Source organism: Triticum aestivum, chromosome 7D (assembly GCF_018294505.1).
Source record: "Triticum aestivum cultivar Chinese Spring chromosome 7D, IWGSC CS RefSeq v2.1, whole genome shotgun sequence".
NCBI lineage: Eukaryota > Viridiplantae > Streptophyta > Magnoliopsida > Poales > Poaceae > Triticum > Triticum aestivum.
The window spans coordinates 56,041,473-56,113,561 of NC_057814.1; the positions used below are offsets into that span (position 1 = coordinate 56,041,473).

Consider the following 72,089-nt stretch of genomic DNA (forward strand, 5'->3'; position numbering starts at 1 on the left):
ATGAAGGATGCAGGCCCGAGGATACCCGCCTGAAAGTAACGCTCATGGCTCTGGAGATGAAGGTAAAACACAAAATGACCGACGCATGCTTCGACGAGAACATGTCATTCTGGCACGAACGTCTTCCCAAGGGGAACAAGTGCCCGACCAGTTTGGAGGAGGCGAAGAAAATCGTGTGTCCTCTGGATTTACCGCACGTGAAATACCATGTGTGCATGAACAATTGCATCATTTATCGGGACGAGCACGCGGAGTCTACCATATGTCCGGTGTGCGGTGTCACTCGATACAAGAAGAGGAAGAAAGCTCCTCGAAAAGTGGTGTGGTACTTTCCGATCACTCCTCGTCTGCAGCGGTATTTCGCGGACCCTAAGGTAGCAAAGCTCCTGCGTTGGCACGCGGATAGGGAGGAGAAGAAGCGAGAAGATGACGCAAATGATCCGGAGATAGATAAAAAAGACAAGATGCTGAGTCACCCTAAGGATGCAAGCCAGTGGCAAGCGTTGAACTTCGAAGACCTAGAATTTGGGAACGATCCAAGGAACATCGTGCTGGGCGCGAGCACCGATGGAGTCAATCCGTTTGGCAGCCAGAGAAGCACACATAGCACCTGGCCTGTGTTTGTGTGGATGTACAACCTTCCCCCCTGGTTGTGCATGAAGAGGAAGTACATTCACATGAGTATGCTAATTGAAGGACCGAAACAACCAGGGAACGACATCAATCTGTATCTGGGGCTGCTGAAAGAGGATCTTGACACGTTGTGGAAAACGCCAGCCAATACGTGGGACGCCGCACAGAAAGAATATTTCCCTATGAGAGCCGCGCTGCTCACGACGGTGCACGACTATCTCGGTTACGGATATCTCGCGGGGCAGGTGGTCCACGGATTTTCTGGATGCGTCAGGTGCATGGATGACACAACGTATCGCCAGCTAGATAGAGATCCCGGGTCTTCGAAAACCGTGTTCATGGGACATCGAAGGTGGCTTCGCGACGATGACCCGTGGAGAAGACGCAAGGATCTATTCGATGGTGAAACCGAACCCCGAGGACGCCCGCGTACGAGGAGCGGCGAGGAAATAGACGAGCTGTTGAAAAATTGGAAAGACTGCCCACTGCCGGGAAAGAAGCAAAAGGCGCCAGAGCCGGGAAAGAAGCGAAAGGCGCCAGAGCCGCTGCTGAAGGTATGGAAAACGAGGTCTGTTTTCTGGGACTTGCCGTACTGGAAGATCCACCGTGTGCCTCACAGCCTTGATGTCATGCATATCACGAAGAACGTGTGCGAGAGTCTGCTTGGTACCCTGCTCAACATGCCAGAGAGGACCAAAGATGGGCCGAAAGCAAGGGCAGACTTGAAATCAATGGGCATCAGGCAGGAGCTTCACGCTATATATGATGATGATGATGATGATGAGGCGAAGCAGGACACGGAAAGTCGTCGCAAAGGCAAAAAGGCCAAGAAGACCGGAAATGACTACCCTCCCGCGTGCTTCACTCTAAGTCAGGAGGAGATCGAGCAGTTTTTCACCTGCCTCGTAGGAGTAAAACTTCCTTATGGTTACGTAGGGAAGATAAGCAGATACCTAGACCTAGCGAAGCTGAAGTTCAGCGGGATGAAGTCTCACGACTGTCACGTGCTGATGACGCAGATACTTCCAGTTGCAATCCGTGGGATCATGGACGCGCACGTCCGTGAAACGCTATTTGTCCTATGCAACTTTTTCGACGTCATCTCTCGGAAGTCTGTTGGCGTGAGGCAACTCAGAAGGCTACAGGAAGAGATCGTGGTGATACTATGCGAGCTTGAGATGTACTTCCCGCCCGCATTCTTCGACGTTATGGTGCATCTGCTGGTCCATATCATGGACGATATCATCCAACTCGGGCCGATGTTCCTGCACAGCATGATGCCGTTCGAAAGGATGAATGGTGTCATCAAAGGATACGTTCGCAACATGTCACGTCCAGAGGGAAGCATAGCCAGGGGCTTTCTGACCGAAGAGTGCATCTCCTACTGCACAAATTATCTAGGCATCGAGAACCCCGTTGGTCTGCCCGTCAACAGGCACCTCGGCAGGCTCGCTGGATGGGGTCACCGTGAGGGTCGCCGCGAAATGCATGTCGACTTCGAGGGTCGACTCGCCGACTTTGAAAGAGCAAACCTAGTCGCGCTACAACACATAGACCTCGTCGTCCTCGTCGTCCTCGTCTCCTCGGCGCCGCTCTCCTCGTCTCCTCGGAGCACCACCACCACCCGGACCTCGTCGCCTCCCGGACCTCGTCGCACCACCACCACCCGGACCTCGTCGCCCCGTCCACACCACCGCCCCCGTGAGTCTGTCTGTTTGTTTTCCCAAATTTGAGCACTACTGAACACCAAGGCATTTTCGTTGTTTTCTACCGAAGCCCATGGCAAACTAGCGTACAAATTTAAAATGCATTTTTTTCCATATTGGCAGATTTCGTTTGATCTGATGAAAAACATTTAGCTTGAACCAATTGTTGCTTCATGCTCAAAATAGAACTCTTACCCAATGCACTGACATACACAGAGCCATAGCTTTGGCCCGAATTTTGTTTGGGAAAATCTCAGGCAAAAGAAGTCCTGGAACTGGGCCTGCTCCCAATGAAAATGCCAAGACAAACCTGCCAACAAAATGTCCAACTATAAGTACCATATGTACCATAGTGTGATCTTATAATTATAAGAAAGAAAAATATAACTGGCAAAAAAGTTGAGGAGTCCTACCATGAGAACATAGGCAAAATGCTTCATATGTTGGCGACTAGTATACAAGTTAACTGAAAGTAACTACCATAGCGGCTCAGCGGTGGCATAGCCAGATTCCTTGACCTCTACGGGTGCAAATATCGAGTGTAGCTTTGGGTTTGGGGGGCAGGTGGGGAGGGGGGAGATCATAGATCAATCCCCACACCCCTGTCACATGTGCTGCTCACTATGTGCAGTTGCCTGTATATATACAACATTTCCAGAGCTTCTTATGTAAAGTATCACCCTAGTCTTTCATATATCCATTGATTTAGTAGCCATCCAATAAGGAGTGTGACCTGTTTCCTATGGGGTTATGATTTTGGTTGTAATTTTCTGCTGTAGTGCATTATAAAATATGCTCCGACCCATTTAATTTGCTGTCAGTATGGCAAGGTGACCTGTAAGAACTAAGTAAATTATTTATGCATTAGGAAATTGAAATTGGCTTGCTTGAAAGCAGCTTGAGACAATTTCATAGCCGGTGCATCCTTCCTTGTAACCACTGAAGCTACTAACTGAGAAATCAGCTTGTACACTATGAGTAGCTTATGCATGAGTCCTGATGGAATCACTACAAACACCAGGTCACTAAGACATGTGTTGATGCTCTGAAGTAGGTTTTCACTAAGAGAATTCAAAACTAAGACATGTTAAGTTTGTTCCATAAATATTCTTATATACCATCAAAATAACTTCTGTTAATTATGTTCAGTACTGATGAATTTTTCATTGACTATTTTGAACACTGTCATTCTCAAGTTAAGTTTGTACTCTGTAACCTCATAACCTCATAAATATTCTCAATATATCTGTAACCTCATAACCTCATAACCTCATAACTGTTAATTGAAGTTCTAGCTTTGTCCTTATTCAAATTTGACCAAGTCCATAAGAAAAATATATCAAGACCTACAACGCCAAATTAGTTTCATTACACTGAAAACTAAGTTTCTGATTTATTTTCTTATAGAAGTGTATTTAGTTAGTTACTTACTCCTGGTAGCTAATAAGTGGTTACTCTTTGGACTTTGGTGGTGTATGTATAAAAAAAAAGTAGCAAATAAAAAAAAGCAGTAGCAAATTAAAAAAAACAGTAGCAAAAAATTAGGTATAAAAACAGTAGCAAATATAGCTAGGGCAATTTTGTTTAGGTATAAAAAACAGTAGCTACAATTTGTAAAAAGCATGAGCAACTGAAAAATCATCCTGAAATATAGCTAGGACAAACTTCAGTCTTTTTTTTGTTTGTAACAGAAACTACAGTAGTAAATATTTCCTGAAGTAAATATTTTCAGTCATTACAAATATGATGATGCACCCTCAGGTTTGTCAGGTTCAGCTAAGAAAAACAAACACATGTAAAAGCGACAAGGATGGCTCTCAGCCAAACCAAAGCAAGCATTCTCTTTGATTGTTAATATATTTGGGTACCCTTCTTGACGATGGAGTACCAGCATTGCTGTTACCGTGTGACTTGTTTGCTTATCACCTGTGTTTCCATGGAGGATTACTTTTTTGTGCCCTTCTTCGTTGATTTCAAGTTACTTGTCAAACTCTCTCTTTGTTAGTTTACTTAGTTGTAGAATATATTACTTTTGTACTCCCACTTATACTGCAGTTGGCCGACTTACTTCATGTTTTTGTGTGCAGATTCGTGCTGTGGTTTGACAGCTTTGGGCCAGTTTTCCAGTTACCAGAGTATGTAAGCTCTGTTTTCATGTCTTGTGCTGCTTTAATTATTGTTCTCTTGGTATGGTTATGCTGTTAATATATCTCATGCCTAGGAGATGATAGGCTTGGTAAGTTTGTGAAACATGTTCTTTTCTCTTATGTGATTGTTGTTGTCAAATTTGCATGCCTGGTTATTTCCCCTATGTAAAGATTCACTTACGTACGAATTTACTGAGTCCCTCACTGGAGTATCTTGTTTCTTTCCATACTTAGAAGGATTTAGTTTGCCCCTTCCGAAAAGTCTTACCAGTCAGTGCTTAGTTTGCTTAAGATAATCATTAACAATAATTAACCAGCTAAGATTCTAACTAAGAATAAAGTTGGTAGGCCTTCCTTGTTTGTCTATCGATTTACTTATGACTAAATTTTTTTGGTCTATCGATTACTATGTGGACTGTGGTTTCTCAAACCATAGGTCCAAAATGTTGCTTGTAGTGTTTTGTCCAAAATGTTGAATGATACTGCTTGGAGATGCATATATTGTTTCACCTCTTCACATGCCAATGTATTTTCCATGTTGTGATGGAGGCCTTTTTTGCCTTGTCCACCCGAGAGGCCCTTGAGTTTGCCGGAATGTCGATTAACTTCCGTTCCGGCAAATTCGGGTACTCCATATGTCCTATTTTCAGCAAAGGTCATGCTGAAATTTTCCGTGAATTTTAGCATGACTTTGCTAAAAATAGGACATATGGGGTACTTGTGACTAATGCATGGGCCGGGGTATCTTAGTAGTTAATTAAGTAGGATCAAGTGCCCCGGCGTACTTGTGACTAATGCATGGCTTTTAGGGTGCCTCGGTGTCGATAAAAACCGAAATGATGAAAGCTTAGGCTTTTAGGGTGCCTCGGCGTCGAAAAACCCTCAATGATAAAAGCTTAGCTTTTAGGATGCCTCGGTGTCGACAAACCCTAAATGATGAGACCATGATCTTGTTCCTTGACAATAACCAACTTTTTGACCAAACTTTGTTCCTATTTAGAGAGAAACATGGCCAACAACGATGAGGCCGGGGGTTCGGGCGTCGACAAGCCATTCTGGAAGCTGTCCCAGGAGATGGAGGAACAACCTCACTTGTATGAGGACGCCGCCTTCCCCACCGATCCAGAGACCACTGATGGTACCGCCGAGGATGACCCCACTGATGCCACCACTGATGGTGCCGCCGAGGATGCCACCACTGATGATGGCGGCGCACGCACAGATGGCAGCCAACCGAAGAGGCAACGGAAGGACCGGCGCCCGACCGTGCTCCGCACCCTCAAGGAGGAAGTTACTGAAGTGGACTCCGACGGGAATCCAACGGCGCCCGAACGAATAGTCAAGGGGTACTCGCTTCAGCTCGGGTGCATTCTCCGGAGCACCGTCTCGATCAACACCGAGAACCTGAGGCATCCTGACCGAGGGAATTTGCGCAACCTCCTCTTCACGAAGCTGCACGAACGATACAAGTTCCCCGCTGAATTTGAAAACACAAGCCTCAAAGGGAATAAAGTGAACAATGCTGCCCTCACGAAGATGAGCAAGGCCCTGTCTACTTGGAAAAGCAATGTGAAGAGAATGATCGAGAAAGGTGAGAGTTATGAGAAGATCAAGGAGAAAAATCCTTCGATCACCGAAGATGACTACAACGACTTCAAGATCATTTGCTCGAGCACCGCAAACTCCGAATCAAGTAAGTGGGGGAAAGAAATGCGGGAGCTGAACTTAGGGGAACACACACTCGGTCCCGGCGGTTACAGAGTGGCGGAGCCTATATGGGACAAGGAGGAGGCGGACCGTGCCGAGCAAGGCCTACCGCCCCTCTTCGATAAATACGGTGACAAGCAGACCAGGAACTTTGTCAGGGCCCGGTACAAGAAGGACCCGAAAACAAAGGAGCTTACCACGGATCCGAAGACCAGGGCGCTTGAGCTTGTTCTGGTAAGGAATACACCCCCTCGTAATTAGCTCCATATGGTTGCATTCTAATTAATGAAGCCAAATTTCTAAATGGTTCACATTCCTTCCGCAGGCGACTGAAAGCAGTAGCGCGGGGTCGACTAAGAGCAACCCTTGGGACACCACTCTAAATAGGGCGTTGAATGTAATGAAGAACAAGGATAAGCTCAGTAAGCCGACGTCAGCTGGTCGTGTGGCCGGCAAAGGCTTGTCGACAAAATGGTCGTCATACTATGACACTGCTGGGCGAAAGGAGAAAAAGACCAGCTCGGAAAGCCAGGCGCGCGAGGTTCAAGAACTCAGGGCACAGGTGGCGCGGATTCCGGAGATTGTCCAAGAGCAAGTGCAACAACAACTCGGAGCGACGATCACCGCCATTGTGCCTACCTTGATCCAGGGGATTAGTGCGTGGATTGCGGGCGGCCAACAGGGGCCGCCCCCGATTCCTAGCTTCACGGCCAGCAACTCGCAGAACGCGATGGCGGGGCCATTGGTGTCTCCGGCGGAGCCGGCATTGGTGTCTCCGACGCCGGCACGGGAGCTTAATGCACCCGGGTGTACGCCGGCCGGCACCTCTGCAGCAAGCGGCCCCTCCGTCAACTGCACGCCCGCCGTTGGCGGTGCCTCGACATTAGCCGAGCTCGACGCCATCATCACGGTAACTAATTAAGCCTCTCTCGGCCGAGGACTTCATCTCCTTGCCTTTGACTGGGCATCCCTAACGCCCTACATGTTTTCGCAGGGCGCCGCCGACGTTCCGTGCACTCTCCTGCACTTCGTGAACAACGAGTTGGTCGATGTCGCCAAGGGCAAAGTCGTTCAACCGGGCAACCCCTTGTTCCACGGTACCCAGATGCCACCCAACTTGTTTAGGGTTCAACTGGTTCGGGTGCTGCCAGGCTGCGACGAGGTGTTACCTCCGATTCGACCCATCGGGGCCGACGATGATGACGTGATGAACCTCAGCGCCTGCCTGAGCTGGCCCCTGCTTTGGCCGAAGAGCCAGATTCGTTTGGGGGCGGGGGACACCACCCCAAAGACAACACCGCCAGTCGTGCCGGCGCCAAGTCGGCCCCATGGCAAGACCGCCGCAACGGTGCCGGACATCCCTATGCCACTGGATCCAAACATGCATATGGCACAGGATCAGAACGACGACGACGACGATACATTTGCCAACGTCGATCAGTACTTTGCCGATCATGGGGACGGTGGCGACTTCATGGGGCCTCCTTCTCAAGAACCCAACCCAACAAAAGACGTGTGCGATCTAGCTGGTACCGCGGAGAAGCCAAGTTGCAACAGGCGTCGTCTGCAGTTCAGCTCTCAGGAGACGCCTCCAGCTGCCGACTTCACCGAGCCTCATATAGGCGAGGTGCGAAATATGATCAGCCCCAACACACTCAAGAAGGCGGTCTGTGAGCAGAACTCGGTCCCCTTACAGGAGATCAAGAAGAAGGCACGCAAAAGAAAGACTAACAAGGGTGCGGGCCAGCCGGCACCGAGTACGATCCGTGCTCAGGACGGGCCACCTTCAACTGCGGATATCTCGAGGAGGGTGCATGTGGCGGGTAGGCCGATGCTACCGAGAAATATGCTCGATGCTGCAACCGGTGCTATGCGGAGTCTGCATGACAGTGTTCTTTCTTTGGAGAAGCGGCGTCTCCGAGAGAAGGATGTGGCATACCCGGTTTTCGCGGCCAAGGTGCCAGAGGGCAAGGGCTTTGTGGATAACTCCATCGGGGGTACGATCGTCCTGCGGTTTGATGACATCCACGCTATGTTGAACCTTCATCCGCTGCACTACACCTTCGTTCGGCTATTTTCGCTGAGTATGGAGATGCGGATCATTCGCGACAAGACCCCGGACATCGTGATAGTCGACCCCTTCTACATGCGTGCCAAGATCTTGGGCAGCGCTGGGGACCGGCAAGTCGCGAGTTCTTACCTCGAAGGCGTCATTCTGGCAAACCAAGATAAGGACAACTTCCTCGTGCCTTACTTTCCCGAGTAAGTCCTCCCCTCAACCGCCCCGTAACATATGAATTCTTAGATTTCGATCGTTTTTCTTTTAACATTCCGTGTTTTCTGCAGTGACACACATTGCACGCTCATCCTCCTAAGCCCCAAATATTCCATGGCCACGTATTTCGACCCGGACCGTCAGTCGAACGTAGACTACACAAATGTCAAGAAGGTTCTTGATGATGTTCTCCCCGGCTACGTCAAATCTGGAGGCACCTTCACCAGGCCTATTCGTAAGTACGGCAAGCACGTGTTCTCCCACAACACGACGTTCTGCTGCGTCAAGCAGCCGCCTGGCGGTCAGAAGGGTGCCTACTACGCCATCCATCACATGCGGGCGATCGTACGGGACCATCATCAACTACTGCTACCGAGTAGACTCAAAGATTGGGCCGCGAGCGTGTCGGCAATCCAGGACGCGGACATCAGACAAGAATTCTTTCGCATCCAGTCGGAGTTTGCGGAAATCATCCATCAAGATGTCCTTCGTACCTCGGGGCAGTTCTACCTCAGAATTCAACCGTCCAACAGTGACATCGACACAATCCTACAAATGCAGGCTGACAACGCCCGTTGTTTCATGACTCCCACGATAGACGGCGGCTTCATCCACGCTCCGGTCCCTTGAGTCGAGTCGAAAGCAGTGATGCTGTGTCTAGTTCTGAAACATCGATTGGCTCATGTTGTAATTAAACTTTAATGAACTTGTAGTATGTCTCTTTGGTTTCGAGAGTCCTTCAACTTAGATGTAATCGATGCTATTAATGTCTTGCTTTTCTCTTCCGATCGTTCTGTTGCATACTTATATATTGCTTATGTATTGTCTGTGAATTGGTACTAACGTTTCGTTTGGCTACTGCATAGCGATGCCGTGGTATGTCGTGTACAAGGGTAAGGTTCCCGGAGTCTACGACGACTGGGAGGAGTGTCGGAGACAGGTTCACCGATTCAGCGGTAACAGTTACAAAGGGTACGCCACTAGGGCCGAGGCCGAATCTAGATACGCCCGCTATCTAGCGGGAGAGGGGAGGGAGCGTTGGAGGAACCGGATGAAGACGAGTTTCATCGTGATGATGCTCATCGTGATGACCGCAGCTCTCTTCTATGTGATGGTAGTTTAGATGATCGATATCGACTTGTAATGTGAAGACAAACTCGCGGTCTCGAGACTTGTAATATAATGATTCATACTTATACATTTTGTTCGGTCTTTTCATTTCGGAGACTAATATGATGAATTGTATTCGAAGACTAAAATGATGAATTGTATTCAGAGAATAATCTTGTATTGTATTCGATGAATCTGTTGTTGATGTGTGCTGTCTATATTTTGTCCAATTATACATTTTGTAACCTGTGCAAAAAACAGAAAATTAAAAAATAAAAAAACCTAATATTCATACTAATGGCGCATCACATCATAGTGCGCCATTAGTATGCCAGAGGATACTAATGGCGCATCACTAAACAGTGCGCCATTAGTATGCCGAAGTTACTAATGGCGCATCCAGTTGTTGTGCGCCATTAGTATGCCAAAGCACCTGGGTATAGATGGCCCCCTGGGAGGCATACTAATGGCGCACTGTTGTATATACTAATGGCGCATCTGGGGTGCGCCATTAGTACCAGATACTAATGGCGCACCAGTGATGCGCCATTAGTAAAATATACTAATGGCGTGCTACTAATGGCGCACCACTAATGCGCCATTAATAGCCAAATTAGGTGCGCCATTAGTAGGCCTTTTCCTAGTAGTGACCTGCTAGGCTCGAATGGTAGATGTTACGGGCAACTGTATGTGAATCCCACTCCAAGGGATCGCCCTTCTCAATCCCAGATATGGCAGTTATGGAGTTGATGGCTCGTGTTTTTTTCTCTTTTGCTTTATTTTTTTTGTTTTGTTTCTACTTACAACAAAAAACTTATTTATTTTATTTCTAATTACTTACGTATTTTACTTTAATTATTTTATTTTTATTTATTTTACTGCTGCTATTTTTATTTATTTTACTGCTGCTATTTTTATTTATTTTACTGCTGCTATTTTTACTTAATTTATTAAGGTTTATTTATTGTAGTTACTATAGTTTATTTATTTTATTTTATTTAGTTTTATTTATTTTATTAAGGTTTATTTATTTTATAAATATAAAAAAATGAACATAGATGCGCTTATAGAGAAAATTAAACCTAAATTCACAGTAAATTTCAATTTACTGTGAATTTAGGTGAAATTCCCTGTATAAGGGCATCTATTTTCACTTTAAGAGAAGCGCAACAAGGCATAGAGGGACGGGCTTATAAACTGGTGTGAGCACCCTTCGGTTGGCGAGGTGGGACTAAACACTGGACGCAACTAGGACCAGCCCTTTAGTCCCGGTTTGTGGTATGAACCGGGACTAAAGGGTGGTGGGCCAGGAGCGTGGCCCATTGGTCCCGGTTTGTCCCACCAACCGGGACCAAAGGGTCCGGACGAACCGGGACCAATGCCCCCACGAGGCCCGGCAGGCCCCTGGCCGCACGAACCGGGACCAATGCTCACATTAGTCCCGGTTCGTGACTGAACCGGGGCTAATGTGAAAACTGCCCTGTGACCTAAGCCCTGTTTTCTACTAGTGTGAGTGTTACTTTTATGCTCATCCAACCTAAGTTTAAACCAAGATATTTCATAAAAAAACAAGATATTCCTTCTAATATTTCTACTAATGACTAATGATCTGATCTTTATTTTGTTTCCACAAGAAATGGGATATTTATGGACGAAATCAAGCTAATGCATGAAAAGGAGTAAAGTGTAGATAGAGAAGATCAAGCAGCAGGCGCAACAGGGGAACTAGAGCAAAAGACAACTTTCTATACGACCATCACCGCTCGCATGGATGGTCGTATGGACTGGCAACCGCACCGTCTAATTCACCTAAACAACCTTTATAAAAGGCACATCGCCAGAAGAGCAACGCATGACGCCACATATCGCCATCTTCTCAGCAGTTATCTCCATCAACCCTAGACGCCATCATTTTCCATCTACATCTTCATAGACATCACCACCACCATAATGCTTAGCCGTCTAGCCATACTTTGTAACCATGCATCACTTCCGGCAACTATTGTGAGAAGTATTATCAATCAATCAATCTTCATGATGTGTTCTTTCATGGTTTTCTTCGTGTGATTGATTGAAGTATTTTGAATTAACGTCTCGTATGTGTAACATAAAATTGCTTCATAGTTGTCTCTTGTCTTGTTCACGTTCTTCATCACTGCAGGTACATAGGATCATGGAGAACGAGCCAAGGCGAGGCTAAGGGCAAGACCTTGATATGTTATTTTGAACAGAAGTGACAGAAAGGTTTAATACGGTAACACGGATCCTATCTCTGGGGATACCAGAGATGTAGTCATTAAACGGCCAATGCTTTTGTCTGATTTCTATTTTAATTACCGGGGCAACCCTGTGCGACGGATAGGGCCTTCGGTTGGACAACTGACTCTTGATGCAGGACGCGTGCCGGTCAAGATGTAATTTGGACACATTCCCCACTTCAATACGTAGCAAGCACATCTCGATGGATGACTTCCAAGGTACAAATTAAGATCATAATGGTCCGGACACAAATATATGATTTAAATATAAGTTCTCATACCTATGCCTATTTTTATTATAAGTGTTCCTAGTTGCAATTTCATTTTGATCCAGTCAAAAGCCGAAATTAATTCTCTTGCAAAAGCTTGGTAGAAGCCTTTGACTTCGAGGGCACCGAAAAGCTAAAATTAATTATCTCGCAAAAGCTTGGTAGAAGCCTTTGACTTCAAGGGCACCGTCCTTTCTTGGGTTTGATAAATCAGTGTCATCTCTGGGAATAAAGCGAGAATCATTTCTGCTCCTTTACCAACCACTAAAGGGACTAATCAGTGGCGCCCCCCATCCCCGGCCAGACCCTCGTCCATGTCCCTGCCCTTCTTAGGAGGTGGCGGCTGGCCGGCTGCTAAAGCTATTTTCTCCTCGCTTCTTTGAACGTGGCGGTCCACGCTGCGAGTTGCCGAGTTGATCTTGCGAGCGGTCACCACCTTTGGTTCCTTCTGCGGCTCTAGCAACACTCTGAATGGGTCAATTCGGTAGCGGACGGCGAAATGGGCGGGAACAAGGTGGACGGCGACGACGATCGACTGGGGAGGCTGGGACCATTCGGTAGCGGACGGCGAAAAGGGCGGGAACAAGGTGGACGGCGGCGACGATCGACTGGAGAGGGTGGGATGCTTGGGCTTTGTCGTGAAAATAGTGCGAATGTGGCCAAATGCACAGGCTTCGGTTGGGGTTTTGGATAGACCAAGGTTGTTGGAGTCCTATGGCTATATGATGACGGTCCATACTCCCACAAACTTTATTTCCAGTGTTGGATAGCAAAAATGATTCAGATGCGTTGGTACGAATGTTTGCAAGCCTTTTGCAAAAACGTTGGAGATGCCCGCAAGAAATTAGACATCACTGTACTTCGAGCCTTCAATTTCATCTAGAAAAGAAAAGGAGGAAGAGCCTTCAATTTCAGCAAGCGTCTGCTCCTGTGGTTACATCAGGGATCGTCTGCGGAGAGTATATCATTATGCCAAACGCAGCGTCGTGCCGTGCCTTGGTGTGTGACTTGTGGGCCAGCCACCACCTATTGGGCCCACATGTCATGCACTCAGAAGCACCTGCCTTAAGGCTCTAAAGCTCAGTCCCATTATGCTAGGCTAGATGGATCAGGTTGTGGCCTAATGAGTTTAAATCAACTGTAAAGTGTTCTCAACTACATGTATAAAAATTGTGCTGCTAATGAATCGCTCAGCAGCTCACATTTGCTCCAAGGAATCCCCTCGAAACAGCACAAACCCAAATTGGGGACAGAGCAGAGAGCATAACTTTAATGGAAGGATGGGCACGGTAAGAGCAGTGAACATAGATAGATCAACTTCAGGTGACATACCATACATAACATAACATGGAACTAAGATCACAGGACGGGCAGATCGCTGGCGCAAACTAAGTCGGGTAAGTCCTAGCAGAGGGCAAAAGGAACCAAGAACTGCCCCACTGTTCTTGACCGGAACACAAGATAGTACAGTACTAGCTAACTAGCCATCAGCGAAACCAAACCGGAGTGCAGCGTCACCGACCGTGCTCGATCGATCACCAGCCGTCGGTGAGGTGCACCGTGACCGAGACGCTGTCGGAGGAGTCCCAGTAGGAGCTGGGCACGAAGAGGAACCCTCTGGCCTGGAAATCCTTGAGCCGCCGGACGAAGGGCGCGGCCCCGGAGCTCCACAGCACGAGCGCCCCCGGGTCGTTCCGCTTCTTCACCTCCATCTTGTACTTCACCTCGGCGTTCCCGGTGGGGCGAGGGCCCATGCAGACGAGCGACAGCGAGCGGCCGGCCAGGACGTCGCCGCCGTTGAGCAGGAGGAACATGCTGGCGCCGTCGCGGTGCAGGAGCACGCGGAAGGGCATGGCCTTCTCCAGCGTGACGGCCGAGCGCCGGTTGCAGCGCACGACCACCGCTGCCTCGTCGTCGTCTGACGCGTGGAGGTCCTCGATGTGGTTGTACAGCAGCAGGCCGTAGTAGGTGCAGCCTTCGAAGGGGCAGTGGTACGGCGCGTACCGGCACGCCTCCTCGTGGCGCCGCCTCTCGGTGTAGGTGACGATCTGGTGGCAGCCGTAGGTCAGTCATGGCCGCCAGGACCTTCTCCAGCGCCCGGCAGCGGATGTCGCCGATGGGTTCGGTGCAGAAGCACATCCGGTCCATGATGAGGCAGCAGCTCCCGCAGGCAGGGTGCCCGTTCTTGCACGGAATCAATCAAGCCAGAGAAAATGCCAATCAGCCGAAAAATCGCGGCATATCCTGCTGTGCTGGAGCTAAAGTCTAAATAAATATACACTAGTACTAGTACCAAGTACTACTACTAACCATGAAGATCTGCTCTCCGAAAGGCTTGAAGCAGATGTCACATCGCAGCGCCTCCGCCTCGATTGTGTAAGAGCCGGCGGATTGATCTTCTTCCTCCACCCGGGGCTCGTTTACCGGGCCCCCTTTCACGGGAGGCGGGAGCCGTCCTCGCCTTCTTGGCGCTCTGCTTCTCCATCTCTGCATGCATCAGAGAAGAAATCCTCCATTTTTATGTTGCTACTTCCTAGATCCGCAATAAGGAAAAATGCTGTACGGAACGACCGAACGAGGAACTGGCCAAGAAAGGGAGATGCATATGTAGGTAAGAATCCACGGGGTAGAAACTAGAAAAATAGTAGGCAGAGCGGAGCTCATCAATGGCAAGAAAAGGTTCGACTGAACTGATTGCAGATATGAAGAACGATGATGGAGATCTGTAGGTAGCTAGAGAGAGGCGCACTGCTCACCTGCACGTTGCTTAGCTTCAGGCCTCAAGGAAGTAGTAGACCGCACGGAGAAAACTAGTGGGTTGGAGCACCAGTGAGAGATCTTTATAGACCGCCGGGCAACAGCTGGAAACTGAGGTGAGCTCCGTGGCACTTGCGTGTGCACGCGGCAGTGTGGAGTGGACATGAACGCTTGGCGAGTCATGTGTGCCGGGCGACGTGGCGGGGCTTCCAAGTTCCAACTCGCTAGGTGTGGCTGCATGCAAAAAACTAGTGATTGGGGCGCACCCTTGGTGCGCCGCCTCAGTGGCATCTGTGGCGGTGCCAGGTAGGGAGCGCCTCTTTCAGCTTCCTTTTTGCTAATTTTGGTTGCACATGTACGTGCAAGCTCCTTCCACTTAAACCATTTTGTATACACTTTTTCAAATATATTAATTTTTTCATCCAGATACAGTTACATCGGCGGCAAGAACAAGAGACTGGATGTGGTGTTCTTCTAGTAGTGGAGTGTGAGTAAAATCATAAGACAGACATCATTGTTTTTCATTATTACATGTTTTGACGAGGATGTGGTACTGGTGCTCCTTCAGCAATGGCGAACTCGCCTCTCCTCCTCCTGCCTCCCAGCATGGCCTCTAAGGTTGATGTCCACGGATCCTTCGTCCGAATGGGCAAGGTCAACCACGAGGATGCGGGCGCCGGAGACGACCGCCTCCTCGACAAGGATGTTGGCGCTGGGGATGACCTCCTTCGGGCGCGGCTGCTCCCCCTCCTTGTCTGGATCCTTTGCCTCAAGATGCAACGTACATTCAAAGACTTGATTCACATTCCAAATAGCAAAACGAGCTTGATGTTGCCTTATCAATGCCCTCAAAATGCCTGAGATTCATGGCATTGCTGAATTGTTGATCTAATAAAGCAGAAAAAAAATATCTAGAGGAATTGGACGTTAAGTTAATCCCAGGTCCAAAGTGAACTTGGTGACTAACTTCACAAGCTTCTTGCAGAGGTTAACAAACTAAAAACAAAGTTTACATGTGGAACTGAAAGGTGTCCAAGGGATTAGATAGATAGAACAGTTTCCAGACTATGTTTTGTCCAAACAAATCACAAACACAACAAATGTAAACAAAAAGGAAAATTCATTAGAATAGTTCTTTACAGTATGTATTAATTTCATACTGATGCTTTGCTAGTATGCACTATATCTGTCGAAGTACATCTGGAAATGTTGTTTTGTAACATACAATAAATTATTATCCAGTGGTACTTCCTTTTATGAGGTGAAAAAATGGGAGACACACTGGATCTCCGACACCAGGAACTACAAGATGCCTAAAAGTACAGGTACTACTCGTGGAAGTAGTTTCGCCAGGAAAATTTTCATTTATTCTGACTTATAAGGATGACACCGCTTAAAGCATAGATTGTGTAGAATGCTAAAACATTAATAATACCTGAAGTATAGCTGACATATGAACCATTGGTTGACGTCGCCAGAGATGGGAAAATTAAATGTTAGGAAACACAATCCGATGTGAAAGGAGATGTTCATGATCGGTATCCACATCCACCATGGAGGTTCAGATTAGTGAGAAAAGGAGAATCAGGAAGCAAGCATAAATATATAAATCTATAAAAGAATCCAAAGAAATTAAGATTGAAAGAGCTATCCAAGTGTAAATAACATGTTAAGATCACACTTTGTCTACCATAGACAAAAAAGAGAAGCTCAGATGCATAATTCCCATGTGACCATAGCATAAATACGCCAACTTGTGGATTAGAAATCCAATGTTTCAAATTATTTGATGCCATTTGTCAAATGCATTTCTACTTTTCAGTTGTGGTCATGTTCAATAAACACCGAGGTATATATATTTCTATAGTGGGAGGCAGACTGTTTACATTCTTCAATAATTTGCGAAGGTTCCGGTTCCTGACAATTTTATATTAACTGAGAGTACTGCAATGCTGAAAAGGTAGATTATACTAGTCCAAATGCCCGTGCGTTGCACCGGGCAAAAGAAGAGACACAATCTGCTTCATGTGCCATTGTGCATCATTTTTATATCCAATTTAAATAAACATTGATGATTAGGTTAATTTTGGTAAATTTCTTATTTTTAATAAAAGTCAACGTTTTCATAAAATTTGAACACTATTTGAGCTTGTCCCAAACAAACACTTCTTTTTTTGAAGTTCACCCCCCACTTTATTAAACTAAAGTAGGAATTTCGTCTGATACAACGCTAATAATACAATTAGGGGGAACTGAGTCCCAAAGCACCGATGCTCTACTGCTTATTCTTAAGCGCGCCAGCAAATGGGCAGCATCATGGCTTTTACCTCCACCACCACTTGTCCCGCGGATGATAAGTTCCGATCCCGACCATTAAGCTTCCCAGATAGTAGGACGTAGTCTTTCCCCTTAGTTACGGATTTTGGTGGTAAATTACCTATGGCCAAACTCTCCAGCCTCTATATTTTACTTTTCTGAATCCAGTTTCGTCGATGTGCACTGAACATGATACACATTCAGTCCCTCCACATTATGTACAGCCTTACTGACCTGCAAATCAATCAGTCCGCCCACATAACATAATCTTACATCCTAGAGAAGGACATTTTTGAAGTAACTCGACGGCTTTCTGCGCACAAACAAAAGAAGCAACAAAAGAGTTTTTCTTCACAAAAAAAAGTAATTAAATCGGTCGCAGGAACTGAACATGGTAACTAATATTTACTGCAATGCATATCCCATAAGCTTGGTCCAATAATGAAAAGCTTTTGCAGCAACACAGATGAGATGTGGTGCTTGCAACCAAAGAAGACCTGATATTTAGATGCTTGTTCAAGGTTGAATTGACTGTCACTGAAATGCGACCAACTGCTTTCACAAAGTAAGACATGAGACGCATCCTGGTATAACCATTACTCCCAGATCGAAGTATGCAATTATAACTATTACCGAATGGCAAAAAGCTGGCATAAGAATACCATGTTATAGAGGGTTCGGGTATAAGCATATGCGATAGATGATCCAAATTCTGAACAAATACTTCTGGTGAGTTTAGAATCGATTAAGCTATTGAGATTGATAATGTAGTGTCAAGATTTTAACAGAGAAAGCATCATTGCACTGGTAATGAAGGGGGCAAGGCATCAAGGAGAACACATACAGAAGGATTAATGGAACCTGACTACTGGTCCCTTGTTTTGTTTTTCATGATTGCAGAAGCTTAAGTACTTGAGCTATCTACAAGAAACACTAAAACTACTTACGAATCCACTGCACCTCTATCAAGATAAATCATACTGTAGGTGTTGGCATCTATGATCATTCCCCTATTCATATTCTGCAACTCCGGTCACACATATAAGATAAGCTTTTTGTTTACATACTAACAGAAGTGTAGCTTCTATGAATCTACTTCAAGCACTACAGACCTCAATCAACTTTCAGACCTGAATCAACTTTCAGAATTGAATTAACGTGCACAAAATCAATAGCTGCCTATCGTAAGGTGTCGTCTCTATTCTTGAGGTCCAATTAACAGCATAACGATGATCAACTTAAGCAGCATGTATAACAAATTATGTAAATGCACGTTAATTCAATGCAGGGTGTCTCGCACCAATATATCATGTAAATGTTAATGCACGTGCTCCTAGCATTATCATGTAAATGCAGGGTGTCTCGCACCAATATATCAGGACTGAGGGGGGAAACTCATAGTCTGCACATCGGTGTCATCGAGCGTTATTGGTGGCATGTCCGAAAGCCAAACCTCGTTGGCCTCCAACTGAGTTCGATCGGATATTAATTGTCATTCGCCTAATTGAAAACAACCCACCGGTACAGACGTCTAAGGCATCCAGCACATCTGAACAATAACCATGATTTAGACTTGGCCGTTTTCAGCCATTAGAAAGACAAACATCAGTTTTTTAGTCAGTTAACAACACAAACAACAGCCACTGAAAAAGAACACTTACTGAATAAAACAACATTGCAGAAAAGCTATCATGCATACTTGCATTGCATAAACATGAGCAGAAACAAAGCTAGAGTTTTATGCAAAGAAACAATTGACGAGAAGCAGCAAATAATATTGCCATCCTTCCACAGTACATTTTTCTTCAGATTTCGAGACTCAAACAACCAGCCGAACTAAAAATTGAAAGCATTTGTACACCAGAGAAAGACAATGAGCCAAATCAAAAATTTAGAGCTGCCAAAGAAAATGATTAAAACAAAGACAAGCAGTCAAGCAGTACATTTAGAGCAATTTGTATTGTTGATCTAGTGTACGAGTAAGAGCATCTTCAGCCGAACTTAAAATTCAGAAAATGTTGCAGCCTGAATATGAAGAGCAGTGGACTCACATTTGAGTCTGGTGCAAGCTCCGAGGAGTATCAAGCAGAATCACGTGGTGCGGTGGCGGCTTCTCTCCCCCCTCCTATGCAGGGACGCCCGAGCCCCTCGCAGCTCACCTCTGTGGCGGCGTAGTCCGGCCCCTCCTCGCTCTCCTCGCTCCTCGGTGATGGCGCCGGGTTGCCTGGCTTCCAGTGAACGGGCACAACTTTCCTCCCTCTCTCCTGCTTGGTGGTTACCCTTCTTCTCCTCCGCGACGACGACTAACACCCTCCACCCTCTCGTCAGCGGTGCGACATGGAAGAGCACAATAACAAATAACAGTTGTTTACAGATGTTTCCTGTAAGAACGGACATTCTGTTTCTGATAATAGAAATCAGAAGCTAGGCAAAAAGGATTTATCAAAAGATATAGTGTGATCATCTGGTCCCGACGGAATTGCTTCAGAATATAAATACCTAGCATGGACCCATAATTACTAATGTTAGTATAGTACATAGTCATGGATACCATTACTTCATGTGTAACCATCTGTTCCTAAAAGAACTGCTTCAAAATAGAAATAGGTGGCAAGGACCCATAATTACAATGTTAGTATAGTACACGCCCCTGAGGACGAAACAAAGGAACTGATAGCATTGATAAATAATTATTTGAAGGAAATTAGAACTTGCAAGCATACCACTAGTTGTTTAGAAATGAACCTTTGTTGCTGGAATGGAATTTATTTTTCTCTAGAAGTTGATGGCTTGGGTGCTCAAATGGTGGGAATGATTTAGGCACCGATCCAATAGGCAAGCTCCAAGTAGGATATGTGTGACGAGAGGAGCTCAGCTTTGAAATTTTGCAGGTACTGAACAACAATAAATAGGTGCTCGAATAACCGCAAAATGAGATAAACTGAGGGCATGGTTTACTGAAAGAAACTTGCATCGATTATAAATCTAACCTGTGATTTTCTGGAAGGTGGCCGGCAGCACCTTACTCAGGTTGGCTTTGCCGCCCTGGGCCTTGTCCCCGGCCACTTCCGCGCTGCCGCGGCGCTGCCCTTCCTAGCCGACCAGAGTGAGATCCATCGATCTGGCCGTGTGAACACTGGATGTAGATACAAACCATGCCTGCTCTTGTTCTTGCTCCCACGACACCACATCAGAGGAAGGGTGGGAGCCATATGTGGTTGGGAGACGAAGGAGGCCGATGGGGAGCCAGCACCGCTGATCCGCCACAATAGCTGGCATCCCCCCCTGCCCCCGCGTTCTCTGATCACGACGGCGATTCTTGCTCAGCACCAATACGGAGAAGAGGAAGAGCGGTGTCCCGTGGATCTTCTTGAGCGAGAGGGGAAGACAAACAGGGAGAGGAGGAAGAGGAGGAGGCGGCTCTGGCTGGCGGCGTGTGGGGGAGAGAGGCGGAGAGGAAGACCCGCGTGCGACCCAATGCGGAGCTGCCTTCGTTGGGAAGGAAACGTCACAATCGCTGCGTTTATTGCTTATTTTTCTCTTTCTTCTCGCCTCCAGTAAAAACCAATCGAAAGTAACAGCGCCGCAGGGACGACGTGGCACGCGCGAGCGAGCGCCATTTGCGAGGAGGAAGAGGAGGAGGCGGCTCTGGCTGGCGGCGTGTGGGGGAGAGAGGCGGAGAGGAAGACCCGCACGCGACCCAATGCAGAGCTGCCTTCGTTGGGAAGGAAACGACCCAATCACTGTGTTTATTGCTTTTTTTTCTCTTTCTTCTCTCCTCCAGTAAAACTAATCGAAAGTAACAGCGCCGCAGAGACGACGTGCCACGCGCGAGCGAGCGCCATTTGCGCGACGCATAATGGGTTTAATGATGCTCAACGTAAACGAATGTTTCGGTTAGTTGCATGGATTTTGGGCCTATGCACGAGTGGCCGATTAAGCTTGCACGATACATGCTCACGTCCAGATTTTCTACTACTTAAATTTCTTTCAGGTACACCTCATTTAACGTACACGGTGCACTAACCATCTATCACTTTTTATGAACACAGTACATACGCAAGCGCTCATCTATACGCACATACACTCATCCATATGAGCGCACACATGCACACCCTATCCATATGAGCATCTTTGAAAGACTGAGCCGGGCATATCATTTTGAAATTTACGAAGTCACCGTAGGCACCTCGTCATCGACGGGAACGTCTCCTCCCACTGAATACGCATCGCCGGATATCCTGAAATGGTTTTTTTAGAGGCTGTCAACATATGTGTTGTGAACATCCATGATTTTTTTCAAATTTTTTGACATGTTTAAATTTGAATTTTATAAACTGTTATCACGGTAGCATGTAAGTATCATGTGATACTTTCCCATCACTTGAAACATCTTAGGGTATGTCCAACAGGGGCGCTAAGAGAGGGGCCTAGGATTTGTTTCCTTGTCGAAGGGTAGTTAGGCCCTCCAATCCTGGCGTCACCTATGGCATCGATGCCAGAAAAGGAACGAGGCGCTTGTGATTTTTTCTACCGCGGGAGATGAAGCCTTGAGTGTAGTCGCTGGTCCTTTAGCACCTGTGATTAGAGTCTAGCGTTGAAAAGAAGGGGGCGCTTACATGCTTTTAATTTTCATCATATTTATTTTATTTCCATAAGCGCCTCTACAGGCGTCTTGCGTTGAAGATGCCCTAACTACCCGGATTAGTAACGAGAGGTTCCATACCCGCATCCACTCCTGCACGGTTTCATCAAAAAAAAATTAACCGAACGTCGTCCCTCATCCTAAACTGTGACACCCCAAATTTTTTAACCTTGTTTTGTTAATTAAAATTTTGCCAGGAGATTAAACTTTTCCATTTGTCTAGATTTACCTTTTGATATTGTGGGTTTTTTTTTACCTCAAGTGGAAACTTTCCAAAAGTATTATTGGACTTGTATACTCTCTCTATAAAACAATTCTTTATCAGTGGATTTATTTGGGCTTTATTCTTTCAAAATGATTTTTTCATAGATTTGGGCCTCTGTTGCACTGCAACCATTTGATTAATGCATTTAAAATTTTCATCAAAATTTGAGGATGTCATGTGGTGTTTCCATATCACTTTTATACAAAAATATCTTTTGGTTATTGGAGATTTTGAGCTCTACATCAACTTTTCAAATCAGGTCCAGTAGGTATTTTTGCACTACAACCTATTTAATTTTTCTTTTAAAAATTCTTCCAAGTGTTTGGAGATGTCAGTAGATGCACATGATTCAACTTTATGCTAAAACCCAGTGATGTTCTTTGAAATATTTGAGTGAATCAACCTCATCTTCATTCTGCCCCAGTTTGGTGATTTGTACTGCAACCCTATTTTATTTTGCTCTAGTAACCCTGAGCCTTTTCCTACTCATAAACCACCCTGCAAAACCCTTAAGTCCAGGAGAGTGGACCCATTGGCGGATTTTAAGTGCATGCAATGAGACCTTTTTCTTTCTGTCCAAAACTGAAGTTTTGCAAAACTTGCACTAGCAAGTTTCTGGTTTTGGCCAAATGATCTTGCCATCATCACCTTCATCTAGAGAGACCCTGATCTGGAGATTTTGGCCACTCCAAGAGTTGCCTAGATACACTTAGCATTCTGTCGAACAACTTGTGTTCATGGACAGTTTTGGCATGTTTTCTAGTTGGCATTATGAACTTGAGCCCCTGACCCATCCAGCATGTCCACTAAGATCCTAGCTACTCCTAACCTAGTCCTGTTAATTGCCAGCCTCCCTCTAGCACTCTAGGCTGCCCTGGCTTTTTGTCGAGCACGTCCCATGCGTGCTCTGGGCGCGCCCAGAGCGCACGTTTTGCACGCGCGCGCACCGAGCCGCTGCGTCGCACTGCCGCCCTCGCCGCGTCCCGCCCTGGCCCTTGCTCGCCTGCAGAGCCACGCCCTGCCCTCGCCCACTCGCCAGAACCCTCCACGCCACCCCTGGCGCCCTACAGCGCCGCCGTCAGGGCTCCCTTGGCGGTACGCCGGCGTCGGCAGCGGGCTCTGCCATGGACGGCGCCGCCTAAGCCACCCGCGCGCGCCAGCTGACCCCGTGAACAGCCCGAGCTCATCCGCTTACTCGTCGGCACGCGCTCGTCGCCGCCACGTCGCCCTGCAGCTACAGAGCGACGGTCGCCGGCGTTCTTATCCACGGCCGCCGCGGGACCAACCTCGAACGCCTATTTAAGGAGGCCCCCGAGCTCCTCCAAGCACTCATGCGACCCCAGGCCACCCCCATAGCACCCCCACGGCCAGCATTCGACGGAGGGTAGCCGTCTTCCTCGACTCCGGTCGGTTCGGCCGCCGCCACCTTCCGGTGCCATTCATCGCAACCAGACCCTTCCCCGTGCATCCAACACCACCATCCGTTTCCCCTCGACCTCACGGAGTCGCCCATCCTCTTAGCTTCGATCGAGAGCCACCACAGCCCAAACCCCCAATCATGCCCGAAACCTCCTCCGCCGCGGAGCTCGCCGTCGGCGACTCCCTTCACCCCCACGGCCCCCTCGACCACCGGGAGGACCGCCCTGGAGCCATGGATCCATCCCTGCCCTCTGGAGCCCGCGAGGAGCCGCCAATCGCCGGCGGCGATCGCCGGAGTCCCGCCTCCGTTCGGGCAGAGGAAGAGGAGGGAGGAGAGACTAGTCAAACCTGACCAGTGGGCCCGCTGGACCCACTGTCAGTGACCCAGCCCCGCCACCACGTGTTTAAGTGGTCGCGTAAACGCCTGAGTACGTCTCCTCTACTTCGAAAGCGTATTCTCCCCCGAAACGTTTTCTTTTTCTGGTTTTATTAAAAACAGAACTTTGACTGGCTATATCTTTTAAAATAAAACTCCAAATGAGTTGATTCTTTTTCCTACCTCTCTCAAATTTCACCTAGTTTATTTTAAGATTTATTTCAAAAATATTTGGGACAAATTTTTGTACTGTTTTTGAAATGTATGTTATTTGAATATCCTTCAAAATAGGAAATGGAGGGAGAAGAAAACTTTCAAAAAGTGCACCCCCTTGCATACTCTTGAAGGCAAGCATTCTGAACTCTGGCATAATATTTTTGTGAGGTGTTTTGATACGGTTACAACACCACCTTGATTTGGAGCATACGTTATTTTTATGTAACGATAAAGTCACACGCATGAGTGCATATTGGAGATGCTTTACTGTTAGAAATGGATATGCTGGTGATAGTGATCATCCTCGCGAGCTTTTCATGCATACCGGCAGGAAGCCGGGAAAGTCGTGGTCTTGGGTAGACACGAGCTTGTCCCTAGTTCCTCGTCGAGACGAGTGTGTCCGGTATGGCATGATGAGGTTTGATGAGCGGTGATTCTGTCTGTTAATGGAAATATATTGGTTAGGCTAATTATTCGGAGAATACTTGGACCTCCTGAGTCGGACGTGGGTCGAGTCTTGTTCAGTAACTCCCCCTACTTGTTTCGTACTACCACCTGTCCCTGCCGCAGGTAGGGTACGGTTCAGTAAGTTGTCAACCCCGTCCTAGCACACACCGTACAGAGAGGCCATGGTGGAAGATACCGGAGGCCTCCGGTAGGCATGCCACCTGGTCCGGGGGCATGGGTGTTTCCGGTTGGGACCGAGAGGGGGGCACCCCTTAGAGCGCGCGATATAAATTTGATCCCATGCTACGTCGAGGTTGTAGCCTCCCCACTTAGAGTTTTGCTTGACAGGTGTCGTGGGTGATTCCAGACACCAGTAAGTTAAGCTGGTGTGTGCAGGTCAGGCGTGTTTTCAATTAAAAGGCCGTAGGCGGGATTAGTCCCGATGGACTAAGTAAATCCGTTACGCGTGGGTATAGAGTACACCCTCTGCAGAGGTTAAATCTTTTCAGATAGCCATGTTCATAGGTAAGGACTACAGTCTGAGATGGGTATAGTGACGGTCTTCGGATGGAGAAACGGCTAAATTAGAACATAGTGACGGTCTTCGGATGGAGAAACGGTTAAACTAGAACATAGTGACGGTCTTCGGATGGAGAAACGGCTATACTAGAACTTTGATTATGACCTATGACATATGAGGATTATGTTTATTATTATTATGGACTAACCATTTACATTATTTGAATTATTAAGTATCCCTAGGACGGTTCTACCTCCTGGATACTCACTGCGATTATTATTTATAAGCCCTTTATGTGGCGTCGCTCAGACGCCCGACTGCGGCATGCTTGTTATTTATTTATCCTTTATAAGCCCTTTATGTGGCGTCGCTCAGACGCCCGACTGCGGCATGTTTGTCATTTATTTATTATTCATAAGCCCTTTATGTGGCGTCGCTCAGACGCCCGACTGCGGCATGTTTGTCATTTATTTATTATTCATAAGCCCTTTATGTGGTGTCGCTCAGACGCCCGATTGAGGCATGATTTATCTTATTATCCTTTCGAGGCGTCGCTTCAGACACTCGATCGGTGCATTCTATAACCCTACTCCCGTAATTGCATATTCATAGTTTACCCGCATGCGTGCATCATGGATTTCATATATTTCATGACAGACATTATGATCATAGAATATTTCGGAGCATTATTATCCCTTATTATATTATACCCGTGTTCATAATGTTTGCGAGTACATTCCAAAGTACTCACTGGCTTGTCCCTGGCTATTGTCTTGGCCAGATTTCCCGCATGGAGATAAGCATTGCGATGACAGCCCCGGAACCTACGCAATGATGATAGCAGCCTCGCGAAGATAGGAGTTACCCTGGTCAGCTGTTCTTGTGGGAAATGGAGTCCCATAGACGCAGATGAACCACAACTGCTTCCGCCATCAATCACTAGAAACCAAGTGTTGTACTCATAGGCCACAATGGTCTTGTACTACATATTTTGTACTTTGCTTGGAATTCTTGTATCAAGTTGGTGCCTCATCAGCTAACAATAATCCTGGGGCTGGTGAGCACAAAGGCCATTTTCTGGGAAATTAATATCCCGAAAAACCGGTCCTGACATAAACTCCATCTACTCCTGTGCCCAGGACGACTTTCGCGCCGCCCTCAGAGCATCTATAGCCGTGATGGCCAAATCCGGCCCCTCAAACACTTTGCATCCGCGTATCTTATATCCGACGCCTTATATCCATATTATACATGCAAACATTGATCTATCTACATGATCAAACGACGGATAACAAAAATCAGCTGCAAAGGAACATAAAATCGGCTGCAAACAGATATTAACAAACTTCGCCGCATCCAAAAGATCATAGTACGTCACCTGAAAACTTCTTAAACCTCTACAACCAAAAACAATATAAGCATTGAGGAGGAGGGGGGAGGGGCAGAATCACCACTTCCTCGCCGGGCCTTTACCCTTCCGGTAGCCGGTGCAACTGTAGGCGTCCGCGGCTGGTGGAGGGTCTTGGTCGTCCGACGAGGAGGTGCAGCTGTCACCGTCGTCGGACTCGGAGTCGGAGAGGACGACGAGCCCCTTCATCCGACGGACCGCCATGTCTTGCTCCCGCTTCAACCTGGCGACCCGAGCCTTCTTCTTCGTTGCCTCCTTCGCACCGTGCTCCGACTGCTCAATAGCAAGCCGAAGTGCCTTGGCGTTCTTTCGTCGGAGGCGGTGAGCATCCGTCTCCGCCGTCGTGAGGGAGCGTCGTAGACCCATGTCAGGAGACGCGCGTCCTTGTCGGGGTCTGCCTCCTTCCTGCGGCGGCGGCGCTCGGACTGCTCCGTTGCGTCCCTCTCCCATGCACGCTGCCTCTCGCGACGCGTGGCGCGCGCCACCAGCTCGGGTGTGCGCGTGCGGGCCGGCGGTGCGGGCACAATCACCCAACGCTGGCCGCGTGGAGGAGAGGCTGGCAGGGGAAGGAGACGCCACAGGGCCGGGAGGGTCCAGCTCTGGCGTCCACCCTCCGTCGGCGCGGGAGCTGCGGCAACGCTCCTGATCCGTGATACGTCTCAGTCGTATCTATAATTTTTGATTGTTCCATGCCAATATTATACAACTTTCATATCCTTTTGGCAACTTTTTATACTATTTTTGGGACTAACATATTGATCCAGTGCCCAGTGCCAGTTCCTGTTTGTTGCATGTTTTATGTTTCGCAGAAACCCCATATCAAACGGAGTCCAAACGGGATAAAAACGGACGGAGAATATTTTTGAAATATTTTTGAAATATGGGAAGAAGAATCAACGTGAGACGGTGCTCGAGGGGGCCACGAGGCAGGGGCGCGCGCCTGCCCCTCTGGGCGCGCCCCTGACCCTCGTGGGCACCCCGTAAGGCGGTTGCTGCTCTTCTTTGGCCGCAAGAAAGCTAATTTTCGGAGAAAAATTTGGGCGAAGGTTTCAATCCAATCGGAGTTACGGATCTCCGGATATATAAGAAACGGTGAAAGGGCAGAAGCCGAGAACGCAGAAACAGAGGGAGACAGAGAGACAGATCCAATCTCGGAGGGGCTCTCACCCCTCCCATGCCATGGAGAACAAGGACCAGAGGGGAAACCCTTCTCCCATCTAGGGAGGAGGTCAAGGAAGAAGAAGGAGGGGGGGGGGCTCTCTCCCCCTCGCTTCCGGTGTCGCCGGAGTGCCACCGGGGGCCATCATCATCACCGCAATCTTCACCAACAACTTCACCGCCATCATCACCAACTCTTCCCCCCTCTATGCAGCGGTGTAACCCCTCTTTTACCCGCTGTAATCTCTACTTAAACATGGTGCTCAATGCTATATATTATTTCCCAATGATGTATGGCTATCCTATGATGTTTGAGTAGATCCGTTTTGTCCTATGGGTTAATTGATGATCGTGATTGGTTTGAGTTGCATGTTTTTTATTGGTGTTGTCCTATGGTGCTCTCCGTGTCGCGCAAGCATGAGGGATCCCCGCTGTAGGGTTTGCAATATGTTCATGATTTGCTTATGGTGGGTTGCGTGAGTGACAGAAGCACATACCCGAGTAAGTAGGTTGTTTGCGTATGGGAATAAAGAGGACTTGATACTTTAATGCTATGGTTGGGTTTTACCTTAATGATCTTTAGTAGTTGCGAACGCTTGCTAGAGTTCCAATCATAAGTGCATATGATCCAAGTAGAGAAAGTATGTTAGCTTATGCCTCTCCCTCATATAAAATTGTAATAATGATTACCGGTCTAGTTATCGATTGCCTAGGGAGAAATAATTTTTCGTGACAAAAAGCTCTTTACTAAAACTAATTTAGTTGTGTCTTTATCTAAACAGCCCCTACTTTTTATCTACGTGCTCTTTACTATCTTGCAAACCTATCCGAAAACACCTACAAAGTACTTCTAGTTTTATACTTGTTCTAGGTAAAGTGAACGCCAAGCGTGCGTAGAGTTGTATCGGTGGTCGATAGAACTTGAGGGAATATTTGTTCTACCTTTAGCTCCTCGTTGGGTTTGACACTCTTACTTATCGAAAGAGGCTACAATTGATACACTATACTTGTGGGTTATCAAGACCTTTTTCTGGCGCCGTTGCCGGCGAGTTATAGCGTGGGGTGAATATTCTCGTGTGTGCTTGTCTGCTTTATCACTAAGTAATTTTTATTTGCTGTTCTTAGTTGTTCTCTATCTTTAGTTATGGATATGGAACACTAAATACCAAAAAAATTAGGTTTACTTGCTACTCATGGAGATGGGGAATCTCCTAAAACCCTCGATGCTCATTATGTGAAAGATATTAGGTACTACTTTGATAATCCCGAGAAAACCCCATTCAATTTTGTAATGGGAGACATGTTGGATCAACGTGAATACTTTAGGGATTATCGCTTGACTCAAAAAGGAAAACTATTATGGGATCAAATTTATATGTTGAAGTGGTATGCTAGGCAACTATGCCTGAGATATGATTATACTTGTTGCTCTAGGATGAAGGCTCCACACCTTCCCTTTTCATGCAAATTTAATGATAATGAAACCTTGGATTCTTATGCTAGAGGTATATATGATTACTATGATGTGGAACGAATAGAAGAATTTGTTGCTTTTAAGGGTGCATGTGAAATTGAATCTTTGTTTAAAGAATTTGAAGATTTTGATGATTCAGTTTATAGACCTGAAAATTTAGCTATCCTTAAATATTGCTATGAGAATTATGAATACAATGCCGATATTGGGTTTATCGAGAAAGTCTCCGCTATCCAAGAAGAGACTAATATTTTGCAGGAGTCTATGGAAGAAGAAATTAATGACATTGTGAGCTCATTACATGAAAAAGATGAGGAGGAGAGCAAAGAACAAAAGGAGGAAGAGCGGATTGATCACCCGTGCCCACCTTCTAATGAGAGTAACTCTTCAACTCATACATTGTTTAATTTCCCTTCGTGCTTACCGAAGGGTGATTGCTATGATGACTGTTATGATCCCGTTGATTCTCTTGAAATATCTCTTTTTGATGATGCTTGCTATGCTTGTGGCCAAGATGCCAAAATGAATTATGCTTATGGAGATGAACTTGCTATAGTTCCTTATGTTAAACATGAAATTGTTGCTATTGCACCCACGCATGATAGTCCAATTATCTTTTTGAATTCTCCCGACCACACTATATCGGAGAAGTTTGCCTTTATTAAGGATTATATTGATGGGTTGCCTTTTACCGTTGCACATGATGATTTTGATAGATATAATATGCATGTGCTTGCTGCTCCTACTTGCAATTATTATGAGAGAGGAACTATATCTCCACCTCTCTATGTTTCCCACATGATAAAATTGCAAGAAACTGTTTATACGTACTATGCATTGGCCTTTACTATGTGTGCATGAATTGTTCTTTTATGACATGCTGATGCATAGGAAGAGAGTTAGACTTCGTCATTGCTTGATATATGTTGCTTTGTGCTCACTACTAAATGCCAAATAATTGCTAATTAAAATGGGCTTTGATATACCTTGGGATCCGGGTAGATTCACTACTTGAGCACTATATGCCTAGCTTAATGGCTTTAAAGAAAGCGCTGCCAGGGAGACAACCCGGAAGTTCTAGAGAGTCATTTATTTCCGTTGAGTGCTTTCATATAGTTTAAAAACAAAATAAATAAATAGGGGAACCTAAAACTTTTCAAAAAGGAAAGTGAAAGTGAGAAAGACAAGCATTATTGAAGTGGGAGAGCTCCTTGACTTTGTTAATGCTCACGAAAACTTTGTGAATCTTGATTACAGAAACTTTTCAACAAAAATAATTATCCCCTTGTACAATTCCATTGTATTATAAAAATAATGTGCCAAGATTTGCCTTTAGGATATTTACAATGCTTGTTGGTTTGTGCGGTGCAGGAGAGAAACTTTGGCTGTAGTGCGCGATTTTTAACTTTTTACTGGAACGTCAAACGGTTCTGAAACTTTTTTCACTGTCTTTCTATACAAATTGATTATTTTTCATAATTTTGGGAGAATTTTTGAAGTACCAGAAGTATGGTTAATGTTCAGATTGTTACAGACTGTTCTGTTTTAGACAGATTCTGTTTTTGATGCATAGTTTGCTTGTTTTGATGAAACTATCGATTCCTATCAGTGGATTAAGCCATGGAAAAGTTATATTACAGTATCTACAATGCAAAAACAAAATATGAATTGGTTTGCAACAGTACTTAGAGTAGTGATTTTCTTTATTATACTAACGGATCTTACCGAGCTTTCTGTTGAGTTTTGTGTGGATGAAGTGTTTGAAGATCGAGGATGTCTCGATGTGAGGAGAAGAAGGAGAGGCAAGAGCTCAAGCTTGGTATGCCCAAGGCACCCCAAGTAAATATTCAAGGAGACTCAAGCGTCTAAGCTTGGGGATGCCCCGGAAGGCATCCCATCTTTCTTCAACAAGTATCGGTATGTTTTCGGATTCGTTTCGTTCATGCGATATGTGCAAGCCTTGGAGCATCTTTTGCATTTAGTTTTCACTTATATTTTATGCACCATGCTGGTATGAGATAGTCCTTGGTTGATTTATAGAATGCTCATTGCACTTCACTTATATCTTTTCAGTATGGCTTTATAGAATGCTTCACGTGCTTCACTTATATCATTTGAAGTTTGGATTGCCTGTTTCTCTTCACATAGATAACCGCCATTTATAGAATGCTCTTTTGCTTCACTTAAATTTGTTAGATCATGGGCTTATCTTTTATAGAAATAATTAACCTCTCTTGCTTCACTTATATATATTTAGAGAGTTGACAGGAATTGGTCATTCACTTGGTTAGTCATAAAATCCTACATAAAACTTGTAGATCACTGAATATGATATGTTTGGTTCCTTGCAATAGTTTTGCGATATAAAGATGGTGATATTAGATTCATGCTAGTGGGTAGTTGTGGATTGTAGAAATACTTGTGTTGAAGTTTGTGATTCCCGTAGCATGCACGTATGGTGAACCGTTATGTGATGAAGTCGGAGCATGATTTATTTATTGATTGTCTTCCTTATGAGTGGCAGTCGGGGACGAGCGATGGTCTTTTCCTACCAATCTATCCCCCTAGGAGCATGCGCGTAGTACTTTGTTTCAATGACTAATAGATTTTTGCAACAAGTATGTGAGTTCTTTATGACTAATGTTGAGTCCATGGATTATACGCACTCTCACCCTTCCATCATTGCTAGCCTCTTCGGTACTATCCATTGCCCTTTCTCACCTCGGGAGTTGGTGCAAACTTCGCCGGTGCATCCAAAACCCGTGATACGATATGCTCTATCACACATAAGCTCCTTATATCTTCCTCAAAACAGCCACCATACCTACCTATCATGGCATTTCCATAGCCATTCCAAGATATATTGCCATGCAACTTCCATCATCATCATATACATGACTTGCGCATTTATTGTCATATTGCTTTGCATGATCGTAAGATAGCTAGCATGATGTTTTCATGGCTTGTCCGTTTTTTGATGCCATTGCTACACTAGATCATTGCACATCCCGGTACACCGCCGGAGGCATTAATATAGAGTCATATCTTTGTTCTAGACATCGAGTTGTAATATTGAGTTGTAAGTAAATAAAAGTGTGATGATCATCATTATTAGAGCATTGCCCCAGTGAGGAAAGGATGATGGAGACTATGATTCCCCCACAAGTCGGGATGAGACTCCGGACTTTACAAAAAAAATAAAAGAGGCCAAAGAAGCCCAAATAAAAAAAGAGGCCAAAGAAGCCCACCAAAAAAAGAGAAAAAAAAATAAAAAAAAGAGGGAAAAGAGAGAAGGGGCAATGTTACTATCCTTTTACCACACTTGTGCTTCAGAGTAGCACCATGTTCTTCATATAGGAAGTCTCTTGAGTTATCACTTTCATATACTAGTGGGAATTTTCATTATAGGACTTGGCTTCTATATTCCAATGACGGGCTTCCTCAAATGCCCGAGGTCTTCATGAGCAAGCAAGTTGGATGCACACCTACTTAGTTTCCAGTTTGAGCTTTCATACACTTATAGCTCTTAGTGCATTCATTGCATGGCAATCCCTACTCCTCACATTGACATCAATTGATGGGCATCTCCACAGCCCGTTGATTAGCCGTGTCGATGTGAGACTTTCTCCGTTTTTTGTCTTCTCCACACAACCTCCATCATCATATTCTATTCCACCCATAGTGCTATATCCATGGCTCACGCTCATGTATTGTGTGAAAGTTGAAAAGGTTTGAGAACGTCAAAAGTATGAAACAATTGCTTGGCTTGTCATCGGGGTTGTGCATGATTTGAATATTTTGTGTGGTGAAGATGGAGCATAGCCAGACTATATGATTTTGTAGGGATAACTTTCTTTGGCCATGTTATTTTGAAAAGACATGATTGCTTTATTAGTATGCTTGAAGTATTATTGTCTTAATGTCAAATGATAGATTATTGCTTTGAATCACTCGTGTCTTAATATTCATGTCATGATTAGATTACATGATCAAGAATATGCTAGGTAGCATTCCACATCAAAAATTATCTTTTTTATCATTTACCTACTCGAGGACGAGCATGAATTAAGCTTGGGGATGCTGATACGTCTCCGTCGTATCTATAATTTTTGATTATTCCATGCCAATATTATACAACTTTCATATACTTTTGGCAACTTTTTATACTATTTTTGGGACTAACATATTGATCCAGTGCCTAGTGCTAGTTCTTGTTTGTTGCATGTTTTATGTTACGCAGAAACCCCATATCAAACGGAGTCAAAACGGGGTAAAAACGGACGGAGAATATTTTTGGAATATTTGTGAAATATGGGCAGAAGAATCAACGCGAGATGGTGCCCGAGGGGGCCACGAGGCAGGGGGGCGCGCCCCTGACCCTCGTGGGCACCCCATAAGGCGGTTGTTGATCTTCTTTGGCCGCAAGAAAGCTAATTTTCGGAGAAAAATCTAGGCGAAGGTTTCAATCCAATCGGAGTTACGGATCTCCGGATATATATGAAACGGTGAAAGGGCAGAATCCGAGAACGCAGAAACAGAGAGAGACAGAGAGACAGATCCAATCTCGGAGGGGCTCTCGCCCCTCCCATGCCATGGAGACCAAGGACCAGAGGGGAAACCCTTCTCCCATCTAGGGAGGAGGTCAAGGAAGAAGAACAAGGAGGGGGGGGGGGGGGGCTATCTCCCCTCGCTTCCAGTGTCACCAGAGTGCCACCGGGGGCCATCATCATCACCGCAATCTTCACCAACAACTTCACCGCCATCATCACCAACTCTTCCCCCCTCTATGCAGTGGTGTAACCCCTCTTTTACCTGCTGTAATCTCTACTTAAACATGGTGCTCAACGCTATATATTATTTCTCAATGATGTATGGCTATCCTATGATGTTTGAGTAGATCCGTTTTGTCCTATCGGTTAATTGATGATCGTGATTGGTTTGAGTTGCATGTTTTATTATTGGTGCTGTCCTATGGTGCTCTCCGTGTCGCGCAAGCGTGAGAGATCCCCGCTGTAGGGTTTGCAATATGTTCATGATTTGCTTATGGTGGGTGGCGTGAATGACAGAAGCACATACCCGAGTAAGTAGGTTGTTTGCGTATGGGAATAAAGAGGACTTGATACTTTAATGCTATGGTTGGGTTTTACCTTAATGATGTTTAGTAGTTGCGGACGCTTGCTAGAGTTCCAATTATAAGTGCATATGATCCAAGTAGAGAAAGTATGTTAGCTTATGTCTCTCCCTCATATAAAATTGCAATAACGATTACCGTTCTAGTTATCGATTGCCTAGGGAGAAATAATTTCTCGTGACAAAAAGCTCTTTACTAAAACTAATTTAGTTGTGTCTTTATCTAAACAGCCCCTACTTTTTATTTACGTGCTCTTTACTATCTTACAAACCTATCCAAAAAGACCTACAAAGCACTTCTAGTTTTATACTTGTTCTAGGTAAAGTGAACGTCAAGCGTGCGTGGAATTGTATCGGTGGTCGATAGAACTTGAGGGAATATTTGTTCTACCTTTAGCTCCTCGTTGGGTTCAACACTCTTACTTATCGAAAGAGGCTACAATTGATCCCCTATACTTGTGGGTTATCAATCCGGAGCTGCCGCCGGTCTCCACCGTGGACCGCTTCAACGCAATGCGGAGAGCCATCTCCTCCTCGTAGTGGAGCTCCAAGCCGGAGTCGCTGCCGAAGCTGCTCATCGTCGTGGATGGGTTCGGAATCAGAGAGGGAGAGGAGTGGACGGAGCAAGAGAGAGAGAGAGAGAGAGAGAGAGAGAGAGAGAGAGAGAGAGAGAGAGAGAGAGAGAGAGAGAGAGCTAGGGTTTGAGAGGTCCGGTTGGATCGATTTTTTCGACTGGTCAGTGAGCGGATGGCCTGCCCGGCCGTTTGAGACATGTATGAGAGGCCCGGCTGTAGATGCTTTCACCTGTTGCCTGAAGAAAACAGACTATCTCACAGCAACCACTCGACCAGGACCACTTAGTTGACCACAATTAGAAACAGATCTATTTAATTCTATCTCTACAACATTAATATACATTTTGTACCAGATAAATTATTTTGAAAAAAGAAACATGGGAAAAAAGTTCACCAACATGGGAAAAAAGTTCCAAAAAATTGAAAAAGTTCATGGAATTCGAAAATGTTCATCGATTTTGAAGAAAAAGTTCATAAATTTTGAAATAGTTCACCGATTTTGACAAGGTTCATCAAATTATAAAAAAACATTCATCGAATTTGAAAAAAGTTCATCGATTTTAAAGAAAAAGTTCATCGACTTTGAAGAAAATAGTTCATCGATATTGAAAAAAGTTCATCAAATTTGAAAACATTCATTGAATTTGAAAAACTTTCATCAAATTTGAAAAAAGTGCATCGATTTTGAAGAAAAAATTCACAAATCTGAAAAAAAAAGTTCATCAATATTAAAAAATTATGTGCCTTTTGAAAAAAAAGTAAATAAAAGGAAAAGAAGAAGAGCAAAAAGAAACGATCCAGAAAAAAAATGTATCAAAAAATGAACAAAAAATCCCGGCTGAGAAGGTTCCTAAACCGGTGGCTTTCCACGAACTAAGGATTGAATATAAAGTAAAAACTAGGTACGTAGGCAATAGTGATTAGTTGTTCTAGTGGTTACCTCGGGTGCCTATGAGTGCTGAGATATCAGGTTCGTTTCTGTCGGCCGCATCGTTTTTTTGGTTTTAAACAAAAAAAAGATAATTGGGCAGGCCCATGCAGCATCGAATGAGGTAGGGGGGGTGTGCGCCGGTGCCTTTAACTAGCGCAACAGGCGCCGAATAGGATTTGCCCGGAGCTCCCACTCCTCCTTTTCCCGGCGCCCTTCACCTGCCACCCTTTTGCGCCGTGATGACTTTTGGCCTGTTGATGGTCTGTTATGTGTTTGGGTTTATTAGCAGATAATTGTTCTTTTCGTCCATTTGTGGTCCATGTTGTATTTTTGGCCTTTTCGAATGAACGAGGTTACTCTGCCTTTTAGTGGCCTATGAGTTTCATCCAATTTGTTGTCCAATGTTATTAGGGTCGATGGTGGACGAGCTCGCATGCTCCTACTAAGTGGACCAACGGGACAATTTGATGATTTTTTTAGAGAAAGACACTTCATTAATTAAAGGAGTTCGGGATCTCATCCGCGATTACACTAAGAATACAGTCAAGAGGCACAGATCGCCATTTCTTACATAACTCGTCCCCTACAACTAGCTTAGCTAAGATATGAGCAGCTCGATTTGCAGACCGTTGCCTCCATGTAACTCTGCATCCCTGCCAGCCCTTCATTGGACTCTTAATCTCTTCAACAAGTGGCCCAGCCGCCGACAGGTTTTTGCTTGTACTGTTGAGCATCTTCACGGCCTCGCTGCAATCAAGTTCGACGTGGATCCTTGGGACCCCATCTCACGCCCGAACTGGAGCGCTCTTCGGCAAGCCTTTAATTCAGCAAACTCCGGCTTACAATCATTAGGAAAGAACTGAGCCGCAGCACCCCTAAAGGCACCATCATGGTCACGTTGTTCGCATCCTTGGACACAGCTCCGTCAGTGTTGCGCGAGGATACACCAATGTTCAGGAGGGATCCATTTCTCAGGTGTAGACCGCCCCTCGGGTCTCGCTTTTTTTTGGACCACCTCAAGCCACTCATCTATGAATCCACTTCCTCCTTCCATCTATATAGGGCCTAATGCGTTCTTCGATGCTAATTTTGACCAAATGTTAGAGCAATAATATATGACATGTAAGTTACACAAAGCATACCGTCAATTTCGTATGTGAAAGGAGCTTCCAATGATATAGCGTTCACATTATACATCTCATGTACTATTAGTCTTATCAATAGTTAAATGCGGTCTTGAAAAATGCATTAGGCCTTGTATAGATGGAAGGACGGAGTAGGTGTCATTTACTGCTCGGTAAAGGAGAGTTGACGAAGCCGTGAGTGAACGTTTGGGTGGGCTGCACATGAGAGAGTGTACAGTTGGTGGACACTGATATGTTGTGGGTATTTTTCTCGTGAGTAAAAAGGGCCGGCAACATACTTCCTTTATTTCACACAAAAAAGCAACATACTTCCTCTATTTCACAAAATAGGGACGCCACGCGCACCACACTGTTGGGGAACGTAGTAATTTCAAAATTTTCCTACGCACACGCAAGATCATGATGATGCATAGCAACGAGAGGGGAGAGTGTTGTCTACGTACCCTCGTAGACCGAAAGCGGAAGCGTTATATCAACGCGGTTGATGTAGTCGTACGTCTTCACGATTCGACCGATCCAAGTACCGAAAACACGGCACCTCCGAGTTCTGCACACGTTTGGCTCGGTGACGTCCTCGCCTTCTCGATCCAGCAAGAGGGGCGAAGTAGTAGATGAGTTCCGGCAGCACGACGGCGTGGTGACGGTGTTGGTGAAGAACAATCTTCGCAAGGCTTCGCCTAAGCACTACGAAAACTATGATGGAGGATAAACTAGAGGAGACGGGGTTGCCGGCACACGGCTTGGTGTTTCTTGATGTGTCTTGGGTGCTAGCCTTACCCCTCTATTTATATGTTGAGCCTTGGGGTCGAAACTTGGAGTAAAAGCCTCCACAAAGTCGGTTTCACCCGAAAGGCAAGAGTCCTTCTCGGACTCCAGGGCCAGACGCCAGGGTTCCAGACGCCGGGAACCCTGGCGTCTGGCCCCTGGACTCCGCAAAACTTCCTTTTGCGCTTTCCAAAAACCTCGTGGGCTTTCCCCTTTGGCCCAGATAAAGCGTTCTCGTGCCCAAACATTTCGGGAAATATCCGGAACCCCTTCCGATGGATTCCGGAACCTTTCCGGAGATCAAACACTACTATCCACATATCAATCTTTACTTCCGGACCATTCCGGAGTTCCTCGTCATATCCGTGATCTCATCCAAAACTCCGAACAACATTCGGTCACCAACATACATAACTCATAGTACTATATCGTCAACGAACGTTAAGCGTGCGGACCCTACGTGTTCGAGAACTATGTAGACATGACCGATACACCTCTTTGGTCAATAACCAATAGCGGGACCTGGATGCCCATATTGGCTCCTACATATTCAACGAAGATCTTTATTGGTCAGACCGCATAACAACATACGTTGTTCCCTTTGTCATCGGTATGTTACTTGCCCGAGATTCGATCGTCGGTATCTCAATACCTAGTTCAATCTCGTTACCGGCAAGTCTCTTTACTCGTTCCGTAATACATCATCCCGCAACTAACTCATTAGTTACAATGCTTGCAAGGCTTATAGTGATGTGCATTACTGAGTGGGCCCAGAGATACCTCTCCGACAATCGGAGTGACAATTCCTAATCTCGAAATACGCCAACCCAACAAGTACCTTCGGAGACACCTGTAGAGCACCTTTATAATCACCCAGTTACGTTGTGACGTTTGGCAGCACACAAAGTGTTCCTCCGGTAAACGGGAGTTGCATAATCTCATAGTCATAGGAACATGTATAAGTCATGAAGAAAAAAATAGCAACATACTAAACGATCAAGTGCTAAGCTAACGGAATGGGTCAAGTCAATCACATCATTCTCCTAATGATGTGATCCCGTTAATCAAATGACAACTCATGTCTATGGATAGGAAACATAACCATCTTTGATTAACGAGCTAGTCAAGTAGAGGCATACTAGTGACACTCTGTTTGTCTATGTATTCACACAAGTATTATGTTTCCGGTTAATACAATTCTAGCATGAATGATAAACATTTACCATGAAATAAGGAAATAAACAATAACTTTATTATTGCCGTGGTCGTGAAGGAAATATGCCCTAGAGGCAATAATAAAGTTATTATTTATTTCCTTATTTCATGATAAATGTTTATTATTAATGCTAGAATTGTATTAACCGGAAACATAATACATGTGTGAATACATAGACAAACAAAGTGTCACTAGTATGCCTCTACTTGACTAGCTCGTTGATCAAAGATGGTTATGTTTCCTAGCCATAGACATGAGTTGTCATTTGATTAACGGGATCACATCATTAGGAGAATGATGTGATTGCCTTGACCCATTCCGTTAGCTTAGCACTCGATCGTTTAGTATGTTGCTATTGCTTTCTTCATGACTTATACATGTTCCTATGACTATGAGATTATGCAACTCCCGTTTACCTGAGGAACACTTTGTGTGCTACGAAATGTCACAACGTAACTGGGTGATTATAAAGGTGCTCTACAGGTGTCTTCGAAGGTACTTGTTGGGTTGGCGTATTTCGAGATTAGGATTTGTCACTCCGATTGTCGGAGAGGTATCTCTGGGCCCACTCGGTAATGCACATCACTATAAGCCTTGCAAGCATTGCAACTAATGAGTTAGTTGCGGGATGATGTATTACAGAACGAGTAAAGAGACTTGCCGGCAACGAGACTGAACTAGGTATTGAGATACCGACGATCGAATCTCGGGCAAGTAACATACCGATGACAAAGGGAACAACGTATGTTGTTATGCGGTCTGACCGATAAAGATCTTCGTAGAATATGTAGGAGCCAATATGGGCATCCAGGTCCCGCTATTGGTTATTAACCAGAGAGGTGTCTCGGTCATGTCTACATAGTTCTCGAACCCGTAGGGTCCGCACGCTTAACGTTCGTTGACGATATAGTACTATGAGTTATGTATGTTGGTGACCGAATGTTGTTCGGAGTTTTGAATGAGATCACGGATATGACGAGGAACTTCGGAATGGCCTGGAAGTAAAGATTGATATGTGGATAGTAGTGTTTGATCTCCGGAAAGGTTCCAGAATCCATCGGAAGGGGTTCCGGATGTTTCCCGAAATGTTTGGGCAGGAGAACACTTTATCTGGGCCAAAGGGGATAGCCCACGAGGTTTTTGGAAAGCGCAAAAGGAAGTTTTGCAGAGTCCAGGGGCCAGACGCCAGGGTCCCTGGCGTCTGGGTCCAGACGCCAGGAACCCTGGCGTCTGGCCCTGGAGTCCGAGAAGGACTCTTGCTTTTCGGGTGAAACCGACTTTGTGGAGGCTTTTACTCCAAGTTTCGACCCCAAGGCTCAACATATAAATAGAGGGGTAGGGCTAGGACCCAAGATAGATCAAGAAACACCAAGCCGTGTGCCGGCAACCCCGTCTCCTCTAGTTTATCCTCCATCATAGTTTTCGTAGTGCTTAGGCGAAGCCCTGCAAAGATTGTTCTTCACCAACACCATCACCACGCCGTCGTGCTGCCGGAACTCATCTACTACTTCGCCCCTCTTGCTGGATCGAGAAGGCGAGGACGTCACCGAGCCGAACGTGTGCAGAACTCGGAGGTGCCGTGCTTTTGGTACTTGGATCGGTCGGATCATGAAGACGTACGACTACATTAACCGCGTTGATATAACGCTTCCGCTTTCGGTCTACGAGGGTACGTGGACACACTCTCCCCTCTCATTGCTATGCATCACCATGATCTTGCGTGTGCGTAGGAATTTTTTTGAAATTACTACGTTCCCCAACAGTGGCATCCGAGCCAGGTTTTATGCGTTGATGTTATATGCATGAGTAGAACACAAGTGAGTTGTTGGCGATATAAGTCATACTGCTTACCAGCATGTCATACTTTGGTTCGGCGGTATTGTTGGAGGAAGCGGCCCGGACCGACATTACGCGTACGCTTACGCGAGACTGGTTCTTCCGACGTGCTTTGCATAGAGGTGGCTAGCGGGTGTCAGTTTCTCCAACTTTAGTTGAACCGAGTGTGGCTACGCCCGGACCTTGCGAAGGTTAAAACAACACTTGACAAACTATCATTGTGGTTTTGATGCATAGGTAAGAACGGTTCTTGCTAAGCCCAGTAGCAGCCACGTAAAACTTGCAACAACAAAGTAGAGGACGTCTAACTTGTTTTTGCAGGGCATGTTGTGATGTGATATGGTCAAGACATGATGCTAAATTTTATTGTATGAGACGATCATGTTTTGTAACCGAGTTATCGGCAACTGGCAGGAGCCATATGGTTGTCGCTTTATTGTATGCAATGCAATGGCCCTGTAATGCTTTACTTTATCTCTAAGCGGTAGCGATAGTCGTAGAAGCATAAGATTGGCGAGACGACAACGATGCTACGATGGAGATCAAGGTGTCCCGCCGGTGACGATGGTGATCATGACGGTGCTTCGGAGATGGAGATCACAAGCACAAGATGATGATGGCCATATCATATCACTTATATTGATTGCATGTGATGTTTATCTTTTATGCATCTTATCTTGCTTTGATTGACGGTAGCATTATAAGATGATCCCTCACTAAATTATCAAAGTATAAGTGTTCTCCCTGAGTATGCACCGTTGCGAAAGTTCTTCGTGCTGAGACACCACGTGATGATCGGGTGTGATAGGTTCTACGTTCAAATACAACGGGTGCAAAACAGCTGCACACGCGAAATACTTAGGTTAAGCTTGACGAGCCTAGTATATAACAGATATGGCCTCGGAACACGGAGACCGAAAGGTCGAGCGTGAATCATATAGTAGATATGATCAACATAGTGATGTTCACCGTTGAAACTACTCCATCCCACGTGATGATCGGACATGGTTTAGTTGATATGGATCACGTGATCACTTAGAGGATTAGAGGGATGTCTATCTAAGTGGGAGTTCTGAAGTAATATGATTAATTGAACTTAAATTTATCATGAACTTAGTCCTGATAGTATTTTGCAAATTATGTTGTAGATCAATAGCTCGCGTTGTTGCTTCCCTATGTTTATTTTGATATGTTCCTAGAGAAAAATTATGTTGAAAGATGTTAGTAGCAATGATGCGGATTGGATCCATGATCTGAGGATTATCCTCATTGATGCACAAAAGAATTATGTCCTTGATGCACCGCTAGGTGACAGACGTATTGCAGGAGCAGATGCAGACGTTATGAACGTTTGGCTAGCTCAATATAATGACTACTTGATAGTTTAGTGCACCATGCTTAACGGCTTAGAATCGGGACTTCAAAGACGTTTTGAACGTCATGGACCATATGAGATGTTCCAGGAGTTGAAGTTAACATTTCAAGCAAATACCCGAGTTGAGAGATATGAAGTGTCCAACAAGTTCTATAGCTAAAAGATGGAGGAGAATAGCTCAAGCAGTGAGCATGTGCTCAGATTGTCTGGGTACTACAATCGCTTGAATCAAGTGGGAGTTAATCTTCCAGATAAAATAGTGATTGATAGAATTCTCTAGTCACCATCACCAAGTTAGTAGAACTTCGTGATGAACTATAGTATGCAAGGGATGACAAAAGTAATTCCCGAGCTCTTCGCGATGCTGAAATCGACGAAGATAGAAATCAAGAAAGAGCATCAAGTGTTGATGGTTAACAAGACCACTAGTTTCAAGAAAAGGGCAAAGGGATAGAAGGGGAACATCAAGAAGAATGGCAAGCAAGTTTCTGCTCAAGTGAAGAAGCCCAAGTCTGAACCTAAGCCTGAGACTAAGTGCTTCTACTGCAAAGGGACTGGTCACTGGAAGCGGAATTGCCCCAAGTATTTGGTGGATAAGAAGGATGGCAAAGTGAACAAAGGTATATTTGATATACAGATTATTGATGTGTATTTTACTAGTGTTCGTAGCAACCCCTCGGTATTTGATACTGGTTCAGTTGCTAAAGAGTAGTAACTCGAAACGGGAGTTGCAGAATGAACAGAGACTAGTTAAGGGTGAAGTGACGATGTGTATTGGAAGTGGTTCCAAGATTGATATGATCAGCATCGCACACTCCTTATACTTTCGGGATTAGTGTTGAACCTAAAATAAATGTTATTTAGTGTTTGCGTTGAGCATGAATATGATTGGATCATGTTTATTGCAATACCGTTATTCATGTAAGTTAGAGAATAATTGTTGTCCTGTTTACATGAATAAAACCTTCTATGGTCATACACCCAATGAAAATGGTTTGTTGGATCTCGATCGTGGTGATACACATTTTCATAATATTGAAGCCAAAAGATGCAAAGTTAATAATGATAGTGCAACTTATTTGTGGCACTGCCGTTTAGGTCATATTGCTGTAAAGCGCATGAAGAAACTCCATGCCGATGGGATTTTGGGATCACTTGATTATGAATCACTTGATGCTTGCGAACCATGCCTTATGGGCAAGATGACTAAAACTCCATTCTCCGGAACAATGGAGCAAGCAACTGGCTTATTGGAAATAATACATACTGATGTATGCGATCCGATGAGTGTTGAGGCTCGCGGCGGGTATCGTTATTTTCTGACCTTCAGAGATGATTTGAGTAGATATGGGTATATCTACTTGATGAAACATAAGTCTGAAACATTTGAAAAGTTCAAAGAATTTCAGAGTGAAGTGGAAAATCATCGTGACAAGGAAATAAAGTTTCTATGATCTGATCGCGGAGACAAATATTTGAGTTATGAGTTTGGTCTTCAATTAAAACAATGTGGAATAGTTTCACAAATTCGTGCCACCTGGAACACCACAGCATAATGGTGTGTCCAAACGTCATAACCGTACTTTATTGGATATAGTGCAATCTATGATGTCTCTTACCGAGTTACCACTATTGTTCTGGGGTTATGCATTAGAGACAGCTGCATTCACATTAAATAGGGCACCGTCTAATCCGTTGAGACGACACCGTAAGAACTATGGTTTGGCAAGAAACCTAAGCTGTCATTTCTTAAAGTTTGGGGTTGCGATGCTTATGTGAAAAAGTTTCATCCTGATAAGCTCAAATCCAAATCGGAGAAATATGTCTTCATAGGATACCCAAAGGAGACTGTTGGGTACACCTTCTAACACAGATCCGAAGGCAAGACTTTTGTTGCTAAATTCGGAATCTTTCTGGAGAAGGAGTTTCTCTCGAAAGAAGTGAGTGGGAGGAAAGTAAAACCTGATGAGGTAATTGTACCTTCTCCCGAATTGGAGAATAGTTCATCACAGACATCAGTTCCAGTGATGCGTACACCAATTAGTGAGGAAGTTAATGATGATGATCATAAAACTTCGGATCAAGTTACTACAGAACTTCGTAGATCAACCAGAGCACGATCCGCACCAGAGTGGTACGGTAATCATGTACTGGAAGTCATGTTACTAGACCATGATAAACCTACGAACTATGAGGAAGCGATGATGAGCCTAGATTCCGCGAAATGGCTTGAGGCCATGAAATCTGAGATGAGATCCATGTATGAGAACAAAGTATGGACTTTGATTGACTTGCCCAATGATCGGCGAGCCATTGAGAGTAAATGGATCTTCAAGAGGAAGACGGACGCTGATAGTAGTGTTACTATCTACAAAGCTAGAATTGTCACAAAAGGTTTTCGACAAGTTCAAGGCGTTGACTACGATGAGAGTTTCTCACTCGTATCTATGCTTAAGTTTGTCCGAATCATGTTAGCAATTGCCGCATTTTATGAAATCTGGCAAATGGATAAACAAACTGCATTCCTTAATGGATTTATTAAAGAAGAGTTGTATATGATGCAACCAGAAGGTTTTGTCAATCCTAAAGGTGCTAACAAAATATGCAAGCTCCAGCAATCCATATATGGACTGGTGCAAGCATCTCGGAGTTCGAATATACGCTTTGATAAGTTGATCAAAGGATATAGTTTTATACAGACTTGCGGTGAAGCCTGTATTTACAAGAAAGTGAGTGGGAGCACTACAACATTTCTGATAAGTATATGTGAATGACATATTGTTGATCGGAAATAATGTAGAATTATTCTGCAAAGCATAAAGGAGTGTTTGAAAGGAGTTTTTCAAAGAAAGACCTCGGAGAAGCTGCTTACATATTGAGCATCAAGATCTATAGAGATAGATCAAGACGCTTGATAAGTTTTTCAATGAGTACATACCTTGACAAGGTTTTGAAATAGTTCAAAATGGAACAGTCAAAGAAAGAGTTCTTGCCTGTGTTACAAGGTGTGAAATTGAGTAAGACTCAAAGCCCGACCACGGCAGAAGATAGAAAGAGAATGAAAGTCATTCCCTATGCCTCGGCCATAGGTTCTATAAAGTATGCCATGCTGTGTACCAGATCTATTGTATACCCTACACTGATTTTGGAAAGGGAGTACAATAGTGATCTAGGAGTAGATCACTGGACAGCGGTCAAAATTATCCTTAGTGGAATAAGGATATGTTTCTTGATTATGGAGGTGACAAAAAGGTTCGTCGTAAAGGATTACGTCGATGCAAGTTTTTGACACTGATCCAGATGACTCTAAGTCTCAATCTAGATACATATTGAAAGTGGGAGCTATTAGCTAGAGTAGCTCCGTGCAGAGCATTGTAGACATAGAATTTGCAAAATACTTACAGATCTGAATGTGACAGACCCGTTGACTAAAATTATCTCACAAGCAAAACATGATCACACCTTAGTACTCTTTGGGTGTTAATCACATAGCGATGTGAACTAGATTACTGAATCTAGTAAACCCTTTGGGTGTTGGTCACATATCGATGTGAACTATGGGTGTTAACCACATAAAGATGTGAATTATTGGTGTTAAATCACATGGCGATGTGAACTAGATTATTGACTCTAGTGCAAGTGGGAGACTGAAGGAAATATGCCCTAGAGGCAATAATAAAGTTATTATTTATTTCCTTATTTCACGATAAATGTTTATTATTCAAGCTAGAATTGTATTAACCGAAAACATAATACATGTGTGAATACATAGACAAACAAAGTGTCACTAGTATGCCTCTACTTGACTAGCTCGTTGATCAAAGATGGTTAAGTTTCCTAGCCATAGACATGAGTTTTCATTTGATTAACGGGATCACATCATTAGGAGAATGATGTGATTGACTTGACCCATTCCGTTAGCTTAGCACTCGATCGTTTAGTATGTTGCTATTGCTTTCTTCATGACTTATACATGTTCCTATGACTATGAGATTATGCAACTCCCGTTTACCTGAGGAACACTTTGTGTGCTACGAAACGTCACAACGTAACTGGGTGATTATAAAGGTGCTCTACAGGTGTCTCCGAAGGTACTTGTTGGGTTGGCGTATTTCGAGATTAGGATTTGTCACTCCGATTGTCGGAGAGGTATCTCTGGGCCCACTCGGTAATGCACATCACTATAAGCCTTGCAAGCATTGCAACTAATGAGTTAGTTGCGGGATGATGTATTACAGAATGAGTAAAGAGACTTGCCAGTAACAAGATTGAACTAGGTATTGAGATACCGACGATCGAATCTCGGGCAAGTAACATACCGATGACAAAGGGAATAACGTATGTTGTTATGCGGTCTGACCGATAAAGATCTTCGTAGAATATGTAGGAGCCAATATGGGCATCCAGGTCCCGCTATTGGTTATTGACCAGAGAGGTGTCTCAGTCATGTCTACATAGTTCTCGAACCCGTAGGGTCCGGACGCTTAACGTTCGTTGACGATATAGTACTATGAGTTATGTATGTTGGTGACCGAATGTTGTTCGGAGTTTTGGATGAGATCACGGATATGACGAGGAACTCCGGAATGGTCCAGAAGTAAAGATTGATATGTGGATAGTAGTGTTTGATCTCCGGAAAGGTTCCGGAATCCATCGGAAGGGGTTCTGGATGTTTCCCGAAATGTTTGGGCACGAGAACACTTTATCTGGGCCAAAGGGGAAAGCCCACGAGGTTTTTGGAAAGCGCAAAAGGAAGTTTTGCGGAGTCCAGGGGCCAGACGCCAGGGTCCCTGGCGTCTGGGTCCAGACGTCGGGAACCCTGGCGTCTGGCCCTGGAGTCCGAGAAGGACTCTTGCTTTTCGGGTGCAACCGACTTTGTGGAGGTTTTTACTCCAAGTTTCGACCCCAAGGATCAACATATAAATAGAGGGGTAGGGCTAGCACCCAAGATAGATCAAGAAACACCAAGCCATGTGCCGGGAACCCCGTCTCCTCTTGTTTATCCTCCATCATAGTTTTCATAGTGCTTAGGTGAAGCCCTGCGAAGATTGTTCTTCACCAACACCGTCACCACGCCGTCGTGCTGCCGGAACTCATCTACTACTTCGCCCCTCTTGCTGGATCGAGAACGCGAGGACATCACCGAGCCGAACGTGTGCAGAACTTGGAGGTGCCGTGCTTTCGGTACTTGGATCGGTCGGATCGTGAAGATGTACGACTACATCAACCGCGTTGATATAACGCTTCCGCTTTCGGTCTACGAGGGTACGTGGACACACTCTCCCCTCTCGTTGCTATGCATCACCATGATCTTGCGTGTGCGTAGGAATTTTTTTGAAATTACTACATTCCCCAACAGGTCGGGCTTTGAGTCTTACTCAATTTCACACCTTGTAACACAGGCAAGAACTCTTTCTTTGAATATTCCATTTTGAACTACTTCAAAATCTTGTCAAGGTATGTACTCATTGAAAAAACTTATCAAGCGTTTTGATCTATCTCTATAGATCTTGATGCTCAATATGTAACCAGCTTCACCGAGGTCTTTCTTTGAAAAACTCCTTTCAAACACTCCATTATGCTTTGCAGAATAATTCTACATTATTTCCGATCAACAATATCTTATTCACATATACTTATCAGAAATGTTGTAGTGCTCCCACTCACTTTCTTGTAAATACAGGCTTCACCACAAGTCTGTATAAAACTATATGCTTTGATCAACTCATCGAAGCGTATATTCCAACTCCGAGATGCTTGCACCAGTCCATAGATGGATCACTGGAGCTTGCACATTTTGTTAGCACCTTTAGGAATGACAAAACCTTCTGGTTGCATCATATACAACTCTTCTTTAAGAAATCCATTAAGGAATGTAGTTTTGACATCCATTTGTTAGATTTCATAAAATGTGGCAATTTGCTAACATGATTCGGACAGACTTAAGCATCGCTGCGAGTGAGAAAATCTCATCGTAGTCAACACCTTGAACTTTATCAAAAACCTTTTTCGACAAGTCTAGCTTTGTAGATAGTAACACTACTATCAGCGTCCGTCTTCCTCTTGAAGATCCATTTATTTTCTATGGCTTGCCGATCATCGGGCAAGTCAACCAAAGTCCACACTTTGTTCTCATACATGGATCCCATCTCAGATTTCATGGCCTCAAGCCATTTCGCGGAATCTGGGCTCATCATCGCTTCCTCATAGTTCGTAGGTTCGTCATGGTCAAGTAACATGAACTCCAGAATAGGATTACCATACCACTCTGGTGCGGAACGTACTCTAGTTGACCTACGAGGTTCGGTAGTAACTTGATCTGAAGCTTCATGATCATCATCATTAACTTCCTCACTAATTGGTGTAAGCATCACTGGAACCGATTTCAGTGATGAACTACTTTCCAATTCGGGAGAAGGTACAATTACCTTATCAAGTTCTACTTTCCTCCCACTCACTTCTTTCAAGAGAAACTCCTTCTCTAGAAAGGATCCATTCTTAGCAACGAATATCTTGCCTTCGGATCTGTGATAGAAGGTGTACCCAACAGTAACTTTTGGGTATCCTATGAAGATGCACTTCTCCGATTTGGGTTTGAGCTTATCAGGATGAAACTTTTTTCACATAAGCATCGCAACCCCAAACTTTAAGAAACGACAACTTTGGTTTCTTGCCAAACCACAGTTCATAAGGTGTTGTCTCAACAGATTTAGATGATGCCCTATTTAACGTGAATGCAGCTGTCTCTAATGCATAACCCCAAAACGATAGCGGTAAATCAGTAAGAGACATCATAGATCGCACCATATCTAGTAAAGTATGATTACGACGTTTGGACACACCATTATGCTGTGGTGTTCCAGGTGGCATGAGTTTGTGAAACTATTCCACATTGTTTTAATTGAAGGCCAAACTCGTAACTCAAATATTTGCCTCTACGACCAGATCGTAGAAACTTTATTTTCTTGTTACGATGATTCTCTACTTCACTCTAAAATTCTTTGAACTTTTCAAATGTTTCAGACTTATGTTTCATCAAGTAGATATACCCATATCTGCTCAAATCATCTGTGAAGGTCAGAAAACAATGATACCCGCCGTGAGCCTCAACACTCATTGGACCGCATACATCGGTATGTATTATTTCCAACAAGTCAGTGGCTCGCTCCATTGTTCCGGAGAACGGAGTTGTAGTCATCTTGCCCATGAGGCATGGTTCGCAAGCATCAAGTGATTCCAAAAGCCCATCAGCATGGAGTTTCTTCATGCGCTTTACACCAATATGACCTAAACGGCAGTGCCACAAATAAGTTGCACTATCATTATTAACTTTGCATCTTTTGGCTTCAATATTATGAATATGTGTATCACTACGATCGAGATCCAACAAACCATTTTCATTGGGTGTATGACCATAAAAGGTTTTATTCATATAAACAGAACAACAATTATTCTCTAACTTAAATGAATAACCGTATTGCAATAAACATGATCAAATCATATTCATGCTCAACGCAAACACCAAATAACACTTATTTAGGTTCAACACTAATCCCGAAAGTATAGGGAGTGTGCGATGATGATCATATCAATCTTGGAACTACTTCCAACACACATCGTCACCTCGCCCTTAACTAGTTTTTGCTCATTCTGCAAACTCCCGTTTCGAGTTACTACTCTTAGTAACTGAACCAGTATCAAATGCTGAGGGGTTGCTATAAACACTAGTAAAGTACACATCAATAACATGTATATCCAATATACCTTTGTTCACTTTGCCATCCTTCTTATCCGCCAAGTATCTAGGGCAGTTCCACTTCTAGTGACCATTTCCTTTGCAGTAGAAGCACTCAGTCTCAGGCTTAGGTCCAGACTTGGGTTTCTTCACTTGAGCAGCAACTTGCTTGCCGTTCTTCTTGAAGTTCCCCTTCTTCCCTTTGCCCTTTTCTTGAAACTAGTGGTCTTGTCAACCATCAACACTTGATGTTTTTCTTGATTTCTACCTTCGTCGATTTCAGCATCACGAAGAGCTTGGGAATCATTTCCGTTATCCCTTGCATATTATAGTTCATCACGAAGTTCTAGTAACTTGGTGATAGTGACTAGAGAACTCTGTCAATTACTATCTTATCTGGAAGATTAACTCCCACTTGATTCAAGTGATTGTAGTACTCAGACATTCTGAGCACATGCTCACTGATTGAGCTGTTCTCCTCCATCTTTTAGGCAAAGTACTGTTAGAGGTCTCATACCTCTCGACACGGGCATGAGTATGAAATACCAATTTCAACTCTTGGAACATCTTATATGTTCCGTGGCATTTCAAAACATTTTTGAAGTCCCGGTTCTAAGCCGTCAAGCATGGTGCACTAAACTATCAAGTAGTCATCATACCGAGCTTTTGTCAAACATTCATAACGTCTGCATCTGCTCCTGCAATAGGTCTGTCACCTAGCGGTGCATCAAGGACATAATTCTTCTGTGCAGCAATGAGGATAATCCTCAGATCACGGATCCAATCCGTATCATTGCTACTAACATTTTTCTACTTTGTTTTCTCTAGGAACATATCAAAAAATAAAACAGGGGAGCTAAACGCGAGCTATTGATCTACAACATAGATATGCTAATACTACCAGGACTAAGTTCATGATAAATTAAAGTTCAATTAATCATATTACTTAAGAACTCCCACTTAGATAGACATCCCTCTAATCCTCTAAGTGATCACGTGATCCATATCAACTAAACCATAACCGTTCATAAGGTGAAATGGAGTAGCTTTCAATGGTGAACATCATTATGTTGATCATATCTACTATATGATTCACGCTCGACCTTTCAGTCTCAGTGTTCCGAGGCCATATCTGCATATGCTAGGCTCGTCAAGTTTAACCTGAGTATTCTGCGTGTGCAAAACTGGCTTGCACCCGTTGTAGATGGACGTAGAGCTTATCACACCCGATCATCACGTGGTGTCTGGGCACGACGAACTTTGGCAACGGTGCATACTCAGGGAGAACACTTTTATCTTGAAATTTAGTGAGAGATCATCTTATAATGCTACCGTCAATCAAAGCAAGATAAGATGCATAAAGGATAAACATCACATGCAATCAATATAAGTGATATGATATGGCCATCATCATCTTGTGCTTGTGATCTCCATCTCCGAAGCACCGTCATGATCACCATCGTCACCGGCGCGACACCTTGATCTCCATCGTAGCATCGTTGTCGTCTCGCCAACTATTGCTTCAATAACTATCGCTACTGCTTAGTGATAAAGTAAAGCAATTACAGGGCGATTGCATTGCATACAATAAAGCGACAACCATATGGCTCCTGCTAGTTGCCGATAACTCGGTTACAAAACATGATCATTTCATACAATAAAATATAGCATCATGCATTGACTATATCACATCACAACATGCCCTGCAAAAACAAGTTAGACGTCCTCTACTTTGTTGTTGCAAGTTTTACGTGGCTGCTATGGGCTGAGCAAGAACCGTTCTTACCTATGCATCAAAACCACAATGATAGTTCGTCAAGTTAGTGCTGTTTTAACCTTCTCAAGGACCGGGCGTAGCCACACTCGGTTCAACTAAAGTTGGAGAAACTGACACCCGCCAGCCACCTATGTGCAAAGCACGTCGGTAGAACCAGTCTCACGTAAGCGTACACGTAATGTCGGTCCGGGCCGCTTCATCCAACAATACCGCCGAACCAAAGTATGACATGCTGGTAAGCAGTATGACTTGTATCGCCCACAACTCACTTGTGTTCTACTCGTGCATATAACATCTACGCATAAAACCTAGCTCGTATGCTACTGTTGGGGAACGTAGTAATTTCAAAAATTTCCTACGCACACACAAGATCATGGTGATGCATAGCAACGAGAGGGGAGAGTGTTGTCTACGTACCCTCGTAGACCATAAGCGGAAGCGTTATATCAACGCGGTTGATGTAGTCGTACGTCTTCACGATCCGACCGATCCAAGTACCGAAAGCTCGGCACCTCCGAGTTCTGCACACGTTCGGCTCGGTGACGTCCTCGCCTTCTTGATCCGGCAAGAGGGGCGAATTAGTAGATGAGTTCTGGCAGCACGACGGTGTGGTGACGGTGTTGGTGAAGAACAATCTTCGCAGGGCTTCGCCTAAGCACTACGAAAACTATGACGGAGGATAAACTAGAGGAGACGGGGTTGCCGGCACACGGCTTGGTGTCTCTTGATGTGTCTTGGGTGCTAGCCGTACCCCTCTATTTATATGTTGAGCCTTGGGGTTGAAACTTGGAGTAAAAGCCTCCACAAAGTCGGTTTCACCCGAAAGGCAAGAGTCCTTCTCGGACTCCAGGGCCAGACGCCAGGGTTCCCGGCGTCTGGACCTAGACACCAGGGACCCTGGCGTCTGGCCCCTGGACTCTGCAAAACTTCCTTTTGCGCTTTCCAAAAACCTCGTGGGCTTTCCCCTTTGGCCCAGATAAAGTGTTCTCGTGCCCAAACATTTCGGGAAACATCCGGAACCCCTTCCGATGAATTCCGGAACCTTTCCGGAGATCAAACACTACTATCCACATATCAATCTTTACTTCCGGACCATTCCGGAGTTCCTCGTCATATCCGTGATCTCATCCAAAACTCCGAATAACATTCGGTCACCAATATACATAACTCATATCCGTGACCATTCCGGAGTTCCTCGTCAACGAATGTTAAGCGTGCGGACCCTACGGGTTCGAGAACTATGTAGACATGACCGAGACACCTCTCTGGTCAATAACCAATAGCGGGACCTGGATGCCCATATTGGCTCCTACATATTCTACGAAGATCTTTATCGGTCAGACCGCATAACAACATACGTTGTTCCCTTTGTCATCGGTATGTTACTTGCCCGAGATTCGATCGTCGGTATCTCAATACCTAGTTCAATCTCGTTACCGGCAAGTCTCTTTACTCGTTCCGTAATACATCATCCCGCAACTAACTCATTAGTTACAATGCTTGCAAGGCTTATAGTGATGTGCATTACTGAGTGGGCCCAGAGATACCTCTCCGACAATCGGAGTGACAAATCCTAATCTCGAAATACGCCAACCCAACAAGTACCTTCGGAGACACCTATAGAGCACCTTTATAATCACCCAGTTACGTTGTGACATTTGGTAGCACACAAAGTGTTCCTCCGGTAAACGGGAGTTGCATAATCTCATAGTCATAGGAACATGTATAAGTCATGAAGAAAGCAATAGCAACATACTAAACGATCAAGTGCTAAGCTAACGGAATGGGTCAAGTCAATCACATCATTCTCCTAATGATGTGATCCCGTTAATCAAATGACAACTCATGTCTATGGCTAGGAAACATAACCATCTTTGATTAACGAGCTTGTCAAGTAGAGGCATACTAGTGAGACTATGTTTGTCTATGTATTCACACAAGTATTATGTTTCCGGTTAATACAATTCTAGCATGAATGATAAACATTTATCATGAAATAAGGAAATAAATAATAACTTTATTATTGCCTCTAGGGCATATTTCCTTCACACACTACGCTGGGGACCGCCTCCGCTGCGGTGTAGCCTCCCAGCTAAAGCTGTCCGCTGAGGACGGCGGAGTGGTTGAGCGATGACGACAGACCGGTGCCATTGGCGATTGTGGGAGAAGCAGACGAGATAAGCTATAGGGAGGGAGGGGAAAATGTAACGCAGGACTCGTCGGCCGTGAGGGTTTATATAGCAGGCCGGTAAGCATTGGGATTTTGGGGGATTTCGCCGAGTCGGGCAGGAAACTTGCGTGGCTATGCGCGGGAACGGGCTCACCGACGATTTATTGGCGCCACTTCGAGCCACCGTTTGGCCAAAAAAATGCCCCCTCTGCGCTGCTCAAGCTTGCGCTTGAAGCCGTCTGCGGCAACGGCGTGACAAGACGTGCGAGAGGAGGACGAAACGACACGTACACGTACGGTTAATAAAAAAACGTTTGCGATTTAATTGCCTACTACCCCATCCTGGTTTATAAGTCTTCTTTGTATTTTTTTGTCGAATTTTGACTAGAGATTTAACCAATAAAATACAAATGCATGTCGCCAAAGATTATATTATTAGATAAGTATTTGAACATAGTTTCCAATTATATTATTTTTATGACATGCATTAACATTTTCTTAGTTAAATTTGAGGTCAAATATGATGGCATACAATACAAAAGGGGACTAATAGACCAAGACAGAGGTAGTAGCACACGGCCGCTCTCTACGCAGCGTCACAAACGATTGTTTGACCACCGTGTGATGTGGAACGTTTCACATCATGCCGCAGGAACATCAGGTGACTCAAAGAACATCAACTTCTCACAACAAACTCCATATATATTGACCACCGGTTTAGGACAAGAAAGGAAAGGACACTCACCGGACACATGTTGCGACTTAAGGCAGTAGTCACATAGCTCCTTAGTGCATTCTGCTACAAAGTGTCCCGGCTCGCCACATCTATATCATGTCAACTTCTTCTTCTTAATGGCCCATTTAGATAATTTTTCACCATCTGTTTTGTTCATCCCCTTATCAGACACATTGTCCCCGGTCTTAGCAGTCCCTGAACCGGCAACCAGAATGTTGACAGCCGCAAGAGCCCGGATTGTATCTACAGCAACCTCGGGCAAAGCGGGGAGAGGCCGACGCCACAACAACCGTGGCAGCAATCGGCTCGGCTTGAGCCACGTCAGCCGTATCGACAGGAAGTGGTGGAGGCGGGAGCCGACCCCCTCTCTCCCGCCGCGGAAACCACGATGACCCCCCCATTATACCGATTGTAAGGGTAGGCTACTCCTTCAATGAAGTTTCCTGGTGGTCTGTGGAATCCGCGTCCCGGTCCTCCCATCGTTGTACCACGCATACCCGCCACCACCTTCAGTGGAAGATGAGCCGCGGTGTAGGCCCTCACCGTAGGCATCATAGCCGTCGTCGCTCCACTGCCCTCGTGGTGGGTAGCGATATCCGTCGCCGGCGTAATTCTCCCGGCTGCCGCCATAAAAGTCCCGAGCAGGAGCTCCATCGCGGGCGCGCCCTGTGTTCTGGCGCCCGGCGATCGGGCCAGCATCCGGCGGCCAAGCATCTCACGGTGCCTCCTGCTGCCTCATGTTAACCCGACCCGGGGCCTGGGCGGCTGTGGCCCTTGCCAGCAGCGCTACAGCGGGTGACGGCGCAGCCTTTGGAGGTGAGTGCACTCCGCGCCCCGCCATGGATAGATCACCGGCGCTGCACTGGATCCGCGCGGCCCGACGCACACCGAGCGAGGGGAACCCAGGTTTTTGAAAAATCTTAGAGGGAGAACGATCAGGCAGCAGCGGCTCGAAGACCGATGCTACATGCAACATCGCAGTGCACGTTGTGATCGGTTTCGTGGCTTGGGTCTCCAAGTGGTCCGAATACCCAGTCCGAATAGAGCCCACGACCGCCGAAATATTTGACCCCCCATCCTGGCCCAACAATGAATTCAAACGCGCATGTCTGGCTGCTTGAATTTTGTTGGCCACCCTAGCCACCGACGGCGGCGGCGGCGCCAACGGCAACCCCTTCTTCCCTTTCTTCTTCTTAGTTACGATCGTCCAAGAGTCGGGAATATAATCCAACAAAGTAATCAGTGCACGGGTTACTGATAACCCACAAGTATAGGGGGTCGCAACAGTTTTTGAGGGTAGAGTATTCAACCCAAATTTATAGATTCGACACAAGGGGAGCCAAAGAATATTTGCAAGTAGTAGCATCTGAGTTGTCATTTCAATCACACCTGGAGATTAATTATCTGCAGCAAAGTGATCAGTAGCACAGTAATATGATAGCTTTGATAGTAGTGGTAGCAGCAACAGTAACGGTAACAGTGATAGTAATAGTTTTGTAGCAGTGACAATAGTAACAGCAGCAGTAGTAACTTAGCAAGATCAATATGTAGGAAAATCGTAGGAATTGGATCGGCGATTTGTTGGATGATATTCATCATGTGATAGTTACAACCTTGGGTGATGCGGCACTAGCTCTAGTTAATAAATATAATGTAGGCATGTATTCCGTAAATAGTCATACGTGCTTATGGAAAGAACTTGCATGACATCTTTTGTCCTCCCCTCCCGTGGCAGCGGGGTCCTATTGAAAACTAAGGGATATTAAGGCCTCCTTTTAATAGAGAACCGAAACAAAGCATTAACACACAGTGAATATATGAACTCCTCAAACTACGGTCATCACCGGGAAGTGTCCCGACTATTGTCACTCTGGGGTTACCGGATCATAACACGTAGTAGGTGACTATAACTTGCAAGATTGGATCTAGAACATAGATATAATGGTGATAACATAAACAGTTCAGATCTGAAATCATCGCACCCGGGCCCAAAGTGACAAGCATTAAGCATGGCAAAGTCATAGCAACATCAATCTCAAAACACAATGGATACTAGGGATCAAGCCCTAACAAAACTAACTCGATTACATGATGAATCTCATCCAACTCCTCACCGACCAGCGAGCCTACGAAGGAATTACTCACTCTCGGTGGGGACCATCATGGAATTGGCGATGGAGAAGGGTTGGTGATGACGAAGATCGAAGATCCCCCTCTCCGGAGCCCCAAACGGACACAGGAGCTTTCCTCGTTTCGAGGCCATCTCGATTCGCAAATACGGTGAAGAAATGAAGGAGATCTGAGGGAGGAGTGGAGGAGATGAGAGAGGGGGCGAGAGGAAGAAAAAAGGGCGGTTGAGTGGGGGGATAAGGGGTGGGCGGCGCGGCTTATAAATGCCCCGAACCCTACCGCGAGGGCCCCTGGCGGTAGGGTAACACATCCTACTGCCGTAGTGCTCGGCGGTAGGGTCGTGTCGCCTCTGGCACCTGTTCTGTGATGAGAAATGCGTAAGCCCTAGCGATAGGGTTCCACAACCTACCGCTGGAGGGTTTGGCGGTAGGGACCTACCGCCGTGAGGCCTGGCGGTAGGGTGTACAACCCTACCGCTGATTGGGTGGCAGTTTTGGTCACAGGAGGCAGGCATGCGGGGGGAGGCCCCTTACCGCTAGAGGGTATGGTGGTAGGGTGTACAAACCTACCGCCATGTAGCCTGGCGGTAGAGAGACCCCTAGTACATTTTTTGCACCACCTAACTTGTATTGTCTTCAATTTTTTGCACATAACAATTTCAATACTTATAAATAATAAGCATATGTATCACATATATGGAGAATAGCTCATGGTAAAATGGTTCAACTAAGATAGGTGGTTTACATAGCATGCACACATCGACAAATGTTTCACGAAGTTTTACATAGAAAGCTCAACAAATACGAAATAGTTTCACGAGCAAATGGTTCACGAGGCAAACATGAAATGTTTCTAGTTCAACGGCACGGCGGAAATTTCAATGCCTCCTTCCCCTCTTCGAGGTACGGTCCTCGTTGGTCTTTGATTGCTTCTCGGCCTTTTTCTTCTTGCGGTGAGTAGGACGCGCTTTCTGAAACGGGGATGGGCTTTTCCAATCCTTCTTCGGCACATTCCTCTTCTCACGCTGGCTTGTCTGAATTGCTGGAGATCTGTCATCATCATCGTACTCCTCCTCCTCATTATCCTCTTCCTCCTCATCGTCCTCTTATCCATGTTCTTCTTCTACTCCCTTCTTGCCCTCTTCTTCATCTTCACCTTCTTCGTCGTCGTCCTCGTCCTCTTGAACCGCCCTAGACGACGAGGCTGCATGGCTTGATGAAGCGAGGCTACGCATCGGTGCTGTAGGAGCAAAAACATCATCGGTGTTTGTAGCGCACCCAAGCAGGCCCACAAGCCTGCGAGCTTTGTTGACGTACTTCTGCAATGAGAACGAAACAATGAGAACTTCTGCAATGATGAACTTTTGCAAATGAACCTAAGAAAATGAACTTCATGTTACCTTCATCGCTTCGCTCAACTTGTTCTCACTAGCTTGAGTCCCGGGGATAGTACTAAGCGCATCAGAGGCTTGAAAAATGCTTCTGTTCAGCTCCGAAGACTGCAAAGTAATAAAATGAGTCAGTAGCACTAAAGCTGATTTCATCCAACCGTCAGTTGAAAACAGATAAAAACAACTTACCACACTGTTCATGAGGGGTCTGTACTCCCTAAACCCGCCTTGAAGCTCTCCGATGCTCTCATTGTAGGCTTCATTCTTGGAGGCGTCATCAAACAGGTCTTTGGCATCTGTTGTCGTCCACTGGGGCCTCAGACGTAGACGTTGCTTGATGCCATCGTCGTACCACAGCATGTGATCCTCGTACTCGTCCCAGTCAATCACTCTCCTCTCCGTATATTTGCGTCCTTTCCACTCGTTCCATTCCTTCACATATCTTGCATGTTGGTCTTCCCAATCTATGATTGACTGATTGTTCTTCCTGCTCATCCTGCAATGCATAAGAAAGAATGTAGACAACCCCAAGAATTAATGTAAAACATCAAAACAAGAACTTGGAATCGATGAGGACGTCTTGTGGTACTCACTGCTGTAGGTCGTAGCCACCGGTATCGTGGACAATGTCGGCTGGTGGTGTGTGTTGCGCCTTACCAAATTGTGCGGCAATGCGCTGTGGCAAGTGGACTCCACGGCATAGACACAAATCATGGTCACGATGCACCACCAGAGAAGCCGGTCCTGCTTGCACATGCTGTTCAGCTTGAACCCCCACTCTCGATCATCATCATACGACCGCCAATTAACCTAGTACCAAACAATTGTAAGCTCAAGTGAAAGTGTCATCGAAACTATTTGAAATCTGGTTCTTATACCTGGAAAGGTGTGAGAGCATCAAGCTCGTTGCTGAAGACCTTGTACAAGGCCTTGGATTTGCCCGTGTAGATACGCACCACGTCCCAAGCGTATGCGATGGTCTGGTTCTGATCATCTTCGTTATCTTCGCCATAGTCCGTCTATGCACGTGAGCGGAGCTTCTCTGGACGCCCCACCGGGATTCTCTCCCACATCCAAATGGAGAGGCCCCATACAGATCCACACATACAGGACGTGACTTCCGCCCTCTGGGTCGCGTCGTCAAGCTACAAAACAAGTATAGATGATAAGATGTCAAAATCTAAAGCAGCACACGTCCATGATATTTGAAACAAAGTGATATTCAATTAACGAATGGTATAGGTAGGCGAGTCTGGCAGCCCCCCAGCTGTACCCCGCATCCCAGTCCTTTAGGAAGTCGAGATACATCCATAGGGCAGAGTTCCTGGAGCAGTCTAGAAACACTACTGATACGTCTCCAACATATCTATAATTTTTCCTTGTTCCATGCTATTATATTATCAATCTTGGATGCTTTATAATCATTTTATAGTCATTTTATATCATTTTTTGGTACTAACCTATTGACATAGTGCCAAGTGCCAGTTGCTATTTTTTCCATATTTTTTACATCGCAGAAAATCAATATCAGACGGATTCCAAATTCCACGAAACTCCATGGAGAATTTTTATGGGCCAGAAGGAACACAACGGGCCCAGACTGCGCCTGGGGCGTGCCCCGAGGGGGGCACAACCCACCAGGGCGCGCCAGGAGGCCCAGGCACGCCATGGTGGATTGTGCCCACCTTGGGTGCCCCCCGAACCGCCACTTTGCTCTATGAATACCCCAACTTCTAGAAACCCTAGGGGAGTCGGCGAAATATTCATCCAGCCACCGCAGAGTCCAGGACCACGAGATCCAATCTAGACACCATCTCGGATGGGGTTCACCACCTCCATTGGTGCCTCTCCGATGATGCGTGAGTAGTTCTTTGTAGACCTTCGGGTCCGTAGTTAGTAGCTAGATGGCTTTCTCTCTCTCGCTGAATTCTCAATACAATGGTCTCTTGGAGATCCATATGATGTAACTCTTTTTGTGGTGTATTTGTTGGGATCTGATGAACTTCGAGTTTATGATCAGTTATATCTTTTTATATCCATGAAAGTATTTGAGTTTCTTTGATCTCTTTTATGCATGATTGCTTATAGCCTCATATTTCTTTTCTTATATTTGGGTTTTGTTTGGCCAACTTGATCTATTTATCTTGCAATGGGAAGAGGTGCTTTGTAGTGGGTTCGATCTTACGGTGCTTGATCCCAGTGACAGAAAGGGAACCGACACGTATGTATCGTTGCTACTAAGGATAAAACGATGATATCTATATCTACGCAATAGATAAACGGATCTTGTCTACATCATGTCATCGTTCTTATTGCATTACTCCATTTTTCCATGAACTTAATACACTAGATGCATGCTGGATAGCGATCGATGTGTGGAGTAATAGTAGTAGATGCAGGCAGGAGTCGGTCTACTAATCTTGGACGTGATGCCTATATAATGATCATTGCCTGGATATCGTCATAATTATTTGAAGTTCTATCAATTTTCCAACAGTAATTTGTTTACCCACCGTTTGCTATTTTTCTCGAGAGAAGCCACTAGTGAAACCTACGGCCCCCGGGTCTTCTTTCTCATATTATTTGCCTTTGCGATCTACTTTTTCCTTGCATTTATTTTCAGATCTATTAAACCAAAAACACAAAAATACCTTGCTGCAATTTATTCTTATTTATTTTATTTGGCGTTCGATCTATCAATCTACTACAAATTTACCTCACGTCCTTTGCCTATCTTGAGGCGCCGTACCCCGAAAGGTATTCACAACCCCTTTAACACGTCGGGTTGCGAGAAGTTGTTATTTGTGTACAGGGGCTGTTTACGTTGTGTTGCTTGGTTCTCCTACTGGTTCGATAACCTTGGTTTCATATCTGAGGAAAATACCTACGGCCGCTGTGCTGCATCATCCCTTCCTCTTTGGGGAAATACTGACGTAGCTTGAAGCGACATCAAAAGGAATTTCTGGCGCCGTTGCCGGGGAGGATCTTCAACATATACCATGTTCCTAATCACAAATATCATCTCCTTGCAATTTACATTATTCGCCATTTGCCTCTCGTTTTTCTCTCCCCCACTTCACAAAAATTTGTCGTTTTATTCGCCTCTCTTTTTCCATTCGCCGTTTTCTTGCCGGATTTGTTTTTGAGTGCAATCTTGTTGTGTGGTCATCATGACTCAAGAGAACACCAAATTATGTGACTTCTCAAATACCAACAACAATGATTTTGTTGCTCCTCCAGCCACTAGTGCGGAGACTTGTGATATTAATACTGCTTTGCTGAATCTTGTTATGAAAGACCAATTTTCCGGTACTCCTACTGAGGATGCCGCGTCCCATCTTAATACCTTCGTGGAATTGTGCGATATGCAAAAGAAAAAAGATGTGGACAATGATGTGGTCAGATGAAATTATTTCTGTTTTCTTTGCGTGATTCTGCAAAAATTTGGTTCTCTTCTTTGCCTCGCAATAGTATCGATTCTTGGAATAAGTGCAAAGATGCTTTTATTACTAATTATTTTCCTCCCGCAAAAATTATTTCCCTTAGAACCCAGATCATGAATTTCAAGCACCTTGAACATGAGCATGTTGCACAATCTTGGGAAAGGATGAAAATGATGCTAAGGAATTGCCCAACTCATGGGTTAAATCTTTGGATGATCATACAAAAATTTTATGCGGGATTGAATTTTTTTCTCGTAATCTTTTAGATTCCGCCACGGGTGGTACTTTTATGGAAATTACTTTGGGTGAAGCCACCAAATTGCTTGATAATATTATGGCAAGTTATTCACAATGGCATACCGAAAGGGCTCCTACTAGTAAAGAAGCTAATTCGGTTGAAAAAATTTCTTCCTTGAGTGAAAAAGTTGATGCTCTTATGAAATTGGTTGCTAGTAAAAGTGCTCCTATTGATTTTAATGATATGCCTTTATATACTTTGACTAAGCAAAATAGTGATACCATACATGTGAATTTTATCTCTCGAAATAATTTCAACAACAATGCTTATAGACGTAATTTTAATCCTAGGCCTTTTCCTAGTAATTCCTCTAATAATTATGGTAATTCCTATGGAAATAAATCTTATAATAATAATAGGAACACCTCTGATTTTTATAATAATATTAAAGAATGTATCAACACACAAAAAGTTTTCAACACTTCCATAGAAGAAAAGTGGAATAAGATTGATGATTTGTCTAGAAGTGTTGACAGAATTGCTCATGATGTGGAAAATCTCAAGATGAAATTTTTTGTGCCTAAAGTAGATGAATCAATTAAATCTCTTTATGTTTCTATGGATGAAAGTAAGAAAAGAACCGCCATGCTTAGAGCTAAAAGAGAATTTTTAGAAAAAAGCGTTTTCTAGTGATTTCTTTCACAAAAGTGATGAGGATCTTAAAATGATTGGTGTTTCTTCTATTGATTCCTTGTTTAGTGAAATTAAGATTGATGAAAAAGGGACTGGAGAAGAGTCAACTTTAGGTAGAAGGCATCCCGATATTTTGGAGGGTGAAAATCTTATTGAGAAAATTGATAAAAGTGGGTTTGAAGAGGTCAAAACTTTAGCTAGTGATATGCCCACTCTTTTGGATTACAAAGACTTTAATTATGATAGTTTCTCTTTGATTGATTGTATTTCTTTGTTCTAATCCATGATAAATTCACCCCATGCTTATGAACAAAATAAAGCTTTTACTAAACATATTGTAGATGCTATGATGAAAGCTTTTGAAGAAAAATTGGAATTAGAAGTTTCAATTCCTAGAAAATTGCATGATGAATGGGAACCCACTATCAAAGTCAAGATTAAAAATTATGAGTGTTTTGCTCTGTGTGACTTGGGTGCTAGTGTTTCTACAATTCTGAAATCTTTATGTGATGTGCTTGGTCTTACTAATCTTGAAGAATGTTCTTTGAATTTGCACTTGGCGGATTCTACTATTAAAAAGCCTATGGGAAGAATTAATGATGTTCTCATTCTTGCAAATAGAAACTATGTGCCCATAGATTTTATTGTTCTTGATATTGATTGCAATCCGTCTTGTTCAATTATTCTTGGTAGACCGTTTTTACGCACTATTGGTGTCGTGATTGATATGAAAGAAGGCAATATTAAGTTCCAATTTCCTCTGAGGAAGGGTATGGAACACTTTCCTAGAACAAGAATAAGCCACCATATGAATTAATCATGAGGGCATCTTATGGATCTAGCACCAAAGATGACAAAACTTAGATCCTTGCTTTATGCCTAGCTAAGGGCGTAAAACTATAGCGCTTGTTGGGAGGCAACCCAATGAATAAATTTTATTTTTGCTTTTTGCTTTCTGTTCTTGTGTGTTTGCACAATTATTCTACTGTTATGATTGTGTTTTTTGTATTTTAATTAGTGTTTGTGCCAAGTAAAGCCTTTAGGATCTTCTTGGTGATAGTTTTTTGATCTTGCTGAAAAAGACAGAAACTTTGCGCTCACGAAAATAATTTTCATAAATCACAGAAAAGTGTTTTTTCCCTGATTCTTTTTTAAGAAGATTAATATACAAATTACCCTGGTCGTCCTAATTTGGTACTCCCTCCGTTCCGAAATATAAGTCTTTTTAGACATTTCAAATGGTCTACAACATACGGATGTATGTAGACATATTTTAGAGTGTAGATTCATTCATTTTGCTCCATATATAGTCACGTATTGAAATCTCTAGAAAGACTTATATTTTGGAACGGAGGGAGTAGAATTTTTGGAGTTCCAGAAGTTTTCGAAATAATCAGATTGCTACAGACTGTTCTGTTTTGACAGATTCTGTTTTCTTTGTGTTGTGTGCTTATTTTGATGGCTCTATGGTTTTCTTTGATGAGTTTTTGCCATAGAAAATTTAGAATATAGTAGATATAATACAAAAACAAAATAAGAATTGGTTTGATACAACACTTATAGTAGTGATTTATTTTTCTTACACTAACGGATCTCACAAAGGTTTTGTTGAGTTTTGTGTGATTGAAGTTTTCAAGTTTTGGGTTATCTTACGATGGATGAAGGAAGGATAGAAGACCCAAGCTTGGGTATGCCCCGGCATCCCAAGCTGTTATCCAAAAATGAGTAACCAACTAAGCTTGGGGATTCCCCGGAGTGGCATCCCCGCTTTCTTCCAACAACTATCGGTATTTTACTTGAAACTATATTTTTATTCGTCACAAGATATGTGTTTTGCTTGGAGCGTCTTGTATGATATCAGTCTTTGCTTGTTTTATTTTTTGTTTTAAGTCATCAATCCTTTCTGGACACACTTATTTGAGAGAGCCAAAATTATGTCATGGCTTGTTAGAATTGCTCTCTATGCTTCGCTTAAATTTTTATGAGCAATGGACTTGCTCTAGTGCTTCACTTATATCTTTTTGAGCACAGTGTGCTTAGTATTTTTAAATAAATTCTGTCTTGCCTCACTTAAAATATTTTGAGATAAATAAAAATTATGCTCATGATCTTGACTTACATTTATTTGAGCTTATGAAAAGCAACACATGAAAATTAGTATCAAAATGATAGATATCCAAGAAGGATATGATGAAAACTTTCATGAAGATCATTGGACAAAATAAACTTGGTTCTTAGTAATAGTTTTGAGATATGATGATGTGATATGTGAGTTATGTTGATGATTAATTTTGCTTTAGTAAGAATATTGGTGTTAAGATTTATGATTCCCTATGCAAGTACGAAATTCAATAGTCATGCAATGAAATTATATCCTACTTGTGGTGCATTATTCGGTGTTATTTATGCTTAATGCTTGCTTATGAGATTATCTGTTTCTTGGTTGGTCGCTTCTCAATCTTTTTGCTAGGCTTCATTTTGCACTAAGTATGATCTCTACTTGTGCATCCAAAATTCTTAAACCTGTTTTGCCATATGAGTCCACCATATCTACCTATTTGCGGTATTCTTTTGCCGTTCTAAGCAAATTTGCATGTGCCATGTCTAATTTTCAAAATAAACTTCTCTTTTGTGTGTTTGTTTCGCTCGCGGAGCGATGACGGGTGGCTAATATTTTCCATGCTGGATGTGTTATTCTCACGATGAGTGTTTATTCACTTGTCATTGCACGAGAGTAAGGCAAAGGTCTTAGGGATGCCCAGTCCCTAAATGCAAAAATGAATTTACTTTATGTTGTCAAATAATAAATTCCTTGGAAAGTGTTGGTATGGAGGGCAACCGTGGATACGGCTAGCCATGGAAAGTGAAATTATGGTGGAAAAAGGAATAAACTTTATTTTCTGTTTGGTAACCGCCTATGGCATATCTAGAATGGAAAGTGTTCGGAACTCTAAGTCGTTTTCGTTGGTGGGATGGATACACCTCTCAAAATGTTTTTATCTCTAATTTTTCGCTTTGAGCTCTGGAACCTCTACAAATCCCTACTTCCCTCTGCGAAGGGCCTTTCTTTTACTTTATGCAATTTTTATTTTGAAATTGAGTCTGCATCTTCTCTTATAAAAGCACCAACTAGGAGGCAATATGATCGTACTTAAGTATTGGGTGTAGCTAATATTCGAGTGTGTTTCATGAATGGATCAATGTTTGAGCATGATGTGCTAGGGATAACTTATTTTAGCGTTGATATTTTGAAAGACATGGTTGCTTGTTGATATGATTGAGTACCTAAATTATTATGTCAAAACTAGACTATTGCTTTGAATCGCATAAAAGTCCAATTGTCCAGGCTATAAAGAAAATAATATGACATGACATGATAGGCAGCATTCCACATCAAAAATTCTGTTTTTATCACTTACCTACTCGAGGACGAGTAGGAGTTAAGCTTGGGGATGCTGATACGTCTCCAACGTATCTATAATTTTTTCTTGTTCCATGCTGTTATATTATCAATCTTGGATGTTTTATAATCATTTTATAGTAATTTTATATCATTTTTGGTACTAACCTATATACATAGTGCCAGTTGCTGTTTTTTCCATGTTTTTTACATCGCAGAAAATCAATATCAGACGGAGTCCAAATGCCACGAAACTCCACGGAGAATTTTTATGGGCCAGAAGGAACACAACGGGCCCTAGCTGTGCCTAGGGGGTGCCTCCTGGTGCGCCCTGGTGGGTTGTGCCCACCTCGGGTGCCCCCCGGACCGCCTCTTATCTCTAAAAATACTCCAATATTCCAGAAACCCTAGGGGAGTCGACGAAATATTCATCCAGCCGCCGTAGAGTCCAGAACCACCAAATCCAGTCTAGACACCATCTCGGATGGGGTTCACCACCTCCATTGGTGCCTCTCCGATGATGCGTGAGTAGTTCTTTGTAGACCTTCGGGTCCGTAGTTAGTAGCTAGATGGCTTTTCTATCTCTCGCTGAATTCTCAATACAATTGTCTCTTGGAGATCCATATGATGTAACTCTTTTTACGGTGTGTTTGTTGGGATCTGATGAAGTTCGAGTTTATGATCAGTTATATCTTTTTATATCCATGAAAGTATTTGAGTTTCTTTGATCTCTTTTATGCATGATTGCTTATAGCATCGCATTTCTTCTCCGATATTTGGGTTTTGTTTGGCCAAATTGATCTATTTATCTTTCAATGGGAAGAGGTGCTTTGTAGTGGGTTCGATCTTATGGTGCTTGATCCCAGTGACAGAAGGGAACCGACACGTATGTATCGTTGCTACTAAGGATAAAATGATGAGATCTATATCTACGCAATAGATAAACGGATCTTGTGTACATCATGTCATCGTTCTTATTGCATTACTCCGTTTTTCCATGAACTTAATACACTAGATGCATGCTGGATAGCAGTCGATGTGTGGAGTAACAGTAGTAGATGCAGGAAGGAGTCGGTCTACTAATCTTGGACGTGATGCCTATATAATGATCATTGCCTGGATATCATTATAATTATTTGATGTTCTATCAATTGCCCAACAGTAATTTGTTTACCCACCGTTTGCTATTTTTCTCGAGAGAAGCCACTAGTGAAACCTACGGCCCCTGGGTCTTCTTTATCATATTATTTGCCTTTGCGATCTACTTTTTCCTTGCATTTATTTTCAGATCTATTAAACCAAAAACACAAAAATACCTTGATGCAATTTATTCTTATTTATTTTATTTGGTGTTCGATCTATCAATCTACTACAAATTTACCTCACGTCCTTTGCATATCTTGAGGCGTCGTACCCCGAAAGGGATTGACAACCCCTTTAACATGTCGGGTTGCGAGAAGTTATTATTTGTGTACAGGGGCTGTTTACGTTGTGTTGCTTGGTTCTCCTACTGGTTCGATAACCTTGGTTTCATATCCGAGGGAAATACCTACGGCCGCTGTGCTGCATCATCCCTTCCTCTTTGGGGAAATATCGACGTAGCTTCAAGCGACATCAACTACCTCCGTGAGAAGATACTACAAGTAGGCCCTGGCGTACTGCTCCACCACCCGGGGTTCGGCATCTTCCGGGCACTTCCTCCGGTGCTCGAGGAGCCATGGCAGCGGTATGCTAGAAGTCCGGTTGTTCATAGCGGGGGAAGGGGGAGGGGGCAGTCGCCGATGAGGGTGACAACCCTATCGTGCCAGTTCGTCCTCTCCACTCGTCCTGTGAGAGCACGACCCTCGAGCGGTAGGGCCGTAATCATCCCTCAATCCTGGAGGGTCACGGTCATCTCCCCACATGGAAGATGGAAGTTGTGCGTCTCTGGCGCCACCGGTCGACGAAAGCCATGAGAGCTGAGTGAACGAGCGTCGGCGGCTTATGCGCAGGACAAAACCCAATAGTCGGTCTCTCGTGAAGAACGGTGCGTATCGCTCGTCGTACTCCATCTTAATCGTCTTCTCATGAGCCCTCATCCGCAGTGGCGGCTGCATCTGTGAAAATTAATAACCAAAGCATAATTAGCATGGACATAATAGTTAGCGACTTGTTTTCACCAATTCGAATGATTTGGTTTAAGAATGGTAATTACCACTCCATTCTCAATGGAACGGGCATGGTGATGCTTGTCGAACTAGGGTTTGATATGATATGTTCAAATGCATCATGTCATATTTTTTCAAAAATAAAAAACATGCATCATATTACCACTAAAAATGCATCATCATATTACCACTAGAGTTCATCTTCACACAACCATGCCAACTAGTGACTAGAGTTCATATCTAACACAATATAACATCTAGAATCAACCTAAATCAATCCTAGGGTTTAAAAAAATCAATCTAGTTCAAAAAGGGAGTGATTTGAATCAAATAATGCGACGAATCGGAAGCTATTTGACTCAAACCAATTGGAGGGATCGTAGGAGCTTACTTTTCTCTCGTCGGGGCCATCTCGATCCGCAAAAACGATGAAGAAACGAAGAAGATCAGAGGGGGGAGATGGAGGAGATGAGAGAGGGGCGGGAGAGGCGGTTCCTCTCTGTTCTTGGGGGTTGGGGGCGGGTGGGTGTGTGGGGGGAAGGGTGGGGATCAGACAACCTACTGCCAGGACCTACGGCGGTAGGGTGCAACGGAGGGGGACGGCGACAGTTTGCGTGCTGACGTGGACTAGTTTGCTACCGCCGAGCCCATTGGCGGTAGCCTATGTAACCCTACCGCCGAACCCTGTGGTGGTAGGAAAAAGGGTTAGATGTCAAAATTCCTTCAAACAGGGGTCAGATCTCGATTTTGTTTGACAAAAGTGTGAAAACATAAAATCTTGCCCTCGTAGGGTTGCTCCAAGCTCATAGAGAAATTAATCACACGGAGGTGTTGTCATGTTAGTCAATCCGTGAGCACTCGGGCGGCTCGAGAGGACGGGCTTGAAAACTGGCTGGAAACCAGAGCTATCATGGGCTACGTGGCGCTTTAATACACTGTGTTTTCACACTTCTATCTCGTCGCGTGTGATGTGTGCTCGGCACCGCTGATGAGGTGATGAGTGACCGGGAACATTCGATGGATGTGGACATGCTCCATAGGTGAGTCATGGATCTGCACGTGTGAAAATGAACAAAACTGGTCTTTTTTGAAAGTTCAACACAAAATGGCCTCAATCTGAAAATATTTCACAAATGGCCCTCTTCTGCATGACGCCCGGGGTTGTGGCGCCATTCTAAAAAGCATGACGCCCCGGACTAAGGCGTCATGGTTGTGACATATAGCATGGCGCCCCGGCCTAGGGTGTAATGCCAAATAGCATGACGCCCTAGGCCACTTTGTGAAATATTTTAAAAATGGGGCCAATTTGTGTTGAACTTGTGAAAAACGGCCAATTTTGTCCATTTTGCCTCTGCACGCGACTGCCGGCCAGTTGCATGCAAAGCTTTACCTGGCAGACATCGACCCAAGAGCAATTCCAACGCGCGGACCGGACGCGTGTTTTGTTTCTTTTTTTTCTGTCTGAATCTGCTGCCCGTCCGTCGTGCGCACCTTTTTGTATTGGATCGGTCGAACGCATTTTTGTCCTCATGACCGGTCTGCCGAGTTCTTTTACAAATATATAAAAATTTGCCCCTAGCTCATTAATTTTAAAAAATAAAAATGGATGTGTCTAGGGCACATCTAGATGTGTTATAGTTATTGCACATCTAAGTGAGTGAATCAAGCATAAAGAGGGAAAGAAAAAAAAATATCCACACGAATCTCAACGTAAAATCAATGACATAGGACTTAGATGTGCAATACTTATGGCACATCTAGATGTACTTTAGTAAAACCGAATAAAAATATCTTATAGTTTCATAATAACCAAATAAATATGACATAATTTACAAGCCAAATAAAAATTAAATACATTAAAAAATATAGCCAATACATCTATTGACTGCCAACGTGAGCCCGCATATGTTCAATCAAATCGTCTTGCAGTTGAATGTGGATTTCCCAATCACACATCTGATGATGAAATTTGGTGATTGCAAACGTTACCGCGCCGCTCCTCCTTGCTCGTGCATAACATTGTCACCTTGAAACTAAAACCCTTGGTTCCAGCAGGATACCTCGGGCGCTCATCCTTTACGATCATATTGTGCATAATCACGCAAGCAATCATCACCTCCCACAACTTCTTGGTGCTTCAAGTTCCAGCAGGATAACAAACGATGCCCCATCGAGATTGCAGAACACCCAAGGCACGCTCCACGTCCTTCCTTGCACTCTCGTGCTCTTGGGCAAATATCTTCATCTTCTCTCCTATAGGGTGAGGGATTGTCTTCACTATAGTAGTCCACTGAGGATAGATCCCGTCAGCTGGGTAGTATTCTTTATTGTAGTGATGGCCATTGATCTCAACACTGACCTTCGGGCAGTTGCTTTCTGCTAGCCTTGCAAACACCGGAGAGCGTTGAAGCACATTGATATCGTTGTGAGATCCGGCAATGCCAAAAAAAAAGACTACCAATCCAGAGATGTTGTGAGGTGATAACCCACAAGTATAGGGGATCGCAACAGTTTTCGAGGGTAGAGTATTCAACCCAAATTTATTGATTCGACACAAGGGGGGCCAAAGAATATTCTCAAGTATTTGCAGCTGAGTTGTCAATTCAACCACACCTGGATAACTTAATATCTGCAGCAAAGTGTTTAGTAGCAAAGTAGTATGGAAGTAACGGTAAAAGTGGCAAAAGTAACAGTAGCAGCTTTGTAGTAATTGTAACAGTGGCAACGGAAAAGTAACTAAGCAAATCAATATGTGAAAAGCTCGTAGGCATTGGATCAGTGATGGATAATTATGTCGGATGCAATTCCTCATGAAATAGTTATAACATAGGGTGACACAGAACTAGCTCCAGCTCATCAATGTAATGTAGGCATGTATTCTGAATATAGTCATATGTGGTTATGGAAAAGAACTTGCATGACATCTTTTGTCCTACCCTCCCGTGGCAGCGGGGTCCTATTGGAAACTAAGGGATATTAAGGCCTCCTTTTAATAGAGTACCGGACCAAAGCATTAACACTTAGTGAATACATGAACTCCACAAACTACGGTCATCACCGAGAGTGGTCCTGATTATTGTCACTTCGGGGTTGCCGGATCATAACACATAGTAGGTGACTATTGACTTGCAAGATAGGATCAAGAACTCACATATATTCATGAAAACATAATAGGTTCAGATCTGAAATCATGGCACTCGGGCCCTACTGACAAGCATTAAGCATGGCAAAGTCATAGCAACATCAATCTCAGAACATAATGGATACTAGGGATCAAACCCTAACAAAACTAACTCGATTACATGGTAAATCTCATCCAACCCATCACCGTCCAGCAAGCCTACGATGGAATTACTCACGCACGGCGGTGAGCATCATGAAATTGGTGATGGAGGATGGTTGATGATGACGACGGCGACGGATTCCCCTCTCCGGAGCCCCGAGCGGACTCCAGATCAGCCCTCCCGAGAGAGATTAGGGCTTGGCGGCGGCTCCGTATCGTAACGTGATGAATCCTTCTCTCTGATTTTTTTCTCCCCGAACGTAAATATATGGAGTTGGAGTTGAGGTTGGTGGAGCCTTAGGGGGCCCACGAGACAGGGGAGCGCGCCCAGGGGGGCAGGCGCGCCCCCCACCCTCGTGGACAGGGCGTGGGCCCCCTGGTGTTGATTCTTTCGCCAGTATTTTTATAAATTCCAAAAATATTCTCCGTGAAGTTTGAGGTCATTACGAGAACTTTTATTTCTGCACAAAAATAACACCATGGCAATTCTGCTGAAAACAACGTCAGTCCGGGTTAGTTCCATTCAAATCATGCAAGTTAGAGTCCAAAACAAGGGCAAAAGTGTTTGGAAAAGTAGATACGATGGAGACGTATCATGAGGCCACGGCCTCAAGTATGACAGTGGAGGCTTTGACATGGCCTCTATACTGCCCCTGCCGAGTAGAAAGATAGTTCTTCCACTCCCAGTGCATACAATCTATTCTACCAAGCATCCCCGAAAAGCGGCGGCTGGCATTCATCGCCAACAACTGGGCTATATCCGCAACATTTGGCTCTCTCTAGTACTCCGGGTCAAACAATGCTATAACAGTAACATATACAAGGAGTCTAGGCACGTCGACTCACTCATTCAGACATACTCATCAAG

General features: G+C 44.4%; 1 protein-coding gene across 2 annotated transcripts; it reads right to left on the reverse strand.

The window, feature by feature from the left end:
* Positions 1 to 13,394: 13,394 nt before the first annotated feature.
* Positions 13,395 to 14,908, reverse strand: LOC123168739 (acyl transferase 8-like). Of its 2 annotated transcripts, XM_044586609.1 has the most exons (3): positions 14,862 to 14,908; positions 14,416 to 14,592; positions 13,395 to 14,289 (listed from the first exon to the last, which is right to left on the reverse strand). In XM_044586609.1, the coding sequence occupies exon 3, from the start codon at positions 13,956 to 13,958 to the stop codon at positions 13,641 to 13,643; it is 318 nt and encodes a 105-aa protein (XP_044442544.1). In that variant the 5' UTR covers positions 13,959 to 14,289; positions 14,416 to 14,592; positions 14,862 to 14,908; the 3' UTR covers positions 13,395 to 13,640. The 2 variants fall into 2 exon arrangements, with proteins under 2 accessions (XP_044442544.1, XP_044442543.1); XM_044586608.1 differs by lacking the exon at positions 14,862 to 14,908 and having other exon boundaries at positions 14,416 to 14,855.
* Between the last annotated feature and the right edge of the window lie 57,181 nt (positions 14,909 to 72,089).

Bases quoted from the DNA above. Each gene is read 5' to 3' on its own strand.
- LOC123168739 (XM_044586608.1), bottom strand. From the start codon at position 14,598: ATGCAGAGATGGAGAAGCAGAGCGCCAAGAAGGCGAGGACGGCTCCCG. The intron at 14,290-14,415 runs GTTAGTAGTAGT...ATTCCGTGCAAG, and splicing joins TCGGAGAGCAGATCTTCATG to AACGGGCACCCTGCCTGCGG.